This window comes from Lathyrus oleraceus, chromosome 3 (genome assembly GCF_024323335.1).
Source record: "Lathyrus oleraceus cultivar Zhongwan6 chromosome 3, CAAS_Psat_ZW6_1.0, whole genome shotgun sequence".
Lineage (NCBI taxonomy): Eukaryota > Viridiplantae > Streptophyta > Magnoliopsida > Fabales > Fabaceae > Lathyrus > Lathyrus oleraceus.
Genome location: NC_066581.1, coordinates 198,818,673 through 198,890,761, shown reverse-complemented (window position 1 = coordinate 198,890,761; position 72,089 = coordinate 198,818,673). Strand labels below are relative to the sequence as shown.

Genomic DNA, 72,089 nt, shown 5'->3' with positions numbered 1-72,089 from the left:
GCACTACAAGCAAGCCCTGATGGAGAATCGCCGTTTGAGAGGGAAGGAGCAAGATACCCAGATGGAGCTGTACAAAGCCAAAGCTGATAGGTTGAACTTGGCTCATCAACTCAGAGGAGTACGAGAAGAAGATGCTAGCAGAATGAGAAGCAAGAAGAGATCCTACGAGGAGATGGAGAGCATGTTAGATGCAGAACACCGGGAGTGCCTGAGGCTGCAGAGGGTTGAGGCCAGCTACCAGAAGAAGATCAGAGACTTGGAGAAGCAACTCAGAGATAAAGACATCCAGTTGAAGAAGGAAGTAGACTTGAGACAGGCATCAGAGAACCGTCTTGGAGGAGAAGTCTTAGAGCTTAGAAGACAGTTGAAGGAGAAGATTACCCATCTACCAGAATGTTCAGAATGCACACTGTTGATAGACCAGTGCCATTACCTGAAGACCCTCATTCCAGAAGACCGTCTGTCTTAGTTTGTATCTTTGTTGGTGTTTTGTTGAGAATCACCTCCAGGCTTGTTGGATGGGATTCATTTGTTTGTACTCCGTCTTTGGATCTTCACTGTTGAGAATCACCTCCAGGCTTGTTGGATGGGATTCATTTCTTTGTACTCTGTCTGTGCGAATTTTCTGTTGACTCGGTGGTATTGACCTTTTTACCCTTGTGTATGGATAAGGTTGTCAGTATTTCCCTGTTGTTCTCATTTTCCTTGTATCTGTTTGTTCTCTTGTTGCTGCATGTTGCCATCTTTTCAGGATGGGTCAGGCTCTTTGAATGCTTGGGAAATGAGCATATCATGTGCATCATACGCATCATTAGCATCATACTCATATCATTTTGCATAACAGGTGTTCTTGGTCGTGACTTCTCACTCTGGTTCCTGTTTTAGGCAGGATAGCTGATCAACGTCCGCACCGCTACTCAACAAGACTGAATCAACAGAGAAGTATGGATCAATTTCAAGCTGAGTTGGCTGAGATGAAGGCTAGCATGGCCCAGTTTATGAATATGATGCAAGGGGTTGCACAAGGACAAGAAGAACTTCGAGCCATGGTTCAGAGACAAGAGGCTGCAAATCCACCGATCAACCATGCTCCGCCAGAGGGAGGCCCGGTCAATGATAACAATGCTGCTGCTGCTGTACCCATCAACAACTATGCTGTAGGTGATGAGTTGGGGGGTATTCGAATCAACGGTCAACCTATTGTTCCAGATGCCGCTAATGCCAGAGTAGTCCGTGCCCCGACCCGTAATCCTGTTCCGATTGTTGACAGACAGGAGGATATGTTTTCTCTGCTCAGTGAAGACGAAGACGTTCTGGGAAGGGTTAATGAGAGAGACCGCAAAGTTGAGGCTCTTGCTGAGAAGATCCGTGCTATGGAATGTCAGAACTCCCTCGGTTTTGATGTTACTAATATGGGATTGGTTGAAGGTTTGAGAATCCCTCACAAGTTCAAAGCACCGTCCTTCGATAAATACAACGGTACTTCTTGCCCTCGCACCCATGTGCAGGCTTATTATCGAAAAATCTCTGCGTATACCGATGATGAAAAGATGTGGATGTATTTTTTCCAAGATAGTCTATCTGGGGCTTCTTTGGACTGGTACATGGAATTGAAGAGAGATTCTATCCGCTGTTGGAGGGATCTAGGTGAGGCCTTTTTGAGGCAATATAAACATAACATGGACATGGCGCCTAGCCGGACTCAGCTGCAGAGTCTATGTCAGAAATCCGGAGAGAGCTTCAAGGAGTACGCCCAGAGGTGGCGTGAACTGGCTGCTAGAGTTCAACCCCCTATGCTGGAGAGGGAGTTGACAGATATGTTTATCGGTACTCTTCAGGGTGTGTTTATGGACCGGATGGGGAGCTGCCCATTTGGTAGTTTTTCTGATGTTGTCATTTGTGGAGAGAGGACTGAGAGCTTGATTAAAACTGGGAAGATCCAAGATGCTGGTTCCTCTTCTTCTAAGAAGCCATTTGCTGGGGCACCTCGTCGAAGAGAGGGTGAAACTAATGCTGTTCAACACCGCAGAGATCAGAACAGAAGTGAATACCGTCAAGCTGCTGCAGTGACCATTCCGGCACCTCAACCTCGCCAACAACAACAACAAAGAGTTCAACAACCGCAACAACAACAACAACAGCAACGTCCGTATCAGCCCAGACAAAGGATGCCTGATCGACGTTTTGATTCGCTACCCATGTCGTACGCTGAACTGTTGCCCGAACTACTCAGGTTGGGGATGGTCGAGTTGCGTACAATGGCTCCGCCTACAGTATTGCCTCCTGGGTACGACGCCAACGTTCGTTGTGACTTTCACTCTGGGGCACCAGGGCATCATACTGAGAAGTGTCGGGCTCTCCAGCACAAGGTCCAAGATTTGATCGATGCCAAGGCAATCAACTTCGCTCCAGTGCCTAACGTCGTGAACAACCCTATGCCTCAGCATGGTGGGCATAGAGCGAACAATATTGAGGGGAAAGAAGCTGAAGATCTGGTTGTTAATGTTGATGATGTTCAGACTTCTCTGCTAGTCGTGAAGGGCCGTCTGCTGAATGGGGGTGTCTACTCGGGCTGTGATGAGGATTGTTTGGGCTGTGCAGAATCTGAGAATGGTTGCGACCAGTTAAGGGCCGATATCCAGGGTATGATGGATGAGGGTTGTTTGCAATTCAGTAGGGCTGTAAAAGATCGTGGGACAGTGTCAACTATCACCATTTACTTTAAACCGTCTGAAGAACGTGGACAAAGGGTCGTTAGTGCACCTGCAGCAAATGGTACCCCAGTTACCATTCCCGTGCCTGTAACCATCAGTGCTCCAGCTACTACCGTTGCGTCTGGAAGAAGGGCTGTTGAGAATAGTAGAGCCGTGCCGTGGAAGTATGATAATGCTCACCGCAGTTACAGAAGGGCTGAAAGTCAGACGAGACCAGTGAATCAAGCTCCAGTGACAATTGGTTTACCGAATAGGGTTCCTGCAACTGTTGGTCCGGCTGTGGATAATGTAGGGGGTCCAGGAGGTTTTACCAGAAGCGGTCGTCTGTTCGCACCGCAGCCTTTGAGGGACAATAATGCTGAGGCTCTCGCCAGAGCAAAGGGTAAGCAAGCTGTGGTTGAGGAAGAACCTGTCCAGAAAGAAGCGCCCGAGGGGTCATTTGAGAAGGACGTGGAGGAGTTTATGAAAATAATCAAGAAGAGTGACTACAAGATTGTGGATCAGTTGAATCAAACTCCGTCCAAGATTTCTATACTTTCACTGTTGTTGTGCTCTGAGGCACACCGTAATGCCTTGCTGAAGATGTTGAATCTGGATTACGTGCCTCAGGAGATTTCTGTCAATCAACTGGAGGGTGTGATGGCCAATGTGAGCACCAGGCATGGTGTGGGTTTCACCAACCTGGACTTACCGCCTGAAGGGCGAAACCATAACAAAGCCTTGCACATCACCATGGAGTGCAAGGGGGCAGTGTTGTCTCACGTATTGGTGGACACCGGGTCGTCGCTGAATGTGTTGCCTAAGCAGATTCTGAAGAAGATTGATGCGAAAGGGTTTGTGCTTAATCCCAGTGACCTGATCGTTCGTGCTTTCGACGGATCCAAACGTTCTGTGTGTGGGGAAGTTACCTTGCCTGTGAAGATAGGTCCTGAGGTATTTGATATCATCTTCTATGTTATGGACATCCAGCCCGCCTACAGTTGTTTGTTGGGACGTCCATGGATTCATGCAGCAGGGGCAGTCTCGTCGACTCTCCATCAAAAGCTCAAGTATGTCTGGAACGGTCAGATTGTGACTGTGTGCGGTGAAGAAGAGATTCTGGTGAGTCATCTATCCTCGTTCAAATATGTTGAGGTGGATGGCGAGATCCACGAAACCTTATGCCAGGCGTTTGAGACTGTGGCTCTTGAGAAAGTGGCGTACGCTGAGCAGAGGAAGCCAGGTGCTTCAATTACTTCTTACAAGCAGGCTAAGGAGGTTGTTGATTCTGGCAAAGCTGAAGGCTGGGGCAAGATGGTGGATTTGCCGGTTAAAGAAGACAAATTTGGTGTTGGTTACGAGCCTCTCCAAGCAGAGCAGAATGGTCAAGCGGGTCCGAGTACCTTTACCAGCGCTGGGCTGATGAATCATGGCGACGTCTCTGCAACCGGTAGTGAAGACTGTGACAGTGATTGTGCTTTGGACAACTGGGTTCGCCCGTGTGCACCAGGGGGGTCTATCAACAACTGGACGGCTGAAGAAGTGGTTCAAGTTACTCTTCTGACAGAGTAGTTTTCTGTTGTTTTGTCATTTTTGCATGAAAATCCTACGTTCTGCCCAAGGCGTAGTGGTTCATTGTAGGGCCTCATCATGTTTTAATGATTATCATTAATGAAGGACATTTTTTGAAATCAAACTTTGTGATCCCTGTCTTTCTATTTTTGTTTTCATTTTTTTCAAAAAACAATAAAAATGGCAATGTTTTTGTTTTTTGTGACTTTTTGAACTCTTTTTCTAAAACAAAGCATTAAACATGCAGAAGCGATCTTATGGCATTCACTATGAACAGTTCTGTTATGGCTCATTATGATTTCGACAATCCCATCTACCAAGCTGAAGAGGAGAGTGAGGAAGACTGCGAACTTCCTGCAGAATTGGTCAGATTGCTGAAGCAAGAGGAAAGGGTCATCCAACCTCATCAGGAGGAGTTGGAGGTTGTTAATTTGGGTACTGAGGACGCCAAAAGAGAAATCAAGATTGGGGCTGCTTTAGAGGACTCTGTCAAGAGGAGGCTGATTGAGATGCTGAAAGAATATGTGGAGATATTCGCCTGGTCGTATCAAGATATGCCTGGGTTGAATACAGATATTGTAGTGCATCGATTACCTCTTAGAGAAGGATGTCCTTCGGTCAAGCAGAAGCTTCGTAGAACGAGTCCTGACATGGCAACTAAGATCAAGGAAGAGGTTCAGAAGCAGTGGTTTTCTGGCTGTTACCAGTTATCCACCGTGGGTGGCCAACATCGTTCCTGTGCCGAAGAAGGATGGTAAAGTCAGAATGTGTGTCGATTACCGAGATTTGAATAGAGTGAGTCCGAAAGATGATTTCCCATTACCTCACATTGATGTATTGCTTGATAACACGGCTCAATCCTCGGTATTCTCTTTCATGGATGGTTTCTCTGGATATAATCAGATCAAGATGGCGCCAGAGGACATGGAAAAGACGACATTCATTACACCTTGGGGCACGTTCTGCTATAAGGTGATGCCATTTGGGCTAAAGAATGCTGGTGCTACCTATCAGAGGGCAATGACGACTCTCTTTCATGACATGATGCACAAGGAAATTGAAGTGTACGTGGATGACATGATTGCGAAGTCGCAGACAGAAGAGGAGCACCTGGTTAATTTGCAGAAGCTGTTCGACCGGTTGAGAAAGTTCAAATTGAGGCTGAACCCGAACAAGTGTACGTTTGGGGTGAGATCCGGGAAGCTTTTAGGCTTCATTGTCAGTGAGAAAGGGATTGAGGTTGATCCAGCAAAAGTCAAAGCTATTCAAGAGATGCCTGAACCGAAAACGGAGAAGCAAGTCCGTGGGTTTTTAGGGAGATTGAACTACATTGCAAGGTTCATATCTCATCTAACTGCTACATGTGAACCAATTTTCAAACTGCTTAGAAAGAATCAAGCGATCAAGTGGAATGATGATTGTCAGAAAGCTTTTGACAAGATTAAAGAGTACTTACAGAAACCTCCAATCCTCATACCTCCAGTTCCTGGGAGACCTCTGATAATGTACCTGTCAGTGACTGAGAACTCGATGGGGTGTGTATTGGGACAGCATGACGAGTCTGGTCGAAAAGAGCATGCCATATACTACCTTAGCAAAAAGTTTACCGACTGTGAAACAAGATATTCACTGCTCGAGAAAACTTGCTGTGCTTTGGCCTGGGCTGCTCGCCGACTGAGGCAGTATATGTTGAACCATACTACCTTATTGATTTCTAAGATGGATCCAGTGAAGTACATCTTTGAGAAACCGGCTCTCACCGGGCGCTTTGCTCGTTGGCAGATGATTCTAACAGAATATGATATTCAGTACACGTCACAGAAGGCCATCAAAGGTAGTATTCTGTCAGACTACCTCGCCGAACAACCGATTGAAGATTATCAGCCTATGATGTTTGAATTCCCTGATGAAGACATCATGTATCTGAAAATGAAAGATTGCGAAGAGCCTCTTGTCGAGGAAGGACCAGATCCAGATGACAAATGGACACTGATGTTTGATGGGGCTGTGAATATGAATGGTAACGGTGTTGGGGCAGTATTGATCAATCCTAAAGGTGCTCATATACCTTTTTCTGCTAGACTGACGTTTGACGTCACCAACAACGAAGCTGAGTATGAGGCTTGTATCATGGGGATAGAAGAAGCCATTGATCTGAGGATCAAAACGCTTGACATTTATGGAGATTCCGCTCTAGTGGTCAATCAAGTCAATGGAGATTGGAATACGAATCAGCCGCATTTGATTCCATATAGAGATTACACCAGAAGAATACTGACGTTCTTCAAGAAGGTGAAGTTGTATCATGTCCCCCGAGATGAGAATCAAATGGCCGATGCCTTGGCAACTTTGTCGTCTATGATCAAAGTTCATTGGTGGAATCATGTGCCACATGTTGCAGTGAATCGACTCGAGAGGCCTGCGTATGTGTTTGCAGCCGAGTCTTTTGTGATTGATGAGAAGCCGTGGTATTATGACATCAAGAACTTCCTCAAGACTCAGGAGTATCCTGAAGGTGCGTCGAAGAATGACAAGAAAACCCTGAGGAGGCTAGCTGGAAGCTTCTATTTGAATCAGGATGATGTGCTGTACAAGAGAAACTTTGACATGGTCTTGCTCAGATGCGTGGACAGACCCGAGGCGGACATGTTAATGTAGGAAGTTCATGAAGGTTCCTTCGGTACTCATGCCGGCGGACATGCAATGGCTAAGAAATTGTTGAGAGCGGGTTATTACTGGATGACTATGGAATCCGATTGTTTCAAGTATGCTCGGAAGTGCCATAAGTGTCAAATCTATGCTGATAAGGTGCATGTACCACCAAACCCTCTGAATATCATGAATTCGCCTTGGCCGTTTGCCATGTGGGGCATTGATATGATTGGGAAGATTGAGCCTACTGCTTCGAATGGACATCGCTTCATTTTAGTAGCGATTGACTATTTCACCAAGTGGGTGGAAGCAGCTTCCTATGCTAACGTTACCAAACAAGTGGTTACCCGGTTCATCAAGAAAGAAATCATCTGTCGTTATGGAGTCCCTGAGAGAATCATCACTGACAATGGTTCGAATCTCAACAACAAGATGATGAAAGAGCTTTGTAAAAATTTCAAGATTGAACATCACAATTCTTCTCCTTACAGACCGAAGATGAATGGTGCTGTAGAAGCGGCAAACAAGAATATCAAGAAGATTGTGCAGAAGATGGTCGTTACGTACAAGGATTGGCATGAGATGCTGCCTTTCGCTTTGCATGGGTACCGTACCTCAGTACGTACGTCGACCGGGGCAACCCCTTACTCCCTTGTGTATGGTATGGAAGCTGTCCTACCTGTTGAAGTGGAGATTCCTTCTCTGAGAATTTTATTGGATGTCAAGCTGGACGAAGCCGAGTGGATTCGAACAAGGTTTAACGAGTTGAGCTTTATCGAAGAGAGACGGCTGGCAGCTGTATGCCATGGACAGTTGTATCAGCGAAGGATGAAGCGAGCCTTTGATCAGAAAGTGCGTCCTCGAAGCTATCAGATCGGTGATCTAGTTTTGAAGAGGATCCTCCCTCCCGGTGCAGATAACAGGGGCAAGTGGACTCCTAATTATGAAGGTCCGTATGTTGTGAAGAAGGTCTTCTCCGGTGGAGCCTTGATGCTTACAACTATGGATGGTGAAGATTTTCCGTCCCCTGTTAACTCAGATGTAGTCAAAAAATACTTCGCATAAATTGACCCGCTGGACAAAAAGAAAAAAAGAGTCCAGGCAAAAAAGGGGCATCCCGGCGAACCAAAAAACAGAAAGAAAAGGTTCGGGCAAAAATTAGGGATAAAATGAAAAGAATTTGTACACCCGGTAAGTCGAAAACCCGCAAGGGCGGCTTAGGCAAAAATGGGTATCCCGGTGGATTGAAAACCCGAAAGGGCGATCCAGCCAAAAGAGGGATTAAAGCGAAGATTACAGTCTGAGTTGTCTGTACTTCATCAAGCTTTGTCGTCTGCCATCTCGAAAGATGTGATCCGTCCAGTCATTCTTCTCAGAAAGCAAGGAGTTGGGAGGAAAACTGATGATCTGTGAGTTATAACAGAATTGGGAAATAGTGGATGCCGTGTTCACATTGCCATTAGGATAGATCTTTCCTTTTGTGCGCAATTACCTCTTTCTAGGAATTGCCTCCCAATGTATTTGCCTTTTCAGGCGCATTTTCAATCAATAAAAGTCGTTATTCAGATAAATGGCTCTTTTGTTTTTATTTTTACTGTTTTGTTTGCAAGAATGTCCGAATTTTTGATAAGCATTGCATATAAGAACATGAAGGCTACACAATAACGTGCAAAAAGACAAAACATTTGAAAATCATTTTGAATGTTGAGGACACTTGAGCGTATCTTGTCCATGTATCCCCTGGGGGCATTTTGTTGTGCTGTTTTTCAGGATTGGCATCTGTGAGGACGTTTCCTCAGCAGATATTTTCCCCAAGCAAGTTTGGAAGCTATCAGAGCTATGTTCCCCTGCGGAGACGTCTGTGGATAGTGCCTTCTATTCCCCAACAGATCTAAGGATTGCCTATCCCCCAGCAGGCCTGTATTTGCCGATTTCCTCCCCAAGTGAGGCAGGTTCATTGAAATTTATCTCCAACATTTATCCTATCTGTGGACTGAAGGATATCCCCAGCGGAGTTTACTTTTCCCAGCAGCAGTGCTATTCTCCAACATGAGTGTGAAGTCGCTTTGCCGTTCCCCAAACAGAGTTCCCCGCAGAGTATTTCCCCAAGAGGAGTCTCCCCGCAGAGTCAGAGTATCTGATCATTTCGGCTCCCTAGCCAGGGTTCATTTGCATTTTGCATGTAGTAATCATTGCATCCTCAAAACTGCGTAGCATTCCCATTCAATATGGAGCATTACGCCATAGAAAAATTCAAACATATGCATTCATGTGTTAACCTCACCAGACCGTATCCCCGGCAGAGGCGGATCATTTTATTCAACATCAGCACAGCAAGTCTGCTACAGTTGCTCTCGACAGCATTCAGGATCGATATCCCCACAAAGGTTTATTACATCACCCGTTGGTGACAGAAAGTTTGTTTCTCCTCAGCGAGACCCCCCTGCAAGTGTTCAGCCTTGCCCGGTCATCTTGTGGATGTCAGTACCCTGTCAGCACCCGTGTGTGTTGTTTCCTTGGTGTCGGTAAACACCATCTTTCGGTGATTCCCAGTCGTGCGGAAGTGTCTGGTTTTCTTTGATGTCTGTAAACATCATCTTTCGATGTCTGTAAACGTCGAGTATTCCCATTCATCTGTAAATGTCTGGTCGATCTTTTTGGTGTCTGTAAACATCATCTTTCGATGTCTGTAAATGTCGAGTATTCCCATTCATCTGTAAATGTCTGGTCGATCTTTTTGGTGTCTGTAAACATCATCTTTCGATGTCTGTAAACGTCGAGTATTCCCATTCATCTGTAAATGTCTGGTCGATCTTTTTGGTGTCTGTAAACATCATCTTTCGATGTCTGTAAACGTCGAGTATTCCCATTCATCTGTAAATGTCTGGTCGATCTTTTTGGTGTCTGTAAACATCATCTTTCGATGTCTGTAAACGTCGAGTGTTTCCCATTCATCAGTAAATGACTGGTCAATCCTTTTGGTGTCTGTAAACATCATCTTTCGATGTCTGTAAACGTCGAGTTTTATCCCATTCATCCGTCGATGTCTGGTCGAGTCCTCCCAGTCATTCATTAATGTCTGGTTACCTCTCCGTCGGTCTCGATAAACGTCGAATTTTTCCTGGTCGTCCCCAGTTGTTTACCTCTCCGTCGGTCTTGGTAAACGTTGAGTTTTTCCCATTTCGTCCGTTGACGTATGGATGTATCCCTTCCAGTCATTCCATAACGTCTGGTTACCTCTCCTTTGGTCCCGATAAACGTCGAGTTTTTCCTAGTTGCCCGTTGGCATCTAGTTGTGATTTTTGTTCCCATTCACCATCATTGTGATGTCTGGATGTGGCCGTACCCTTTGGAAACAAGACCAAAAAATATATACCCAGCAATAAATATCAAATCCCAGTGGACGTTTCCATTGGTGGATCCCTGTATTGTGCAATTTCTACGGTTCTTTGGTATTCAATCCCTGTTTACCCTGAAAGTCTGACAGCCGTTGCTCTCATCCGTTCGGGTTCCCAGCTGATTGAATAGGGGCAGCTGTAGCACCTCAAATTTGCACCCATTATTGTACATACATTTTCATATTAGGTCATAGCATATCATGGTCCATTGCATAGCATTGCATTGTCCCATTTGCCTCAAGTGCAAGCCAATCAAGGAATTAGGTCAAACTGATCACGAGATCAGTCAACCAAGCAAGCAAGCACAATTCTCATTGAGCCAAGGCCCTAGGGTTGGTCCAACATGTTCATATGACTTGGGGATCCATTTGAAGTGTTTTGGTCAAGGATTGGATGTTCAGAAGTCATCAGTCAATGCACAGTCAGGCAGAAGCCCTAAAAGTCAACTGTTGGTCAACTGTCCATTTAATCAGTGATTTGATGATGGGATTTGGTTTGAGAGAGTTTATTCATGTCCAAATAGTCCTCATATATCATGTCAAACACCATCATGGAAGAATTTGAAGCCAGATCAGAATTTCCAAAAATGGAAACTGGACCTGTAACTGAAACTTACCAAAAATGGAAAGTCTTGATCCTCAAACTTACATCATGATACAAGCTTCAAATGAATTTTTGCCCAACATGAAAGTTGAAGATCTTGTTCTCCCATTTCCAAAAAGTCCAAGAACTCTTAATTCCCATGTGTGGTTGGCAAGTTATGATCGAATCGATTTCAGAAAATCTTGAACTTCAAAAGGCCATATCTCCCAAACCATTTGGCCAATTTGGGTGGGATTTTTTCCTACAAGTCACATTTGATCCCCTCTTTCCAAAAATATAAATTTCATGAGCCAAAACCTTGCCAATCAAAATGGCATTTTTTGACTTGTCTCATTTAAATTCAAGTTTGACCAAGGGTTGACTTTTTGATATAATCATTTTTTTACCACTTGGCCATTGGAATATGTTCAGAAATGTTATTTAAAATATGTTTGCAAGGTCATTTTATGCAGTACATACAGCCCATGCTAGTTTGCTTGAATTTTGGAAAGAAAGTACCATTTCACCAAACCTATCCCACAAATCCTTGAACCATGCCTTGTACTAGCAAGCAGCAGATGTTATGGTCATGTTCTGTCATTGGAAAACCAGCTGCAGCCACATTGGACAGCAAAAACAAACAAATTCACTCATGCTCAAAAACTTCATTTTGGCCATTTTTCTAGAAAATCTGTCAAAACCTCCAAAGGCAAAACCGTGCCTTGCTTGATACAACATCAAAACAGAAGATCAAAACATCATTCTCTATCAATTTGGAACCCTGCTAGCAGCCATACACAGCAGAAAATCATTCTCTCAAAAGAACTCATCTTTGGCATTTCTCAAAAGCCTGTCAAAACTCTCAAAGGACCAAACATTGCCTTGCCAAAAACAACATCAACACAACACCTTGGGATCATTTCAACATTGTTTTTCCACCTGTAGAAGCCCCTTGCCCGACTGTTTTTCCAAGGTGACAGCCATGGCAGAAGTTATTTGAAGCCGTTCCAAGCTGTTTCAAGGCAAATTATCTTCAGCATTCATCATTGCAAGCTTGGAGCTCCACCTGTTTCAAGCATTTACCACAAAAAACAACAGCACCACGACTGTCCTCCACTTTTTGGTAAAAACTCGATTCCCTCCTTTCTTAAAACTATCACATGCTTTAGAAAGGTCCTTTTATGCTGAGCTCAACAGTGTTTTTGGTTTTAAAAATGGTTGAGTAATGGTTGAGTTATGTTGAAATGAATATTGATGATCCAAACTTGTTTTGCATATTACTTGATGGATAGCTCGATTTAGTGGAAGTTGCGGTTGGATTCATGTTGCTTGTTGTCTACTGATCATTTGTGTATATTTAATTGCAATTTCTGGAAAATTTTTGGTGGGGTCGAATTTGGGAGGGATGAAGATCATGAAACCCTAGTTTTCAAGTGTGTTTCCCAGATTTTTCTGCTGTTTCACATGCGTGGCATGGGTTTAATTCCAACAACCAATGAAAACATTCCATTTTCGTGGCCAAAACGACCGCGTTTGATTAAGTGGTCCAAGGAATTACAAGAATGCCATCCGGTCATTAATAAATCAATTAATCCATTCAATTTTCAATTATTATTTCATTTAATCACTCAAACTTCCAAAAATCATAACTTGTTCGTTTTAAGTCCAAATTTAATGGGATTTTTTGTGTTGTGTTCATCATGGTCTCTAGTTTTTTATCATAATTTTTCCAGAATTTTGTGATCAATGAATTTTAAATGGCAATAGGGTTTTGTTCATGTATGCAAATATTGTACACTTTGCCAAAACATTTGTGAAATGATGAGAATGCATCCAATGGCTCCCAAAGTTTTTGTGCTTAAACTAGACACACTCATGGTGATTTTGGTGTAGAGTTTGTGAATTTATCATTGCTGGTTTGTGAGATATGATTTTTTGAATTAGGGTGTGACAATTTGTGTCACACCATTTATGTCCAACTTCATGATTTTCATTACCATGATTCTTGACCTCCAATTGATCTGATTTTTTGCATGAACCTACTTTTGTATGTCTAGTTTACATGTGAATTTTCTTGGAATTATTTGTGGCATTTCCTAATTGTTTGAGATTTTCTCCCCTGTCTAGTCATATGTTGACTTTTTGTGACACTTGTTCCCATTCCATTTGTGAAATTCTCATACTTTATTGGATGGACATGAAATTTCACATGAGATAATTAGACATCCTCATCTTTGCCATGGTTTTAGTCCCATTCATTTATCATACACCATCTCTGACTTATGATTTTTCTAAGTTGATGCATGTTTGGTTGACTTCTTTGAGCATGTTCAAAATTGCTTTAACTTTCTGATTTTCATTGACTGCCTTCCACTTGTCCAAATGAGATGAAATTTGACATGCTTACCATGCTGTGGGTTGTGATTGGCCATGATTTATTTGGTGATTTTTAGAAATGTTTGAGATTGCTTTTGAGTTAAGTCTTTCTGTTGACTTCTATGAGCTTCTGTTTGCCATGCTTTGACCTAAATAGTTCATGAAATGATGATAGTGATTGATATGGATGTGAACCCAATTGGTTGTGTTTCTTAATGGTTTGAACATGATTGTGGATACTTGCCCTTTGCTGTTTTGACTTTTTCATTCTCTTTTGACCCTAGGCTTCCCCTAGTGGTCCTGTTACTCACTTTTGAGCTTGTGTTTTCAGGTTGACCAACAGATGACCAATGAGACCAATTCTTTTTGATTGAGCCTGCTTAAATATCATTGTCTAACTTGTTTGTTTTGTAGGTGGCTTGGTTCACATGCCTTGAGCCTTGTGCCTTGCACATTCACTTGCTTGTGTTGACTGGTTGATATCTGTTTCATTTTGATTTAACTTTGACTTGTATACTAACTGTGCTTGACTGGTTTCAGGTACTTTAGTTGCTCAGTTCCTTGTGAACTTTTGCTTTGCTTTGCTTGTATAAGCAATTTGCATTGAGGTATACTTCTAATCTTCATGTAGTCTGGAAGACCTGGCCTGTTACTTGGCCAGGCAACTGTCTGAAGTCCTCCTTAAGAGGCAATGTTTGTGGGTGTTTAATTTTGTCCCTGCATAGAGTCAAAGACCTCCTAAGTGAAGAGGCAATTGGCAGAACCCAAGGGATAAGCAACCTATCCCCTGCTATTCAGTGTGTCTTCTGTTTTGCTCACACCACTGTGTTGATGCATTACAGATAAAAACCCAAGATCTTGTACAATTGTACAGTTGAGTCAGTTTTAAATGTGTAGAAGGGTTCCCCCTTTCTGAACCCACACATTCTTGTCTTAAGCTCTCCCAGGCCAGGGATAAGAGCTGTGAAGTCTCATCTTCACTCACCTTTCATCTGCTTCACCTTAGCCCCTCAATGGCAAGGTTAAGAGCACATTCACCCAGTTCCAGAGGTTTGTTTGTTGAGGTTGATATGACCCCTCGACTAAAACCTAACCCTTGTTTGAGCCACTTGCTTGTGTATAGTGTGTGCTATCTGTGCTTGTAGGATTGTTTGACTTGCTTCCTGTGCAAGTTAGGATTGTTTGACTTGCTTCCTGTGCAAGTTAGGTTTAGTTTAGACTTGCTTCCTGTGCAAGTAGGTTTTGCTTGGCTTGCTTCCTGTGCAAGTTAAGTGTGTGTGTGGCTTGCTTCCTGTGCAAGTCATGTTTAGGATAGGCTGGCTCCCTGTGCCAGTTAGCTAGAAACCTTAACTTAGGGTTGATTTTGCATGATAACATCTAGGCTCGAGTCGTAGTCTCCCTAGTTGTGTCTCCCTCTGTTATCTGGTTAGGCTAGTCCTTTATCCCTCTGTAGGGGAACTACATCGCCCTGATCTTCATACTAGATGAAGTATGTAGGCAGGAGATTGAGCTGATCTCTCCGGGCGCCCTTTTTTTCTTTTGTGTGGATTGTCTGACAATTGCTAGGCTCGAGTGCCTGACTCCTTAGCAATTTGTTGTCTGTTTGTTTGAGTGTGTGCTTGACAGTTATAGGTTCGAGTCCCCGACTCCCTATTAACCTGTTGTGTCGTTGTGTGCTTGGAAGCTGATGTAAGTCCATCGAGTGGCATTTGGGTTCCAGTGTGCGTGTGTTTTGGTTCGGATGCTGATGCAAGTCCAGTGATTGGCATTCAGGCTCCACGTTTGCCTCTTTGTGTGTGTTTTGGTTCGGATGCTGATGTAAGTCCAGTGATTGGCATTCAGGCTCCCCGTTCGCCTTTGCCTGTGTTTGTTTGTGTGCGTGTCAGCCGAGCTACGAATGCTCTGATTCTTCTCTCGTCCGAGAAGATACGTATGCATAGGATGCGATATCCTAGCGAGCATGTGTCGTTTCCCCAGTCCGAACTACTTCGACTCTGATGTCTATGCCTGATAGACTAAATAGGCCCAGGATGCGACATCCTGCCGAGTCATTTTCAGTCAGTCTCTTGTATCTCTTTCAGCCAGTGTGTGTGTGTTTGAGCAGTGTTTTAGCAACCAATTATCCTTCCTTTTGTGCGTGGATCCCGTAGAGTACTACGGATGCGTAGGGGTGCTAATACCTTCCCTTCGCATAACCGACTCCCGAACCCATTCTCTTTGGTCGCGAGACCATGTTCTTTCCCAGGTTTACTTCGAGCGTTTCCTTTCCCTCTTTTGGGATAAATAACGCACGGTGGCGGCTCTGTTGTTCTTGTTTTCCCGCCGGTTTTTCGCGTGATGCGACAGATTGGAATCTCATTTGGAGGAGATCCTTTTTTCTTAGGGATTTACCTGTGGTAAACGAGCTTTGTGCCTTGCATAGATAGGTTATCTTGACTTTGGATCGAAATAAGTGGGTTTGGAACCATTTTTGTGATGGCTCTTTTTAAGTAGCCTCTGCTTATCTCAGCCAAAACAGGAGCTTAGCTTGTTCAATAACACATATCTCATCCTAGAGTCATATCCCTTCTCTCATTTGGATTAGTTGGGCTCCGTCCAAGGTGATGGGTTTCTCTTGGAAATTATTACAAGATAGATTCCCCTCCAAAGCCAATTTGTTTAAATGAGGAGTGTTAGTGGAGCCTAATTTGCATGCTTGTCCTTTTTGTGGTTTCTCGGCAGAGATAACTTCTCACCTTTTTGTTATTTTTGAGTTAGCTTGATCCATTTGGTGTATAATTTTCAGGTGGTTGGGGTGTAAGGTTGTTATCCATAAGGACATTAACCCGTTTTTTTTTCAATCTTTTACATTATTAGGAGGTATGGGTAAGAAGAGGGGGTGGCTACCTTTTGATATGGCATGCTGTTATTTGGCCTATTTGGAAAGCCCAAAATGATGATATCTTTAAAGGTGTCACACCAACAATAAAAGAAGTGTTAGACAAAAGTATTTTTCAGTCTTTGAATTGGTTTTTGGGCAGGATGGAAAAGAACTCTTACACCTTCACGGAGTGGCTCCAGAATCCTATCCTCTTCCTGCACCTCTAGTAGATCAAGTGTTTGCCCTGATTTAGTGTAAAGTGGTGAGATTTTTGCCTACTCTCCTTTTATCTCGTGATCTATTGATAGTGAATATGGTTAGTTTGGGATATAGCCTTCAGTATCGAGGAGGTTTTGTGGTAGTTTTGATATGGCTCTTGTTTTTTTTTTAATATTTCAGTTGTGTTTTTGTTTTGTTTTTGTTTTTCTTGTTGATTTGGCATACCTTGTTCCTTGTACTCTTGCTCATCCAGGAACATTTTCGCTTTTAATATAATATATTTGACATTAAAAAAAATCATAAAAAAAGTTTTATAACTAGATCATCATTTGAAAATATTTTTCCCAGAGTTCTCATATGACTTATGATATGTGTGAATCGTGTTTGCATTTGATTTATGCTCTCTTCATGTTTCATTCTGAAGATTTCATACTCATGTGTTAATGTATCCAACCTTGACCTCTTAACCTCTGTAGTTCCTTAACGGATAATTTGGAAGACGTCCGACATTTCTTTTGCAGTCTCGCAATGAAAAACTAACAAAAATTCATCAAGACAAAGAGAAGTAGTGATTAAAGTTTTTTCTTTCAAACCCCACTGCATATTTTCTTTATCATCTTTGGTCCAATCCTTTTCAAGTTTGTTATCTATAACATCATTTAATTCGTGTGTAGGAACAAACGGACCTTCCTTCACAGTCTTCCAAATATCATAATCCATCCTTTCTATGAAAAATTTCATTTTCTCTTTCCAAAAACTATACTCTTTTCCATTGAAGGTGAATGGTTTGTTTAGTGAATAGCTTGGAGATATTTTTACTCTTGGGCAGATTAGTCTTTAATAGGAGTTAGGCTCTAAAGCCACTTGTTGGATAAGTGACTTCAAGCACAAGAGGGGGGGGGGGTATTGTGGTATTTAAAATTCGCGATTATTTTAGTGTTTTTATCAGTTACACTTGAAATTGTGTTAGTAATTTCTTAAGGATATAGTAAATAACAACAAAAATAAAGATAGTAAAATAAACAACATAAATTAAATAGGATAATGGTTAGAGAGGTTCCACCATATATTTATCCAAGTTCGACTGAGCATTGACAAACTCCTACCCCCAAGAGATCTTCTTGAGATTTTGAATAAAACTTTGAGCTTTTATAGGTTATTGTAGTGGGAAGTTCATGATCATCAAACTATTGACAAGCTAGAGATCAAATAACAAGAGTTACCACCGCGCTTTTATTGTTTCCAAGGGAAAAGGGAAAAAGTACGAACAAAACCCAAAAAGTAAGAAGTTTTTAAATAAAAACTAATAAAAGTCAGAGATCACAGGTAAGGGGGTTGGTTACACAGAGGGAAGATGTTAGCACCCAAAGTGTCCTAGGTACTCCTAGGGAGCCCTTTTTGTGTGCATATGTACTTAGTATAAAGTGATGTTTACAAGCAAATAGAGTGGAGGGATGAGAAAAGAATTCATTAATTATATTTTTGTGTTTGACAAGACCTTCAGTCTCGTGCCTACGTACCAACATAAAAATGAGGGATCAAAACCTCGTAGTTTGTGATACAAATTTCAAAGTGGATGCATTGCTTTTAACAAAAATTAAGTTTGAAAGGCACAAAGGCCTAAAAATGGTTTGAATGAGTTAGTTCTTTTTGGCTTTTTGAAAGTTTAAGTCAAGTATAGTTAAGTCTATTTACAAGTTTGATTTAAGAAAAGAAGTTTGAAAATGCAATGGCATAAGGCCAAGGTTTCTATCTTTTTGCAGAAGTGGTCTAAGTTTAGAACGAAAGTAGTTCACACAAAGAAGATTTTGAAAAAGGGAGGGAGTGATTTTGAAATTAAAGAAATGGGGGAGAAGATGAAGAGACTATCCTATGTACAAAATAAAAAGTTTAGAGTTGAAAAGATCTGACCAAATGGGTAGCAATCCAATAGACAAGAATGTCAATAGAAACCCAAAATTTCCTTGGACTTTTTAGAATCAAGCAACACACAAATGCACAAAACTGCTATCTTGAAGAGCAAGACATCAAATAAAGATGGCCACATCCAAGCTTATCCATTCCATAATCTTCTCCAAATAGCCCATGTAACAGATGAATTTCACAAGTCACAGATTCAAAATAACAACTTCACAATGATCATGTTGTAGATGAACTTAGAGAGGTCTTTAAAGATGTATCAGATGAAGTTCAAATTGAAAGCACTTGATTTCTCAGCAAGTTAGCATTGGCCAAGTCCATTAGCATAAGAAGGTTGCCTAGATTCTAAGTCCATTTATTCAAGATCAAGCCAACAGTCCACTCAAAAGTTTTTTTAGGGTTTTTGTTATTATTATGTACATTAATGGTCAAAGACCATACAAACAAACAAAGTATACACAAACAAAATGTATCACACAATATGGTCCAAATGGACAAATTGAAAATTATATTAACATAAACAATTAGAATGATATGAACAATGGCAAATGAAATAGAGTGCTAAAAGTAAATTGCATTAAAGTAAAGGCTTGCAATTAAAAATTAGTAGTTAATTGGTTAGAGGTTAGTATTATTTTGCTTTTGCTTTTCATTTCAAGACATTCTTTGGAGAACACTCAACCCACTTGTCACAAGCATGAATCCTTGAACCAAAACATCTTCAAAAGGAAGGAAAGAAGGCCAAGTTTCCACACAATATCATGAAAGAGGGGAGACTTACAATCTCACTAACTAGAAGGCTTATGCCTTTTATGTCACAAATTTAGCGCTATGTTAAGCCATCGTAATTGGACTTATATAGAAGTCATAACTATTTGAGGCCGGGCAATAGAATTTTGGTGTTAATGCATGTTAGAGACATAGTATAATGGACTATGCTCATGAAACATACCACACACAAAAAGAATATGCAAAAGGTAGTGTCTAATCTCATCCATACTCATGTCAATTTTTCAATCAACTAGCATTAGGACTTTGAGATGTCATAGGCCAAATGGAATGAATGAATGAAGAAATGGAATAAGATGAAGTGGGAGGGGAATGAATCAAAACATAAATTGGTCAAAGGAGGACTTTTACCAAATTAATATCATCCATTCATTTTGAGAGATGGAATGTACATTCCATCAATCCCCTAAATCCAATGATATTAATTTGACAAAGTTAAATCAACCTTGATCAAGGTCCAACAACAAGAGTCCAACATAAACAAGCCATCACAATTGGTCAACAAATTTATTTGACATTTATTCAAATTAAAAATACTAAAATAGTATATTTAAATTAAATATGGTTTGTCCAATTCCTAAAATCTCATCAAAACACCAAAGAAATGGCCATGAGATTTATCATAGGTCAAACAAGGTCAAAGGACCTTGGAGAAAAAATTTCATAATTTTTGGACATTTAAAAATATTTTTAAACAATTAAAAACAAATGAAAAATCAATTAATTCATGAAAAATATTAATAATGATCCAAAAAATGATTTTAATTCAGAATATGAAAGAGAAAAATATTTGAATTTTTTTGGTGAAAGTCCCATATTTTTTGGATCAATATTGAATTTAATATGAATTATTGAAAATAATGCAATTAAAATGAAAATTAAAATATCAGAAAAAACGTGGACCACTTGATCTCCCTAATTAATTGAGGTGGCAGATCAAGTGGCCAAAAACACGCGTTCCACCGTGCACATGAGTCAGCGCGCCATAACATTGGTAATTCAAATGCACACTCCAGATTAAAATAAATCAAGAGGATCATGTGGCTGTGAGACATGCCAGCGCATGGCCGGAGCTGTAGCTCCGGTCTTCTTGTCCGGTGGACCTCACCGGACTGGTCCACCATCAACCATCACCAAAATTAAAAACAAGGACATGATTTCAAAGTAAAAATGACACTGAGCTCGAATCTGGCCTCAATTCATTCTAACTCCAAGTATATTGAGAGATACATGGAGTTGAAATTTGAGGTACATGAACTGAGTTACTTCGATTTGGCCTCAAAGCAACTCAATCTTCTTGCCTACATTGGTAGGACTTCAGACAACCAAAGAATCAATAGAATTGAGCAAGAATTCGAGAGAATCAAAGAGATCAAAATTTATGGAAAATACCTTCAATGGAGGTCTAGATTCAACTGATCTTGATCTTGCTTGTGCTTGATCTCACTCCACTTGCTTGCAGAAGAAGGATTGAATGCTTACAAGGTTGTGGATTCCTGGAGATTTGAATTTCAAAACAGTGGAAATTCAACCTCAAATTCAAATGAATTTCTCAGGTTTATCCTTTGCAAAGTGAGGGTTAGAGATGGGGGATCAAAGCTAGCACGAATGTGTGTCCATTGCTGAGCATATGAGGCTCTATTTATAGCTGAAACCATTGATATTTGCACACTTGAAATCACTTTCCAAATTTGGTCATTGATGATGCATGGGTGCACGGGCGCGCATAGGCCCATAAAATCATTGCCATAAATCCACAAATGAATGTTAGATAGTCTGAATTCAGCTTGGATTGCAAGGTAAGTGTGCACTTGGATTTGAAGTTTGATCTTTACCAAGTGATGACACCATGTTCATGCCATGCGCATCCTATGCATTTCTTGTCCAAAATGAATGAATTTGAGCTCTTTGGAAAGGTGAGATTAAGAGGAAAAAATTTCATGTTCAACACTTTTTCATTTGGATCTTGGAACTTGGAGAAATTTGAGGTGGAAGTTTGGAAATTTTTGACATATCAAATTTTTTCTAAGTGTCAAGCCATATGTCTCAATGTTCCACCTTGCTTAACTTTTTATATGAGCTTCAAATGAGAAACATGTCTTCATCAAAGTTGTATCTATCTCAAATACCTTCAAAATGTTCACCAATTTCATGTAATTTGGATTTGAAATGATAGAGTTATGCATTTTTGAAGTTTGGAAAAATCACTTGATCAATGGTATAGGTCAAAAGTGACCTATAATGTAACCTCATATCACATGCTCAAAAAAGTTTAATTAGCTCCCACTAAAAACATAAAAGTTGAAGTAGACACATTGAATTTGATTGTGAAACTTTTAAATATTTCATCTCATAAAAATTTAGCAAGTTATGGCCTTGGGAAGTTGACTTTCAAATTAGGGTTTAGAGAAAATGACTTATAATGTTTCAACATAGAAAATGATTTTCCATGAAAAAATAGCTCTAGGTATCAACATGAAAGTTGTTCGGAATGTCATTTAGAATAAGTTTGATCTTGGAATAATTTTCATATGGTGAAAATTGTACAAGATAGGGTCTAGGGAGACCCAGTTTTGATCAGATGAATCCATCTGGCCAACCACCATCAACCAACTTGCTAACTTCCAATTCTCTTGACTTTCTTGGCTCATGGTAGATCATATATGCATAAGATGATTAAATTTGAAGTGTCCCTTGAGAAATTTGATCAATTGGTGATATAGCTTGTTGTAGAAGTTTCTTAAGATACCAAGTTAAACTATGGTTTCCAAGGCAAGTCACCCTCAAACTCTTGAAGAGAACTTGATCAATATAATATGTAGAGAACATTGAGACTCATATATGATGCTCATAAACATTCTTGGATCAATTCTTGGTTGTGCTCTTTGTTCATGAGGGTCTCAAACCCTAGATGTGAACTTGATGAATCAATGGGATCATGCCCTTCCTACAAAAGAGTTAGGCAAATACAAAGATATATTTTTGGTATTTTGGTTAGTAAAATGATAATATACAAGTATGGTACAATCATATAGTGCTTGGTGATCTCTCCCAAAACAAACCCAATGAAAGAGGGGTAAGGAGGATGCCAAAGTATGATCCCAATGCTAATGCTTATGATGGGATTACATGAGGGATCTTATGGTCAAAATTGGGGTCTTATAGTTAAGCCTACAAACCTTTGTTACAATGTCATCTTTACAAAGGTTTATCCCCAACCAAATATGAAGCTTTTACCATGGCTAAGCTAACAAACCAAATAGATATTTTCTCGGATGATCTCAAGAACCAAACAAAAATTTCAATATTGGTTAGTCTCAAGAACCAAACTATTCTTCAAGAGTGTCACACTTTTGAAAGTAATCAGAAAGGCACTTCACTTAAAAAATTTCTTCCTCACAAATAATGTTTCACTCAAGAGTACCAAATCAAGTTAAGTGAAAGAAAAATATTCTTTTTAGAGAGAGAGAGAGAGAGAGAGAGATAGAGAGAGAGAGAGAGAGAGAGAGAGACTCCAAAGAAAATGAAAACTTCAGAAAAATGTTGTGAAATGAGGAGGAGCAGACCCTCCTTTAAACCGGAGAAGTATTTCCACAAACAGAAAAATATCCATGGGAGAAATTAAAGTCCCGATCAATTGGCTCTTAAGCCCAATCGATTGGATAGTCCAAATAATCGATTGTTCAAGCCCATTTTGGAAAGTTTGGATAGAGAGACATTGGAAGTCATTAAGACATTGTCATTATAGATTGGTTAATTGCTTAGGTATCTCCAATCGGTTGGACTAATGCCCCAATCGATTGGGCACTTTACAAAAGTGTTTCTAATCGATTGGCTTAAGGCCCCAATCAACTGGGTAGTCCAAAAAAAAGCCTTTAAAAGAGAGCAAACAGTTTCTTAATCACTTAACTCGGTCTTGAAAACATTTTTCAATAGATAAAATAGGCTTTATGTGTGTGTATATGTGTGTGTTTGTGTGTGTATGTGTGTGTATGTGCTCTCCCCTGTGTGTGTGTATGTGCGTGTGTGTATGTATGTGTGTGCGTGCGTGTGTGTGTGAGTTGCCTTTGTACTTAGGAGTTACTTCCTTACTTTTACCAAACTCTGGTCACTCGGACATACATGACCTTGTGAGCTTTCACACATCCTATCTTTCACCACTTTGAGGCTTCCAAGATTCTTTCCCATATACGTCGATCATATAAGCAATTCATTGGAATCTTGAGTCTCTTACTTGATGAGACTTGAGATGTTTTTCAGCTAGGTCACCATCATCATAGAGTTGAAAGTTATTACCACCGACTTCAATAGCCATTGACGTTGCCTTCATTAAAACTTTTGAGATGATCTTTTTGTGGGATCATCAACTTCTTACATGCAAGCACATAGATCCACAATTAAAACCTCAACGCATTTCAAATTTTAGATGAAATTAGATTGTATCTCGGCCTCCAAGTAAGTAAAATTAGAGCATTGATGGAGAATGCGTGAAATCTTCAAAGTTATCATCAAATAATCAGTTAGGTCTCACAAATAATCGCTTAGGAGGCATGTTTTGGAAAATTTTGGTATTGATCTTTTTTTTGGCCAAATCTTGAAGGATATTGTGGAAATAACAAAGAAAGTAAAAATACTAGAAAATAAATGAGTTTAGGGAGAAGAAATAACACCTGAGAATTATAAAGGTTCGACCAAATAAACCTATTCTTGCCCCTCAAGAAGTACTTACTTAAACTTGAGAGCTTTTAGAAGGATCTGCCCACGAACCATCTGATCTCAAACCATCCAATAGGTGGTTGAGCATGTAGAGATAAGACCTGTAAATTCGGTTGTAAGAGGAGTAGATCATATGGAGAGGAGTCAAACAACTAGAGGTAGAGGAATACCTAGAAAAACTATAATACAAACTATTAAGATATACCTCAAGATTAACGAATCAGATAGGATATTGGTCTTAGATAAAATATTATGGAGGAATTTGATACATTGTAGTCAACCTCATTTATTAGGATAATGCTGGGTTGTTTTTGTTGTATATTTTATTGTTTTCATTTTATTAAAAAAATAATCTCACAAAATTTATTTCACTATGTAAATTCGGACATATCAATTCAAACAAATTTTTAATCTCATTAATTTTGTAACATTAATTTTTCTAAATACAAGTCAAATTACTATATTCAAATAAAATACACTTTTAAATAAGTTAACATTTCAACAAGACTTTAAAAAAAATTAAACCAAAACCTAAAAATAAACCTAAGTAAGGTCTAAGTCTGGATGCTGAATTTGTTAAGTTTAAAGTTACACTCCACAATATGAATCAAAGAGCAATGTGAAACATAACTTGGTTTTAGTTTCATTGCTTTAACCAATGATAACATCAGATATATAATTTACTTAAAAATACAATAAAAATTGAGTAAATATTGTTCATCAAGAAGTTAAATAATGAGTGTTATTTTAAATATTCATATAATGCAAATTATTTAGTAAAATTGAAATCTTATGCCAACCAGTGACACATCACACAAGTAATAATACATGAGAATTATTTGCTTCAAAATCAAAAAACTTAGTAAAATCACACTGTCTGCAATTTCTAGAGCAATAACATAAAATCAATGTCAACATCAATTAATGCTCCAATTCAATTATCTAATCTTCTTTTTTCAAGTTCTCTAGCAATCTTTACTGATTTCAGTTCATCAATCAACTGAAGCAAGTTGTTGTAAGAATGTCCACCTTCCTCTATACTCCTCTTGGCAGCATCACCAAGCTTTCTTGCTCTCGTCCTCATTTCCTTACTCTCTTCACCAATTCCCATCAAAATCTCAACAACCTTTGCAATCTCTTCCCTTCTCACCACTACATCTTCAGCAATGCTAAGCCAAAACGTATTCACTTTTGATCCTACCGAAACTCCAATTTTCAAAACTTCAACAAGCAACTTCTCATTGAAAAATTGCTCAGCAAACATTGGCCATGTGATCATTGGCAAACCAACACTCAAGCTTTCCAGAATTGAGTTCCAACCACAGTGAGTCAATATCCCTCCTGTTGCATGGTGATCCAATATCAGAAGCTGTGGTGCCCAGTTCCATATGATATAGCCCTTTTTGCTTTCTTTCATCCTTTCCTCAAAACCTTGTAGAAAACCTTCATCTTCCTTTTTATCATTTTCTCTAACAACCCAAATGAAATTATGACTTGAACTTTCAAGTCCATAAGCTATTTCCACAATCTGTTCATGAGAAAGCCTAGTAAGGCTTCCAAAACTTACATACAAAACAGACTCATTTGACTTAGTATTAAGCCAATTTAACAATTCTCCCTCTTTTCCAGTCTCTCCTCTATTGGCTTGTTTTTCATCATCTTTGTTAATCCATGTTGAAACTGGCCCTACACTCCAAGATTTGATTCCTATTGTAGTTTGACTAAGTTTCTCATATTCACTTTCAAGTTCATGAAAAGTATTGTATAATGTTCCATAGCTTCTTTTCTCAGATTCAAAAACCTGTTCAAATAAGGCTGTGGTAGCATTCTTTTCCCTTACAAAATCAGCCAGCTGCAGCGGCGTCATATTAACGGTATCAGGCAAACCGGGAATTGTAAATTTGTGTGTATCAGAAACCAAATTCTCATGAGGTGTATACTTTCTGATAAAATGAGTTGCACAATTGGAGAAATAGCTAGAGCTGTAATAGTGAATCCTTGGAACACCTAGTTTTGCAGCTGCTTCCACAGTCCAGGCATACATCATATCAGTGACTACACAATCTGGTTGAAGATCTTGAAACAGAATCTCAATTGGATCTTGGAGCATTGATATTCCATGGCTGATTTTACCAAACATTTCAATGGAAGTGCCATCTTTGATGTTTTCAACACCATCAGGGAGACCAACTTGAAGTGAAGGGAACTGAATAAGCTGAGTTTTGATGGAGTATCCTGAACTGAAGTCACTGTCTATGGATTTTTGGAAGGTTGAAGCATTGGCATGTGTGGTGATGATGGTAACATTAACACCATGTTTAGCAAATAGCCTTGCTGTGTCAATCATGGGATTCATATGGCCAGGAGTTGGAAATGGAAGAAAAATTACGTCCAGTTGGTTATGGGATTGGTGAGATTCCATTGTTTCTTTGAAATCTTTGAAATGGATATGTGGTTATGTTACTTGGGCAGTTGATATTGTTTTATGTGGCTGAGAGAGTGTTTTACAATCATTTGACTTATGAGACAAGACAACCACTCCTCTCAAATTTGTTTACCACCAATTTGGCTCTTTAATCCCATTATACCATCCTAGGCAAATAAATTCTCGATATCTTTAGTTAAGCACATGACATGAATCATTAATCATTTTGTTGGGGTTTTATGATATTGTGCCACATAATAAGAATTACTCATGAAATGGAATGACTAATCCTATATTTGTATTATAGACTATGTAGGTGTAACTATAAGGTGGAATGGCTAGATGTTCTTAGTAAAAAAGTGAATAATAATAATAATATCTTGTGGTCCTCAAAATGAAAGTAGTCATGTTTAATCTCTTATTTCTCCCCTTTTGATATCTAATGGATTACATGAATTAGATTGTTATAATATTTCCACGGCTACACAACTACTATACCCAATCCCTTGGTGTATAGCTCATTAATTATCACTCGGAGTCTCTTATCCCTATTCAACTAGCGTAAGTGAAATTAGACGATGCACAGAACATTAATTCAACTGCCGCTACTCGGGGTCTCCTATCCATATTCAACTAGCGCAAGTACAATAATTTTCCTAGTTCAAACATAGAGACTAATGGTCATTATTTCCTATGTGTCCAAGATCAGATTAAAAGAGTATTTCACATAAAAAAATTAAGAAAAATAAGCAATTGAATAGAAATATAACTCCAATTATTCATGCAATGACAAATTAAATATATGCTCCAACATGTTTAAAATAAGTTCATCAAACAAAACCTAAGTTAGAGATGTTTAGCAACTCATAACGATGATGTCTTTGCTTTTCTATTGCGCGCGCGATGTGGCACATGATTATTCTAGTAGATGCACATTTTTTCTCCCTTTTTCCATCTAATTTTCATAAAGTCCTCATTTCTTCATACTTAATCATTTTCGCATCTTTCTTTGGTATTTATTCTTCATTTTTGCTCCTCTATAACTTGTTTTGATTCGTTTCTTTGACCGAAAATATGAAATGACAGAGTGTCATCACTTACAACAAGAAAAGTACAATTCCAAATTCTAATCTCGGAATTAACCTCGTTACAATATTTTACTCCCTTAAAGAGTAAGTTAGAAGAATTTTGACATTTTTTAATAAACCTTAAATTATAAGTCATTTATATATCAATCCTAAAATAAACACACACATTTGTCATTCAATAATAAGATCAAAATAGAAGAATTACTGCGTATGTCTAAATGCCAAAATGTCAAATACAAAATGTCATAATATCAAAATATACATAGTAAAAGACAACTATTGCATATATTTGATGCTCATGTTACTCATTTACCTTCTATACTGCAAATCTTGTCATGTCTCTACTAAGATGGCCTCTAGAATGTCTATCTGAGGAGTGACTTCCGCAAACTCTCCCCTAGCCAAGGTCTCTCTCCGAACAACCATAATACAATGACATATAGGAAACACATCAACGTCATGGTCCACCCTTATGTGCTCCTCCTTTAAGATCTTTTGATAAGTTATCCTTAAGGGATCTCTTTTTACATATTTTGTCGTGTAAAGATGTGTGACTATATAAAATCATTGGATGTAATCGTATATCATACTACATGGACGAGGAGCCCGCACATGACGTATATCCTCTAAGATTATATGATCATAGTACGCTGCAAAAATCTCATCAACATCCCTACGGAGGATAGTGGCACGAGCAAAAATAGTGGGGTCTTTGAGTATATCCTGCATATATCTAAACTACCACATGACTCACTCAGATAGATGCGGGTACATAAGTCAAGACCCACAGGCCAGCCAGCCTGAGTACACGGTTATCACCTCCAAGGGGTGGCCTCAGAGTGATATGCATACGACATAAAGAAAATATCATGTTGCATGATGCAGTCAAGAGCAACTCAGAACGAAATTGTCGTTTGATTCCCTCTAAATGGATTGATTGAGCATGCACGTGGCAAAACCTTAAATTAGTCTTCCATATATGCCTAGTCGGTGAAACGTGAAAAAAATACTATTGTATTTTTGCTGGAAAATGGTTCAGATGAAATGTTAGTAACGGTTTAACGGAATTAATATGAAATTAACATCAATAAAGGTGAAATTTTTTTTACCGTAAATAGACAATGATTTTCTGTCAATTATCAAGTTTTTCATAAACTACCCTTAAGTAACTTGAAATAGAGGTACCCCAAACAAGACACTCATCTATTTATACACGAACCATCTCCAAGTTAATGAAATATCTATGGTATATAAGATCAACATATATCACACTGTTGTCTACAAATATGGATCTGTTGGCCAAAATTTAGAGGTATAACCTCGGCACATGCTTTTTGTTATTTTGCAAATCTATCTCCTGCGGTACACATTATAATTCTAGTTATAGTTATGTTATGATACACATTATGATGTAGGATTTGTTTGCTACAGTTTTTTTTTTTTTTAAAATATACTTTTTTGATTAATCACTTTTAAAAATCACTTTTGAAATTCCTATCTATCTATTATATGGAAACTATCTTATGTTTCTGAGCATAGAGAAGGTAAAAAGGGCTTAAAATTACCTTGCATCTCATCTTTATCTACAAAATCAAACCAATCTCATAATTTCTGCACAATCAAGAGCCAAATCTCAAGATTAGTACAAAAGTCATAATATTAGGGTTTTCAAAATTTGGGATTTCTGCACAATTAATTCAAAATTGAGGATTTTTGCCACCAAATATTAATTATACACCGACAGACTCCGAAACAGTTAGTGGCTCACAAATTCATATCAATGACCCACTCATAACAATTTAACATTCCATATATACCACAAACACTAACTAACCATGGTGTTGCATGGGAGAGGCGAAGTGGAAACTATCGTTCCTGCCACTTGACTCGCTACCTCTTGTGCCTAAAATCAATGCAATGTTAAATGCTACCTTTTGAATTATATTCTTTTTACTTGTTAATGACGTATAATAAGAAAATTTGTTTTCATAGATTTTTCAAGGATAATATAATATGATTCAACAAAGGGATGGACGAAGTATACTGCATATTCAGTTTAATACAACTTGTAATTCACAATTGAAAAATGAAGAGTGTGTACCGATTCCAAAAGTTGTCTGATAACATGAGGCTGGGGAGGGGATACAGACATCTTTGGAATGAATCAGAGACAAAAGCTTCATTGATTGTATCGTCTTCACCTCCTGGATTTGAGAGAAAATCCTGAAAAACAAATAAATGATCACAATTTTTTTCTTCAACTTTCTTATAAGTCCACCAGACATCGGAGAGAGCTTGAATTCGAGGCTCGAAAGCATTGACCGAGTCAACCGGACGGAAGAAGTCGTTAACTATCCAAAAACCTGATCAAAACCATGGTCATTTTCAAGCAATAACCATTCAGTGTTTCACCTATTATTATGTGTTATAACTTATGAGTGGGGAAACTCACCGTTCGGTTTTTTCCTTTCTTTTAATAAACTCATCAGCAACCTGACAAATAGTATAGAGAAAAATCAAGAGGATGGACCTAGCAAAAAACCGACTACAAATAGTTTGATTTATAAGTTATTGAAAGAATAATAAGCAATGGGTAAGAAAGCAATCATCAGTGAATATAAACGTGGAATTGTAGCTAATAATGTGCCTTCATTTCTTCTGCTTTGAGCTTTTCTATTTAGTTTTTTTCATGCCTGCCTAACCAGGAAGGGGGTTTATAGAATCAGAACAAGTAACTGACCGGAACATGCATCTTCCATATCCAGGTATTCCTGTTCAGTAGGGTAAATTTTATAAACAATGCAATCAACAAATACATATAAATGCCTAAGTTCTTTTTTAGGTCAATTTGTACAAGTTAATGTACAATTAAATATTTACATAGACTATAACTCAGTTTGATAAGTCACATTTGCGAATTTATAATTTATAGTTTATAAACTCATATGACAATTTAGATCAGTTTGATAACAGTCTATTTATCATGAGTTTATAATTTATTTTACTAGCTTATAGCTTATTTTTCAAATATTATTTCAAATAGCGTTTTAACTTATATCTTATCATCTTCTCTTTTATTTTTATCCTTATTATTTTAACAAAAATCTTATTTTATCCTTTATAATTTATTTTAATTTAAAATAAAATAAATATGTATTAAATGTCTTTTATGTCATTTTATATTTATAAGATAGTTGAACCGTTAACTTTATGGAACACTTCAATTAGTTTATCGGTCATCAACCATCAACCATTAGGCATCAGTCATCAACCATCAACCATAAATTAGCTTATCAATCAATTATTATTTTTACTAAATAGAACTTATAGTGTGTCTTTGTTCTTGTGAAGTTATGAACATATTTGTGCGGTGATTCTGAAGCTTGGATTTATAGTTTCTTAAAATCGCAGTATAAAGACATTGGGATGCGATATTTACGAACTGGGCATAGAACCAAAAAATTGTGTATGTATCAAAATACTATTAGCAAAATGTGCAGCTCACCAATTACAGAATAGTCGGCGTGAACTTTCTTCCCGTGTGCGAGTTTAACATTTGACTCGTCGCAGTCATCATTCCTATTCTCATTTCCATAATCAGTCTCAGCATGTGCAGGCCCAGAACTTAAATTACACACAAATAATCCAAAAGTAAAGCCAACTGATGCACAACCACGTGGCCAAGTTATTCGGTCGACATTGCAGTTAACTTTGGAAATCATTTTTCATTTAGGAACCGACATTCTCATACTCATACTTTGGCATGACAATGAAACATCGATATGTCTCTTCCCAGATACTACAGAACTAAAGACTTGAGTATTTCCGCCTTGCTTGGAGAAACATGATCCAAGGTAACCTCCTATGAGTGTTTGACCCATAATCGTTGAACAAGACAGTTTTCTGCAAATAGAAAGAGAAACATAATTTGTCTCCGACTTCCCAGAATAAAAACTAGAAGAAAATTAACAGGATGTTCCTCTGGTCTGAAGACAACAAATGTTATTGCTCATCATAAGCCAAGTACGACCTTTTACGATAATAACATTTATGGATGATTGACTAACAGGAAAGCAAACACTCATGTTTACATCCATTGAATAAATGATCACGTCCTTGTTGATCACTACTTACTTATTCACTGTATCAAAAACTTGTATCCTCCAATCGAATGGTATCCTATTAGAATCATTTGACTCGACTTATCATCAAGTTTTCTTCTCAACTTATCATGAATATGTCTATATGTTATAAATCCAAATACATTCAGATGACTCAAGCTAGGTTTGACACCAAACCAACATTCTTCTAGTGTGACTCCTTCTAGCTTCTTCGTCGAACATTTGTTCAAGATGTATGTTGCATTCGACACAACTTCTCCCTATAATTTTTTGGGTAGATGCTTGCCTTTCAACATACTTCTCACCATATTCATAATGGTTCTATTCTTCCTTTTGGCAGTTCCATTTTGTTGTGGAGTGTAGGGTGACACCACCTCATGCACAAGCCTTCTTTCTCAGATAATGTGTTATAGTCTTTAGAAACACATTCTCCACCACCATCAATCGTTGGAATCTTGAGCTTTCGACCATTTTGTCTTTCAACCATAGATTTAAAATTGGCAAATAGCTATGTCACTTCACTTTTCTTCTTGATCAGGTAAGTCCATAGTTTTTGACTGAAATCATCTATGAATGTGACAAAGTATATTTTACCTCCAATCGAATCCACATGGATATGACCACATACATTAAAGTATATGATTTCAAGACTTACATTCGACTTGCTTTCTGCATCCTTGCTAAAGTTGTTCTTGTGCTATTTTTCCTGCACACATTCCTCACACACTTCATTTGGAATGTCAATTTCTGGTAACTGTGAAAGCATATTTCTTATTTTAAGATCTATGATGTCTTTGAAATTGAGATGGCCAAGTCTATAGTGCCATATCCATTCATCCATTATAGTTGCAGTTGTAAGACACTTATGTTCACTCACATTAAGTTCAATAATGAAGGTTCTATTTTGAGACATATGAGCCTCTAAGATTAAACTTCCACTTGAGTCGAGAACTCTCATAATCTTAACTTCAATAGACACTTTATAGTTATCTTCGACTAACTGTCGTATGTTGAGCAAATTACTTTTCATGTCTGGTATCTATAATACATTAGAAATTACTGACATCTTACCATCTTCCCTCATAATCAGAACATCACCAATACCTTCAACTGCTAGAGTATTGTCATTTGCAAATTTTACCATGTTCTTCATTGAGGGTTTTATGATGACAAACCAATCTTTCATACCAGTCATGTGTAATGAGCATATTGAGTCCAAGTACCATTGGTCATGAAATCTTTCTTCATCTCTGGTTGTGACCAACATCAACATCTCTTCTTGATTTTTATGTTTTTCAGGATAATCACTGAAATAGTGACCATACTTTTGACAATTGAAACAATGAATGTGACTTTTGTCAGATTTTCGACCATCTCCTCTTCCTCTACTAGCAGCACCACCTCTTTGGTTACCTTGGTATGAGGGCATTCTCTGGTTCAACACATTTCTTTCTTGCTGGTTTCCTCTACCAGTCGAATTGTTGTAGCCTCTTCTACCTTTGTTGTCGAACCACTTCCATTTGCCTTTATTTTCTCTTGATGATTGCGCCTGCAAAGCCATATCACCTTTTAACTTGCTTGCAACACTTTTAGTCATTCTTTGTTCATGAGATTCAAGTGTCCCTTGAAGCTATTCGTTTGTCAATGTTGACAAATCTTTCGATTATTCTATGGCTACTACCACATGGTAAAACTTTGGAGCAAATGACCTCAAGATCTTTGCAATAACTGATCTTGATGTCAACACTTCTCCACATACCTTAATTTGATTCACTAGCTTTGTAACCCTGGTGAAAAAGTCAATTATACTTTCACTTTCTTCCATCTGAAGCAATTCATACATTCTTTTGTGAGTTTCTAACCTCACATCTTTCACATTCTCAACACCTCCAAATGATTTATCTAGAATTTCTCATGCTTCTTTGGTTGATTCAACATCACTGACCTTTTCAAAATTATTTGCATTAACGCATTGATGAATCATAAAATGAGCTTTATAATATTTCTTATTCAATTCTTTTCGTGCAACATTTTCTTCATCCGTCTTGTTTGCTGCAAGCGACATCACTCCCTCCTTCATAAGATCCCAAAGATCTTGATAGGAAAAAACAATATTTATCTGCTTACACCAATTCTCATAATTTTGATTCTTCAGAATTGGGAGACTCTCCGAAAAATGCTCGTTCAGATGACTCATCATGTTATGCTTTCCAAGAATCACACAACAAGTGCTCTAGATATCAGATGTTGGAATTTTTCCAAATTCCCGCTCAAGAACTTCACCAAACCTATGGAGAATTCCGAACCAAATCTTGATGAACAAGAATCAATCTTTCTGGTTGATTACTCCTCTTGTTCTTCACTCTTCACTCGAGTGAATCAACCACACATTGGTTGCAAGATTCGCTACATAGTGATAATGAAAGAAGAAAATAAAATTGAATTAGGGAATAAATGAAATTAGGGTTTTAATGAGACAAGGAAGAAGAAGAACTTGTAAAATCTGTAGAGTTTCTTTATGCTATTTATTTCTATGCAATTGCATATATGTGATACAATCAATAATAGGGTATCACCCTATTTATATATTGAGATTGCTTGCACTCCAAGCAATCTCTAACAAACTAACTAACTCATCTTAAAGCATAAAATAAAGCTAAGTCAAACGAATATGTCAAAGACACACTTCTTTCAACATTTCAATATTTCTTTGCCTTTGTCGAGCAAGTTGCTTCGACACAAGGAATTTCAATTCAACAAAATGCAGAATCCACTAACGGAATGGTGTGCATCTAGATAGTTTACCCCAATCATAATCAATGAACCTCTTTAATTGTAATAGGGAACATTAGGAGAAGAAACTTCCTTAGGTTTGAGACAATTTGAGGTAGCGCGGGACTCGAATGACAACATCAAAATGGAGGTGTGATAGGTTGGTAATATGTTGGCTCAACTGTTAGACAACATAGGAAATGTCCGACATAGTGTTAAAAAGGTAAATGAGTTAACCAACTAGTCTTCGATACGAAGTTGGGTATGATAAGGGGTTTCCCTCAATTAGCTTCAAACATATGTCTCTAGCCATTGGAGTTATGGGAGGCTTGCCCCAAGCAAAACTATATTTGAGAGAATTTAAAGGACATACTTTCTTTGAAAAATATGGATGCCTTTGTTGTATCGTTTTATTTCAAGGCCTGGGAAGAACATGATTGTGCATAGGTTTTTAATGTTGAAATGATGGTGCAGTGTACTCTTTATGCTTTGTATGGTGTCCATGTTATTGCTTGCGATAATGAGATTATCAACATAACTAGTAAAATACTCGTTCTTACGCACATATACCGATATAGTACGCACATTTGTTTTCAAAATGTAATAAAAAAGAAATGAAAGAAAGACAAAATTGTCGTTTTTGTTGTTGTTTAATAAAGTATATTGTTTTATTTATTTTTGACATTCTATCTTATTTAATTTAGGTAATCTTAATTATTTGAACTTTATTTTAGTTATTATATTCTATTATTTTAATTTTTGTTTGAATTCGTTTAACTTTTTTTTATTGTTATTTTTTAATTTGGTCAAATTATTCTTAAATAAAGGTTGAAATGAAGTGTAGAACTATATATGTATTATCGATATTGTTGTATTAACTTTGTAATAGATTTTTGAAATATTTATTTTATTAAATTATGAATGTATGATTACGTGTGATATATCTATGAAATTTAGTTTCATAGTATTGGTTTATTTAATAAATGGTTCAACCGTATGTTTAATCGGTTGAACCAATTAAACCTTAAACCGCAAGTTTTACCGGTTCAATCTCCGATCCGATTTTTAAAACATTGGTTTAAATAACCATTATGTTAATATTTGGTTGGGTTTTCATTATGTGGAGTCATATGGGCATATGTTTATATAAAGTATTTAATTAAATTCCAAAAAAATTGACCTCGTCACATCATTATTTACATGTACAAAACTTCATGAATGTTGGAATAGAAAAATACATTGATCATTGTAGAACAATTTTTGTTGTCTGTTTGTTAGAAAGTAACGTTGGAACAGTTCTACTAATAATACACTAATTATGAAAATAATGAAACTCTATTTTCAAAGCAGCAAACAAACTTGACATTGACAAAAAGTTTGTAAGATCAGTCACAAAGATTTTTTGGGAAACCAATTTTAGAATTGGTGGCAAGGAACTCTCCATTTCATTTCTACAATTTTTTTTTAAAATAATCAATTTTTTCAAAAATAATTCTAAAATAACAATTTTTTTAATTTTTTTCTCCAAAATAATCATATTTAAAAGAGAATGCACCAGAGACATTGGCGCATCCCTTAAGGATCAAGAGGAGACACCAACGACATGTGTGTCTGCATTGGTAGCCTAATGAGAAGGCGTCAATGCCCTTGGCGCCTGCATTGAGCCTCATGAGGAGGCGCTAATGTCTTTGACGCCTGCATGATAATTGTGGTGTATTGTTAGGGACCAATTAGTACTACTTTTTATACCATTTTATTGGTCCCTTTTACCAAGTTTCGATGTAATTACACACTTTTATCCTCACTATTTTGTATAAATGCAATTAGGTTTAATTTATTTTATTTTGAATAGTTATTTCACATTTTTTGTTAGTTGTGTAGAATTGTGGATAAGAAAGACCTTGGATTGCAACACTACATTTTGGAAGAAGCTTGCCAAACAAGGAAGCTGGAGAAGCAACAGTTCGCGCCGCGAACTTCCTTCGCGCCGCGAAGGCTGCGAATCCAGCAAGCTGACTGAGGGTCAAAAGTGCTGTTGTGCAGGAAAAGTTAATTGCCATTTTGATGTCTGCCTGGGAATTGCTTTTCTGCTTTAGATGACAATGTCCAATTAGGGAAATGTCAACCTTTTTTGTTAGAGACAAAATACATTAACCTAGGGATTGAAATATTCATTCATTATCATTCAGACATTGTTCTTGAGAGCTTTTGTAAGAGAGAAAAAGAGAGTTTTTCTGCTTGGAACTTTCTGCTTTGTAACAATGATGATGAGGAGCTAAACTCCCTTTTGTCAAGATTGGAGGTAGTAGCTATTCTCATTTGTTTATGTATTCACTTTGATTTATACATTTGATAAAGATTGTTGATGTATTGAATACTGTTTTTGCTCTACTTTGAAAACCAGATTTGAGTAGTTGTCGAGAGAGATTACTTGAGTTTAGACATAAAACAGATTTTCAAATAGTGAATAAGTTGTAGAGATAGATTTATTCATTACTCTTCTTTGGTATTAAACGTTAAAGATTGCTATATTGATAGTTAGGTGGAGAGATCGTCTAAGGATCAATATAGTGATTATCACGATATCATTTAGACATAAATGACTTTGAGAGGATACTTGAACATCATCAATAATCTTGAATCTATTTATTTATCATAAGGAATCATAAACATTTGAAATAGTGAACTCCAATCTTGTCAAGCTTTTATATTTGACTAAAACCATTTTATAGTTTTTGTTAACATTCACTCACAAAATATTTTTCCAAACAAAACAACCCTGTTACTTTCTAAACTTATAACATTTGAATTATAGAACGGCGGTAATATCAACCAATCTCTGTGGATACGATACAAAAATATTTGCCGAAGAAATACTTCTCAACAAATTGGCGCCGTTGCCGGGGATTGGTGTCGATATTACAAGCATTGCAATAATTCTTTGTTTTAAGTTGTGTTACATTTATTACTATCCCTCTTTTGTTTCACTTGGTTTGTTAGTTTTGTAGATTCTAGTGCATGCGAGGAAAAGCAACCGAGGAGCAACTTCAATTCGATCCTGAAATCGAAAGAACACTTCGGAAGCTCAATAGCAAAACGCGAAGAAGAAGGAAACTAGCCGAAGAGAGGAACCGGAGAGAAGAAGCATCTACTTCCGCACTTGTCCCGATCGAAGAAGTGGTTGTAGAGGCTTGTGAAGGAAACATGGCGGAGGATAATCGTACCGAAATGTCCGCTAATAGTCCAAGAAGGAATGCTCAATTTGCCCGTGGAGGAAGAAATACGGAGATGAAGACCAGAATCCTCCAACTTCTCTATGCAAATCCATTCACCGGAATGGATCATGAAGATCCGTATACCCATCTCATCAAATTCTATGAGATTGCGGGTTCTACGGGAATAGACGAAGCGGGTGAAGAAACATTATTCAAGAGGATGTTCCCACACTCCTTAGTGGGAAAGGCAAAAGAGTGGTACCTTGATCAAGAATCAAGAGTGATGACGGATTGGAATTTGTTAGAAGAAAAGTTCTTAGAAAGATACTTCCCTCAATCCCGATTCATGGAAGCCAAAACGGCTATTGCGGTATTCACTCAAGGAGGCAACGAGTCTCTAAATGAAGCTTGGGAAAGATTCAAATCAATGTTGAGGAAATGTAAGGGACATGGTTTTGATGAGCTCACTCAAATCCATATTTTTTTAAATGGTCTCCAATCAACTCATAAGACACTTCTGGACGCCACCGCGGGTGGGTCGCTTATATCAAAAACTGCGGAAGAAGCTAAAGTCATTATTGAACGGATGGCCCTCAATGATCATCAAGGTCAACATGATCGTAGCCCTTCACAACGTAAGCCTGGAGTTCTTGAGTTGAATACCAATGATGCCATCCTTGCTCAAAACAAGCTACTCTCTCAACAAGTGGAGCTTCTTACTCAACAAATGGCCAAGCTTCCACAGCAAATAAAAGAGATTCAAGGGTTTCAAGTTCAACATCAGGTAGCATGTTGCGAATTATGTCAAGGGGATCACCCTACTGGTTTTTGTCCTCCACCTCAAGAAGAAGTGAGTTATGTGAACAATCAAAATCAGGGCTATCAAAGACAACAGCCTAACAATCAAGGCTACCAACCAAGAAACAATCAAGGCTATCAACCGTCAAGGTTCAACAATCAGAATTTTCAGCAGCAAAGTCCTTACCAACATCCAAACTCTCAAGGACAACAGTCGCAAGGGGGAAATTCCAAGCTAGAAGACACTCTTCAACAATTCATGCAAGCTTCCATGGCAAATCAGAAGAGTAACGAAGCAGCAATTAAGAATCTGGAAAATCAAGTAGGCCAACTCGCGAAGCAACTGTCGGAGCAAAATGCAGGGCCGTCTTTCTCTGCTAACACTCAACCGAATCCCAAGGAGCACTGCAAAGCAATTGTCACAAGGAGTGGTAAAGAGTTGGTAAGTGAAAAAGATGAAGAAATTGTAGAAGAGAACATCACTGATGGGATGCTGGAAGAAAAAGACATAGTTGGTGAAAGGGAAAATGCTTCTGGAAATGCTCAGTTCGCGCCGCGAACCATCTTCGCGTCGCGAAAAGAGCAGGTTTTGCCAAATGATCAGCAGACTGACTTAGAGGGGAAGAAGGATACTGAATCAAAGAAGAAGAAGAAATTTGAGAAAGGGGTGATCATCATTCCAAACCAACATCTACCCTACCCACATGCTCCATCAAGGAAGGACAATGCTAGGCATTATGCACGGTTCATGGACATCTTCAAGCAACTCCAAATCAACATTCCATTTGCTGATGCATTAGAACAAATGCCACGGTATGCTAAATTTATGAAGGACATTCTTACCAAGAAAAGGCGACACATGGAAGATGAGACCATATTTCTTGATGCACGGTGTAGCGTCATCATCCAGAAGACTCTACCAAGGAAGGAGTCCGACCCGGGCCGGGTTGTTCTACCGGTAACCATTGGAAGCACATACGTTGGAAATGGGTTGATTGACTTGGGTTCTAGTATAAATTTAATCCCCCTCTCCATTGTAAAAAGATTGGGGAACGTTGAGATTAAATCGACGAGAATGACTCTGCAACTGGCCGACAAGTCCACCACCTCACCATACGGAATTGCTCAAGACATGCTTGTGAAGGTGGACAAATTTTTGTTTCCAGTGGATTTTGTAATAGTAGAGATGGATGAGGACCGTGATGTACCCCTAATTCTTGGAAGACCTTTTATGAAAACAGCTCGGATGATGGTCGACATAGATGATGGGCTAATGAAGGTACGAGTGCAAGATGAAGAGGTGACTTTTAATCTTTTCGAAGCTATGAAGCATCCAACCGATAAGCATGACTCTTTCCGAATCGATGCAATTGAAGAGGAAGTAGTGGAGGTCGCGAACCAAATTCATATCTCTAATCCTCTAGAAAGATCCCTTATCGGAGCATACAACGTGTTAACCGACAATGAGGAACGAGAGATTGAAGCAATATTGCATGAGCTAGAATCTTGTGGTGAGCTGGCCTATCAAGAAGAATTAAAGGAAGATTTGGATACAAAGAAGAAAACGGAAAAGCAAAAGTTAGAGTTGAAAATGCTTCCGTCGCACTTGAAGTATGTGTTTCTTGGAAACGAGTGTACTAAACCCGTGATTATAAGCAACACATTGTCCATGCAAGAGGAAGACAAGTTGATTCAAGTATTGAAAAAGAACCAAGGTGCGATAGGGTGGGTGTTATCCGATTTGAAGGGTATTAGTCCGGCCTATTGCATGCACAAGATCATGATGGAGGAAAATTTCAAACCAGTTGCGCAACCTCAGAGGCGTCTGAACCCATCAATGAAAGAGGTGGTCCGGAAAGAAGTTGTCAAACTTCTAGAAGCCGGAATGATTTATCCTATATCTGATAGTGCATGGGTGAGTCCGGTACAAGTGGTCCCCAAGAAAGGCGGAATGACGGTGATTAAAAATGATAAAAATGAGTTGATTCCGACGAGAACAGTGACAGGGTGGAGAATGTGTATCGACTATAGAAGGTTGAACCAAGCCACAAGGAAAGATCATTTCCCACTACCCTTCATGGATCAAATGTTGGAGAGGCTCGCCGACAAAAATTTCTACTGTTTCTTGGACGGATATTCGGGGTATAATCAAATTTCAGTAAACCCGGCAGATCATGAGAAAACAGCTTTTACGTGTCCTTTTGGCATCTTTGCCTACCGAAGAATGCCTTTCGGATTATGTAATGCACCGACCACATTTCAACGGTGTATGCAAGCTATATTTTCAGACTTGATAGAAGAATGCATTGAGGTGTTCATGGACGATTTTTCTGTTTATGGATCATCTTTTGAAATGTGCTTAAAGCACCTTGATGTAGTTCTGGGGAGATGCGTGGAGACCAACCTAGTGCTCAACTGGGAAAAATGCAATTTTATGGTCACTGAGGGGATAGTACTTGGTCACAAGATTTCTTCTGAAGGGTTAGAGGTGGACAAGGCCAAGGTGGAGGTTATTGAGAAATTGCCACCTCCAACTAACATTAAAGGGATAAGAAGCTTTCTAGGACATGCCGGTTTCTACCGGAGATTCATACAAGATTTTTCAAAGATCGCAAAGCCATTGAGCAATTTGCTCAACAAAGGTACGCCTTTTCTTTTTGATGAGTCATGTCTTAAAGCCTTCTTAGATTTGAAATAAAAGTTGGTCACCGCACCAATAATCGTAGCACCAAACTGGAACCTTGATTTTGAACTCATGTGTGATGCTAGCGATTATGCAGTTGGTGCGGTGTTAGGACAAAGAAGCGATAAAGTTTTCCATGCCATACACTATGCTAGTAAAGTGTTGAATGACGCACAAGTTAATTATGCAACAACTGAAAAGGAATTACTAGCCATAGTATATGCATTGGAAAAATTTAGAGCTTACTTGATTGGTTCAAAAGTTGTAATCTACACTGACCACTCGGCAATAAAATATCTGCCTACCAAGCCGGATTCAAAACAAAGGATTATTCGTTGGATCCTTTTATTACAAGAGTTTGATTTAGAGATTCGGGATAAAAAAGGTTCCGAGAACTTGGTGGCAGATCATTTGTCTCGTTTGGTCAATGTAGAAATTACAAACAAAGAAGAAGAGGTGAGAGAAGAATTTCCAGACGAAAAACTCTATGCAATTCAAGTGAGGCCTTGGTTTGCTGATTTTGCTAACTACAAAGCAACTGGTTTAACACCGGAAGACCTCACTTGCAATCAAAGAAGGAAATTCTTAGCTGATTCAAAATATTATGTCTGGGATGACCCTTATCTGTTTAAAGTAGGAGCAGACAATATTTTGAGAAGGTGTGTGACCATTGAGGAGTCAAGAGACATTCTTTGGCACTGTCACAACTCTCCGTATGGAGGTCACTATAGTGGTTTGAGAACAGCCACTAAAGTACTCCAATCGGGTTTTTATTGGCCATCTTTATTCAAAGATGCGGACGAACATGCGAAGAGTTGTGATGCATGCCAACGGAGTGGAGGAATAGGAAAACAGGATGAAATGCCTCTAACCAACATGCTCGAAGTGGAAGTTTTTGATTGTTGGGGTATTGATTTCGTTGGCCCATTCCCCTCCTCTTTCTCCAATGAGTACATACTAGTAGCTGTCGATTATGTTTCGAAGTGGGTGGAAGCAATTGCCTCACCTAAGGCCGATGCCAAAACTGTGATTAAATTTTTAAAGAAGAACATATTTTCACGTTTTGGTGTACCTAGAGTGTTGGTAAGTGATGGAGGCTCACACTTTTGCAATACACCCTTAGAAAAAGTTCTGCAACATTATGGTGTAAAGCACAAGGTGACCACTCCCTACCACCCACAAGCGAACGGTCAAACTGAGGTTTCAAACCGAGAAGTCAAACGGATCCTTGAGAAAACAGTATCGAATTCAAGAAAAGATTGGTCCTTAAAACTTGATGAAGCTTTGTGGGCGTACCGTACTGCCTACAAAGCACCTATTGGGCTGACTCCGTTTCAAATGGTGTATGGAAAGACTTGTCATCTTCCAGTGGAAATGGAGCATAGAGCATTATGGGCTCTAAAGTTCTTGAACTTCGACTCCACTCTAGCTGGAGAAAGAAGGAAAGGTCAACTCCATGAATTGGAGGAACTAAGGAACGATGCATACCATTCCAATAAGCTGTACAAGGAAAAGATCAAAGCATACCATGATGGAAAGGTCCGCCATAAGGAGTTTCATGTTGGACAGATGGTACTGCTCTTTAACTCAAGGTTGAAGTTGTTTCCGGGTAAGTTGAAGTTAAAATGGTCAGGACCATTTGTTGTCAAGGAAGTACGGAATTATGGAGCCATTGTGATAGAGGACCCAAAGTTAAGCTTTAAACAACCGAGAAATGATCGCAAAGAGAGAAGCATAGGACACTTCGAGTGGTGATGATAAGAATTAGTGTCGGCATTTCAAGGTACACTTTATCGCTTTCTAGACTTAACATGAGTAGTTTGATGGTGTGTGCAAATTTTAATTCATAATTTCATTGAAGTATATGTCAGTTTTGAATCAAAATAGGACTTAACCATTTGTGAGGAGACTTTCCATTGTACACGAAAAAGCGGGAAACCGAGCATTATTTTAACTCATTCTTATCATGCTAAATCATGCATCAATCTATTTTTGTGTGAAAATTTTGAAAATGATAGAGGCATTGTTTGTGAGAAAAACCACTTGACCAAAAAGTTTGAATCAACTAACCTTGTGAGGAATAATCCTTAGTTAACCCCCTTTGAGCTTATTCTAGGATTCATTTGATTGATCATTGTAAAATCAATTGAAAATTGTGGAATAAATGAATCCTAATTTCCTTCGTATCAGTTGAAACCTCAAACCGAGTTGTTTGAAAATTTTTGCCTTTTGCTTATGTCTAAGTAGGGAGCATTATTGAATAAATTTGGGTTTGGAATCTAAAGTTGGGGAGAGTAAAGTGAAAGGTTGATTAGAAACTTGGAAAAGTGAATTTCTATGAAAGGGTAAATATATAAAAAGAAACAAGAAAAAGAAATCACCCTTGAAACCATAGAGCAAAAAAAAAAAATGCTCATGGTTGTGTGGAGTTGAAAAGAGAAGGAAAAAGAAAAAGGTAGGGATCAAAGAAAGGGAAATTGTGTAGAGTGAATCTTTGGGAATGCTCCCTTAGGATAGGCAATTTGGTTGAATTCTCTTAATCATATCCTTTCTTGTAACCTAAGCCACATTACAACCTTTGAAAGACCTCTTGATTCTCATTTTTCACATAATTTGGTATTTGTTGTGATAACCGCATGATTTGAGTTGTTGTTGATTTAATTGCTTGGATGAGTGAAAGTAACCCTTCATGTTATTCATCATTATCATGATGTGTGTGTAAACTTGATTCAGTTTTGACATATATGGCTTTGAATTCCTTGAAAGGATTTTTGCACCTTACCATTTCCTTATTCATGTTTTGTCTAGAATTGAGATAGGTGAATTGAGAAGAGGCCAAACACTTTTGAACCATTTGAATGTCCTTGATAAATTCTTGTTTAAATCTTTTGTATCATGACTTTGGTTGTAAGGGTGGAAACTTTTGTTTAGGGACAAACAAAATGCTAAGTTGGGGAGAGTTGTTAGGGACCAATTAGTACTACTTTTTATACCATTTTATTGGTCCCTTTTACCAAGTTTCGATGTAATTACACACTTTTATCCTCACTATTTTGTATAAATGCAATTAGGTTTAATTTATTTTGTTTTGAATAGTTATTTCACATTTTTTGTTAGTTGTGTAGAATTGTGGATAAGAAAGACCTTGGATTGCAACACTACATTTTGGAAGAAGCTTGCCAAACAAGGAAGCTGGAGAAGCAACAGTTCGCGCCGCGAACTTCCTTCGCGCCGCGAAGGCTGCGAATCCAGCAAGCTGACTGAGGGTCAAAAGTGCTGTTGTGCAGGAAAAGTTAATTGCCATTTTGATGTCTGCCTGGGAATTACTTTTCTGCTTTAGATGACAATGTCCAATTAGGGAAATGTCAACCTTTTTTGTTAGAGACAAAATACATTAACCTAGGGATTGAAATATTCATTCATTATCATTCAGACATTGTTCTTGAGAGCTTTTGTAAGAGAGAAAAAGAGAGTTTTTCTGCTTGGAACTTTCTGCTTTGTAACAATGATGATGAGGAGCTAAACTCCCTTTTGTCAAGATTGGAGGTAGTAGCTATTCTCATTTGTTTATGTATTCACTTTGATTTATACATTTGATAAAGATTGTTGATGTATTGAATACTGTTTTTGCTCTACTTTGAAAACCAGATTTGAGTAGTTGTCGAGAGAGATTACTTGAGTTTAGACATAAAACAGATTTTCAAATAGTGAATAAGTTGTAGAGATAGATTTATTCATTACTCTTCTTTGGTATTAAACGTTAAAGATTGCTATATTGATAGTTAGGTGGAGAGATCGTCTAAGGATCAATATAGTGATTATCACGATATCATTTAGACATAAATGACTTTGAGAGGATACTTGAACATCATCAATAATCTTGAATCTATTTATTTATCATAAGGAATCATAAACATTTGAAATAGTGAACTCCAATCTTGTCAAGCTTTTATATTTGACTAAAACCATTTCATAGTTTTTGTTAACATTCACTCACAAAATATTTTTCCAAACAAAACAACCCTGTTACTTTCTAAACTTATAACATTTGAATTATAGAACGGCGGTAATATCAACCAATCTCTGTGGATACGATACAAAAATATTTGCCGAAGAAATACTTCTCAACATGTATGCGCCAATTCATCTGACGCATACACCCTTGTATTTTTTTTATTTATCAAATAATAAAAAGTAATATAATTTTTTTTATTCATGATATAGTAAATGTTACATAGGATTAACAAAAATTTAATGACCGGTCCGATCAAAACGTCCCCCTGTTCCACATCCAGGTGCGTTAGTTTGTTTCCGAGATCTCCCACATGTTTCCTGAGGTGTTTGGGGTCTTTGTGTGCTGACCTGATCGAATGATTGCTTGTGTGAAGGTCTGACGGAAGTTCCAACGGTATTTGACAGATGTGTCATCATTTGTTCCAAATATCCGGAGGGGCTCTGGCCAACGACGCTTCCGTAATGGAGTTCCGTGCCCATGTCATCGTAGTTAGGTCGATGGGATTGGGTGGATTGTGGACGGTATAGTTTCCCAAATTGGAACATTGAATCGTTTTGGAAACGAAGCAATGGTTCTTAGGGCGTACTATAGTTAAACAATGGTTGTGTGTTTTGGTGATGAGATGTTTGAGTGATCATTGGTGGGGGGCTACGATGAAGTGACTCTTATGAATCATCTGGGCTATAAACGGTTGTGGTTGAAGCGTATGATTATTGGTGGGTAGGGTTTGATTCTTGGTTTTATGGTTGAGTGGGTGGCATGAATGGGTTACGGCGTTGGGTGTTTGGTTGTTGGGTGGATGGCATGAATGAGTTGCAAAGTTGGGTGTTTGGTTGTTGTGTGTATGTGGTAGGTTGATGTTGTGAGGATGGTTGTTGGGTTTGGATGGTTTGACATTAGTGTTGGGCAGGGACTTGTTGTTGGTGGTACGATGACAAAGCTAGTTGGCGTGGATCCATCAAACAGCACCTGGATTCGAACCGAAATGGATACGACGAACAAAATGGTTAGATTATGCAGTTCATGCCGTCAGCCAGGTCACAATTGTACTATCTATCCTAGTGTTGGAATGAGCACAACCAGATAAATTCAAATGTACCTCTGTTGCAATATATGAAAAACTAACTTTATTTCATATTATAAGCTTGTGAGCAAATATCATTACATAAACAACAACACAAACAATTAAAACAACTACAATACAATAACTAGGCGATTACAACCATCAAAACAATTTTGAACATGTACTGCATCATCCTACGAACGTCTCGGTCATTCTTAATATCCACTCATTCACGCACTTCTCCATTTTGATTGAACGTGGACACAAGCCATTGTATTCTTTTAATCCTTTCACCATATCCAATTTCTCCATCTAACCAACTGTTCAACGTCCGATTAAGACGTTTAAACAAATCTATATTCCAGAGTCGAATCTTTATCGGAGACGTAATGGCGAAAAATATTAAATCGGCATTTCACTTGTGAATGTATTCAGACATGGTTAAAACACAAAAACTTGAAGGAGAGTGAAGTTGAATGAAAGAAAATATGATAGTAGGGGAAGATTTTGTGTGAAAAATATTGCATCCAAGGCAAGGTATTTATAGAGAGGAGATATAAAATGCATGCGACAAGAGGCTAGGCGCCTAACATGTCAACACATGCAGACGCCAGAGGCATTGACGCCTCCTCTTGAGGCCCAATGTAGGCGCCAAGGGCATTGACGTCTCCTCAAGAGGTTACCAATGCAGACGCCCATGTCATTGGCGCCTCCTCTTGATCCTTAAGGGATGCGCCGGTTCATCTGGCGCATCCTTTTTTAAATGTGGTTATTTTGAAAAAAAAATTTAAATTTTTGTTATTATTTTTGAAAAAGTTGGTTATTTTAAAAAAAAATCTCATTTATACAATATAAAATAAATAACATATCAAAAAGGTTAATATCTAAAAGGAATGATAAAATCATTTTAGAAAATTCAATATAAAATAAAAATTAATATCTAAAAGGAATGATAAAATATGACAATTTTTTTTTTACCTAAATAATCCACTTTTTAAAATAAATATCCAAATTAACTCACTTTTACATATATTTTCCAAACTAATCCATTTTTTTTAAATTAACACAAAGGAGACATCAACTCAATTGACCATCAACTCAATTGGCAATAATGTACAACACATAACGGAATACGTCAATTTAATTGACGACAATGTCAAACACAATTATGTGTTTGTATATTGTCGCCAATTAGATTGACATTTCCTCTTATATGTTGTAGAGTGTCGTCAATTGAATTGATGTCTCCTTTATATTGAGATTTTTTTATTTAAAAATGAGTTAGTTTAGAAAATACCTAAAAAATTGAGTTAATTTGGATATTTCTTAAAAAAAAAAAATCTTTGAGTTATTTTATCCCAGTTTACATAACTTGTTGCATTGCCCAAAATATCTAAAGTATATCAAATAATGCATCACAACTTAAGAGATTACAAATTGAAAAGAAATAATAAAAAAGTATCACATTATCATTCTGAAAACAATACACTTGATTCTCCTAGATTTTCTTCTTCCTCGTAACAATATTCTTCTTCCTCTTTTGATCTGCAACTGTTGTCTTCTTCTCCTCGTTTCCTATTGAATAGGATCATTTTAATAGGAATGATGTTTTTCCATTTAGCTAATCAATGACAAATCAAAATAAATATTACATCTAATAAAATTTAAAAATAAATTAAATATTTCACATTATCTCCTTAATCATAATCATGACTATGGGTGGATATGTATATGAGTTAAAGTTCAAATTGTATGAGATACTAACTTTATCATTACAAATTTCCCTTTTTTGATTTTTTTTAGAATATAACCAAATATTAATATTTGATGGATTTTTTTTTCTTATTTTATAGAAAAATGGATTATAAAATATATAAAAGTTCAATTCGATACTGCATGACATTTGTATAAAACAATCTGAACTAAAATGCCATGATTATAAAATATATGTCTTCTTAAATAAACAAAACACATACGATTAAATATAAAAAATAAGATACTTAACTTACGTTCTTGATATATAGAAAAATTTAATACCCCATAAGCTTAAGGGTATATTGTTTGTACTTTAAGATTAAGCAAAATAAGATTATATGACTACAGGTTGTCATGGAAAAGGAGAGCTCTAGTAACATTTAAGAGGTGTTTGTGTTTCCTCTCAACTATGGAGTTTTGTTGTTGTATTTCAACACAACTCCTTTAATGAATAATACATAGAGATGCATTGTTTTGATTTGCAAAGAAAATTGAGTGAAAAAGCAATTAATGAAATTCTTAATATGAGGAACCAGAAATTCAGTTCCATTTTTATTTGTATATCATACTTGATTGACTTCTCTTATACCTAAAATATAATCAAACAAGATGCAATTTAAAATTATGCTTCTCTCTGATTAATAATGTATACAACTTTTACACATTAAAAAAATGAAAATGGAAAAGAAGTTAGCAATGATCAAGGAGAGTATGATGATTAGCTCAACAGTTTTATTCCTAAGTTTCCAACCATAGATCACCATCAATAAAACTTGTATTGAGGAATGGAAAAGCTTGTGTATCATTCAATCTCTGTACATAAGGGGCCCTGCTATTCACATTAGCCCCTGGCCCAGAGCAGTTATACTCTCCATAAAATATAGTCCTGCATTATATATATTCACATTATTACAAAACTAATTTTCAATGAATGTCTTTGAAATATTTATATCTTATTATTTTACTTTGTACTTACTGGTCTCTTGTAGGGTCATTGAAGTCATTCCAACCTTCAGGGGCAATAATGTCAGACATAACTGTGAATGCAAAAATGACACGAGAATATGGCCTCCATGCCCTACCTAACCATATTCTACCATTGCCTCCTATTGTACTGTTCACAAATACATATCCTGTGTTTTCATCTCCTGAAACTCTACCATGAGCAGTAATTGCACCGTTTATGTTCTTTTGTCCTGGAGGCACTGGATTTGCTATAGAAACTAGTTGACAATTCTGTACATATACCAAATATAGCATCATTTTCATTAGTGCTGGTATTGTCACTTTTAGTCTACGAATCACGGACACAGACATCAGACATATTTTTTCCGAGGTGTCAGAAATGACAGTGGCATAATATATAGGAAATGGACATGTATACCTCATAGAGTGACCTTGCATTGCCAAAGATGAAATCAATGGATCCTTGTATATAGCAATCTTTGAAGTAATGACGACCCTTATCATCATGAAGGGTGTCTTGAGCTCCAAAGAATCCGCAGCCTCGGAATTCGGCTTGATCTCCTGATATCCTCATGGCTACTGCTTGTGCTCCTTCAGCCCCAGGAGCTGGCATTGGTGCTAAATTCTTTTTCATTTAGTTAAACCAAATTATTTGTTAGTGTATTGTGACATGATTTTTTTTTATCTTATTTCAATATTGAGCAATTATATCATTTAGACATATGTAAATGAAAAAAAACTATTGATGATCACCATGAAGCTTATGTTCTTAGCAATGAAGTTGGAGGCAAAAACTTGTACAGAACCACTATAGAATGTGCCATTAGCAGATTTTGCTGTATCATTCCATGCAATTGCAGTTGAAGTGTAGCTTTGTCCTTGAAATGTAATGTTTGGTTTGGTTTTTGGAACCATGACTTTCTCACTGAGAAATATAAAATATATCATGAATATGATTCATGATGATGCAGATATAATATTATTACTATAAAATGAAACAAAACATATACTACAAAAAGCTTACTAGTAGAAGCCACTGTTTATCCATATTATGGTTCTTTTTAAGGTGAAATCAGGAACTGCATTAACAGCTTGTTGTACTGTTGTGAAATTACAACACCCTTTTCGATCAACACAAAGATAAGAAGTTGTATTGGTGTTTGGAGGTGGAATTCCTGGTGGAAAATCATCGCAAATAGATTCATCATTTCTGGTGTCAGGGTGTTTTCTGTGTGGCCTATGATGATGGTGGTCTCTTCCAAAGTAAATAGATGATGGAGACAAAGTTGTGAAAAACTGTGGATTTGGATTGATGAGATACAAAGATGCAAAAATTGCAGCAATGGGAACCAAAAGAGATAACAAATTATTGCTTTTGAGACTCATTTTCTGATTTTAGAATGCAAAAGGGAAGTGTGAAATATTAAGATATCAGAATAAGAATATATATGTGTATAAAAGATATGTTAAAGTTGGAGTTGAAGGGAAAGGTTTAATGACATGTCTTGCAAACTACTCTTTCTATTCTTAGGGAAATTTATGAACTTCACCAAACTTGAAAGTTTGCAAGAGATTTGATAGTATTCTTTGTCAAGTTAACAAGCTTAATGCTTTCTCCATCAATCTGCATTGAATTTAGAGAGAGATGAGTGAAATTCTCTTAATTGTATACATAATATCAATGGTTGTTTAACAATAATTAAGCTTGGTTAAGAATTGTAAGGCTCACATGATGAAACTCTTCACTTTCATATAGATTTTATTCTTAAGCAAGAATCTGATTCATTTGTTTAAGATCTCAGAATCTCTTAGAAAATCTCTTATTCTCTTATAACATGTTTCTTGAGTTTTTTTATTTTTTATTTTAAAAGGATTAAATATGTTTTTAGTTTTTAATTTTTTTTTTCTTTAAACAATAATCTTCCTAATATTTTCGATCCACATTTTTATCCGTCACTTTAACTTACCTCTAAAAGAAGTTGACGTGGATGAACAACTTGCTAAATTTTGACACTCTAGCATCTAAACGGATGACCATGATGAATTTTCTTGAATTTGATTATTTATAATTATAATCAATAATAATTATTTTTAATTTAGAATAAGTCATGAAAGGTAAAAGGAATAGGAGAAATCCTAGTTTATTTTCAATCACTCCATTTTACAAAACTTCTCTCTCATAACAATCATTGTTGCTCAAAGCTTCTTTATCAGCTCCATTGATGTTGCTCGAAGCTTTTTAAGACCAGGTCGAAGCATTATCCAGCTTGAAGTTTTTCGTCTTCTCATTTTTAGTTGTGCATGAAGAATTTAAAGTTGCATTTCGGTGGTCTTTGAAGTAGGTTAGGGCAGTGAAAGCCGCTGATTGTGGTTTCATTAAAATTGTATACTATGCACCTTTCAGACAAGTTTGTCCCACATGTTTCCATCCATTTGTTTAGTCTTGTGGAAATAGTAGTTTAGAGTTTCTCTTTTCCATTGTTTATATATACGTTTTTTTAATGTATTGCAATGAAATATAATGATGTTGACTATTGATTAAATTTGACCCAAATATAATTTTGGTTTGTAGAATGTTGATGGTATATTGACTGCATTTTTATATTTTACTTGATCCAAATATAGTATTTTTGTGAAATTGATGCCAAATTTAACATTTATTATATGTGTTATGCACATGTCATGAGTTTATTTAAGGTGGTATTATATACTAAGAGTTATTTTGTAAAAGAACCTAAGTTAAGGTCTGAAGGTGGAGAGGTTTATACATATAGTAGACAAGAATATGATTTTTGGTCCTATTTTGAAGTATGTGACTTAATTAAGGGGATGGACTCAAAGTTTGATGTCGAGGTGGTGAAACTTTGGTGGAAACATGATGGTGATAGTTTGGAAGAAGATCTAAAAACTTTTAGGAATGATGGGGATGCAATTCAACTCTCTGTGTTTGTTGAGAAAAACAATTGTGATGTTGAAATATTCACTAACCCAAATCATCTACATGTGACTCCATATTTTGGTAGCCTGAGATTTTTAGCTAAATAAAAATTCAACAAATTGACTGGTCAAGCTACGTTGACATTGTCGAGTATCTAAAAGCTTAATCCTAAAGCTTTGACAAAGCGGATGTATTAACCTGTTGGTTCGACTAAGCTGCAAGTGGAGTCAAAGGCAAGAATGATTTGGAGGTGTCTCAAGAACATATCCACAAGATTAGGATCACTCTCTCTTCCAAACATGTTCAAAATGTTGAAAGATCACATAACAATCTTTCGACGCGAAGTCGAAGTCGACACTTTTAAGTGTTAAGGACTTAGGATATTTCTAAGTCCTAAGACTAAGTGATTTATAAATGCATCCACTTTTCGGCAGAGGCAAGTAATTCCTTCAGATATGGTTATCGCTAGTTATCACCAAGTTTAGGTTAGTTTTCAGCAGTTGCATCCTTGAAGACGCGTGAGGCCAAGTTAGAACACAGAAGCCTAAGTAGTGGGATACATGTTAGATTTATAGGGTTTAACCTGATTTGATGGTTCCATTTTTAAAAGTATATAATGAAAGCTTATGCATTGTAATCAAGGTCGCAAATTCTCCTTCGTTTCTCTTTAGAACCAAAGTACTCAAGTCACATAATGAAACAGTTTGTGAGACATGTGAGTCTGCATCCATCAATTTAACTTTCTGCAAATCTTTTTTGTACACATAGTATTTACATTAAATTTCATTTGCTTCATTTATTGATTTTATTCAAAGTATATCTTATGCGTTCAATATGTCGCTGTTTAAACGTTTAAATCCAAGTCACACACATTTTCACTGTAATTTGTCTTTGCACAAATTGTTTTTGAGATTTTTCTAGTTAATCGTTTAAGTGAACTAAACTCGTGATTGTTTACTAAAAAATCAGTAAAAAAATTCGCAAGCCAAGTGGGACACTTTTGTGTGAAGAGTTTAATTTTTTATAGAAAATTTGTGTCTCTTTTGTCCAAAAAATTTGTTCATTATTTATGAAATGGCTCCAGTTTTCGAGTGTGTATGCGTCTGAGGAGTGGAAAGTCTCTTCCTGAAATGGCACATCCATCGTCTAGAAACCTTTCCCCTCCCCTAAAAACTGATCCTAACTTATAAGAATAACCAGTAAAATCAACGAGGGCAATATAGGAACTTCAACTTCTGTTGGAGAAAAGCCTATTGTTATAAGTCAGATAACGACGTCGATTGTATCACCATAAATGATAGTGTCCTTACCATAAGTATCAAGCGTGCCCACTACCACTAGGGCTACACAAAATGTGATAGGATACCAAAGGCATCATTTTCTCTCGAGTCTCACATTACCTTAAAATTATAGGGAACAACCTTATGGCATGCCAACTGCGATGATGACAAGCCTGCACCTTAGTGCTTCTGTGTATGCAAATAATGCAATGGCTACTACATAACTTTTAAATCCATACTTAGCATCAGGGTATACAACTAGAAACCTTGGTCGCATGGCACAACCACCAGGAGGATTAGCTTATATTCCACTAGGGATGTCATCCTTAACCAACAATTCTCTTCAGTCTGTAAGGCAATAGATGGACGAGAGTAATCACGAAATGGATAACATATAGATACAACAAATAGGCACAGTGTTCAACCCTTTGACTCATAACACTAACCATAATTACCAACAGTTGGCACAACAAATGGGTAGAATCGATAATTTATTTGGTGCTCCTTCAGCGCTTATTCAACAAGTTCCAGATAACCAAATACCGCAATAGCCAATACCTGTCGAACCACCCATACCCAAGATAGTTAAGGAAAACGTATGCTGAATTGGCCCTGAAGTAATAATGGTGCATATAAACCAAGATGATGACCAAGTAGTTATAAATGCCCAACAAAATAATTTTTCCAGACAAAATAATATAACTAATGTGGTCGAACAAATTGTGTCCCAGAATGGCCTCAATGTGGGTCTGCATAGGCCAAATTTTGTCTATCCACTAACTAATCATTTATTCCTGACTGAATTACCAAGGAGTTGGAAAATCCCCAAGCCCACTAAGTTTTTATAGGATACTAATGAATCCACTATCAAACATGTGGGCACGGTATCAGTCAGAGGCATGCGACATAGCTAATAATGATATTTTGAAGATGAAATTCTTTTCAATTTCTCTCACTAAAAATTATTTCACATGGTTTACCACCTTACCCCCATATTCCATATGAAGTTGGAACCAATTAGAAAGGGTATTCCATGAACAATTTTACATGGGACAATCCAAGATTAACCTTAAAGAGTTAGCTAGTGTGAGACGTAAGGTGGCTGAATCAATAGATGACTACCTAAACAGGTTTGAGAAATTGAAAGCAAGGTGTTTCACTCAAGTGTATGAACATGAATTACTCGAACTGACCGTATGAGGTCTAGATTATTCCATTAGTAAGGAATTAAATACCCAATATTTAAGAGACATGTCCAATTATCAAATAGAGTTCGACAAGTCGAACGCTTGAAGGCTAAAAAGGCTAGGTCAAACAAACATCTTTAAAAAGAAAAAGTTACATATGTTGAAATAGATGAATTTGACCAAATATCTTATACTGAGTGTGTCGAAGAGAGTGAGGCTAGTCTGGAAAAGTTAAAGCCAGGGCCAACTTACAATTGCAAGTTGTTGAAACCTTCAAACATGAAGAATCTCGCCGAGCCAAGCAAAAACGAACAATTTGTCACACAAAAATACACATTTGATGTAACTAAGTGTGGTGAGATTTTTGACTTGTTAGTTTATGATGACCAGATCATAGTCCCCCGGGGAATCAAAATTCCGCCATTAGAAAAAAAAAGAAAAAAAAAGGATTTTGTAAGTTCCATAGTTTTCTTGGTCATAAAACTTTTCAATGTGTCATATTCAGGGATTTGGTTCAGAATGCACTGAAGGAAGGGTGAATGAAGTTTGCTGAAAAATAGAAGTCCAAGAATGAAGTTGACTCTTATCCCAAAGTAGAAGAGGCCTTCTTTTTAGAGCCTATGGATATTTTGATGGTTGATAGCCAAATCACTAAAATTGACGAGGTGGACATGCTCGACTATAATGAGCAAGTAAAGGTGGTTTATCCTAGGGCTGAAAAAGAGCTAATAGATTTCTTGAAGATGTGTAAGCTCAAATATTTCGAGGTTATGCTCTGCCCCATTGTAGTTCAGTCTTTGACAGGCAAGCTGCCAAAGAGGTGGTAAAAACCAGACCTTAGGCTTACCAACCATGGAGGTCTGGTAAGCAGGACAAGCAATGAAGCTTTGTTTTCGATGATAGGGGAATCCCCCATAGAGTACAACAAAGTAGGACTTACGTCCCACCAGTAAATGTTCCCTTAGGTGAGTGGGTCATACCTGCAAAGAAAACTAATAATGATCAACGTAATTGGTAATTAATAGAAGTTGGTACGGGTTCATCCTACCAAGATAATTCACAAGTATCCAAGAAGTATTCCTAAATAGAAATAACATGGGCAAGAACTTAATAACCATGACTCAATGGAGGAGACGTCAATGTAAAAAGAAAGATGCCTTGGAAGCAGAAGCCTCAACTAAGAGTGGTAGTGTTCAAACCACCAATGAAGGCCAATCGAGAAGAAGGAATGTAAAGTAAAGCATATTTCCCCCTTTGAAACTTGAGGCGAAGGCCGTGAACGACCAAGAAGAAGAAATGGCTACTGACCGAATAAGAAGAAAGTGATTTGACGAAAGAGTTGTCAAAGCACAAACCATTGCTACTACATAATGAAAGATGGATCTGTAGATGAAGACAATGCAATATTTGAAAGGCCTAATATGTCGATGCAACAACATCTATAGCCCTTGTTTATAAGAGTCAAAGTTGAGAATGTAGGCATACACAGGATTCTAGTTAATGTGGGAGCATGTATCAACATAATACCACACTCTTTACTGAGAAATATTGGCAAGTATGACACTGACCTGAAGCCTTATAACCTGTTCTTGTCGAACTATGAAGGGAAGATCAACAAAAACCTAGGGGTCATTCAGGTAGACGTGGTTATAGGGACTACCTTTAGACATACTTTATATGTGTTCATCCACACTAAGGCAATTTATAATTTAATCCTTGGCAAGGAGTGGAACCATGGGGTTGGAGTATCTCTTCAATGATGCATCAGCGAATTACCATATGGAAACCTGATGGCATTGTTGAAAGAAAATTTGCAAAGAAAATTGTGAGTTACATACAAACCAAAACAGTTAAGAAGTTAAATTGTGAGTTACATTTAGAAAGAAAATTTGGTTTTGAATTTTTCAAAGCGCGCCTTGGAGAACTTGAATTTTGCATCTAACTTGGATTCCTTGGCCTATAATAGTGCAATCTCGTCATCCAAGAAAATAAAGGCTTGGACATGGTGGAGACCAGTAGTGGCCTCTTAATAAATGTGATCCTTAGAGTAGATTGATGCAGATTTCTCCATGTCAGCTTTCTTTCATTTTAAATATTCAATCTGCTTCATCAGCTGCAAGATTCGCTAGTCATAAGCTGAAATATAATTCCGGTTCTTCTGAGGTTGAGCCTTCAGTGTGTCAACCTGTTTATTAGACAAGGTGTTGAAGGACCATTCTTGCGGTGCATATTCAATCTTCTGTTGGAGTTGATTGACAGATGGTTGGTGTAGCCTCACGCTCTTGCAAGCTTGTCTGACGAAAAATTTAAAATCCAACATGAAATGAAGGAGCCAGTCAGGAAAATCATGGTTACCAAGATGGGTTAATAACTCTTTAACTTCATACTCGACAGAAGGATCATTTTACACAGTCGCGAAGAAGTCCACGCTGAAAAACTTTGCTTTCAACTGACAAACTAATGCAGTGATAGGGTCACCACCAATCTCACCATCAGGAAAAGGTGAAGAGCTAGAAGATGTCCCAACAGAACTGGACCCTCAACTCTTTAACAATCTCCTTAAAGCCTTTACAGGGTTTCTATCCTTAAGGGTTGTTATCCATTCTCCATTAAGAGAAGTATTGGATGAAGAGTCAGGAACCAAACATTGAACAGCTGCAAATGTAGCATGGGAAGGATTTCCAGCACCTATTGATGGTTGTGTTTAGATATTTGAGTTTGTATCAGACCAACGACGTCAGCCCCAACGGCCCCATGATTTTTTGCGGTTGATTGGCAGGCTTTGGATATTGTGAAGTGTCGAGAGAGATATATGATCCCTAAAATTCATGATATGCTTAGGGAGACAAACATCCAAGTGTACGCCAATCCAAATTGAATGGTTTATTACCCTCTTCAACCATAGGTGGCTTGACGGCTACAACATCAACCAGACTCACAAGTTTTGTTAGCTGAATAGATAGAGAGTCGGTACCTTGAGTTAGCACATATATGTTGGAGAGTGTATTGCCTTTCAAAATAAGAAATCAATATTCGTGTCAAGATATGGATTAGAAAAAGGGTTGAACAACACAACGGTGTCTTTACCTGAAAGTTAGATCTCACGTCCTTCCTTTGTTTCTTAGGTATGGAAGTGATGTAAACCATTTTTTTTTGTTTTCTTCTTCTTTTTCTTGACCATTTGAGAATCAGAGGCATCGATATAGGATTTCATCTTCTTCTTGCTACAACTCATGTCCGCATCTGTTGTTTTATTTGTCAAGTGTTCCAGGTGCTTAGATGAGGTGTGAATAGGAAACATGTCGTACCTCGGAAATGAGAACACAACCTCGCGAAGCGCAATCACACGCTTCTCGCTGGATGGACTTAACAGAATCGCCACCGAAATTTGTTTTTCCCAAATAGGGAAAGGGGACATATCAATAAAACCCAAGAAAGAACGACAATGATATTGGTCGTTGCAACAAAATCAGAGTTTGGGAGTCGATTATGCAAGAGGAATATATTAAAACCCTTTACATCTGTTGTACTCAACGGGAATTATTTGGTTAATTGTGCACGTTAGTGTTAGCTTTTAAATGTTAGACTTCTCAAGTTATTGAAAGGGAAAAGATGGGACAAAAAGGTTTATTTTTTATTAGGGTTCTTGATGATAATTTGAATCTCGCTCCTACATATCTCTAGGTGCGATGGAGAACTTAAGGCTACGTAGTTTTGGATAGAAAATGTTTGTTTGTTGTTCAATTTTAGAGAAATCTACTTTGTCTCAATCGATGGAAAAACATTGCTTACTACCCGAAACAAGTGGATAAGGTAACGTTTTCATCACCACATAATGGACTTATAAATCAACATTTACGGGAAATGTCACTAGCTTACTCACGCATTCAAGTGGACGAAATGTTATCTTGCATTGTTTTGAGACAAAATACCTTTTGTTTGTAAAAAGGATTTTAAGGATCATCGTACAATGTCTAGAAAAGAGTTTGATGTGTTTGAAGTATTTTTGGTGATGAAGAGAGTTTGGACTGGAAAGAACTACATCTCGTTTCCGAAATCTTGGGAGCTCGTGGACTACACTCCTTTTCTTTTTCATCTTATTTATGAAAATAGTTTTTATATTTTTAGATGTTTTTAGAGTTTTGATTAAGAAAATGCACTCGATGTTGATCGAGGTTTATTTATGGTTGTGGAATTGATTGGAGGATGATGAGTGTTTGGATTAGCGAGAATTACATCTTGGATCCTAACTCTTAGGAGCTTGTGACTACACCCCGTTCCTTTTCATCCAAAAAAATACAAATTACAATCAAAGGGATGCTTCTCAATCGGGGAGTAAGAAAGCGAGTAAAAGCAAACACAACCAATTAGTAAATGCAAACATATAAAACGAAATGAAATCGTTGTAAGAATGCCCAAGAGTAAGCCACAAGACCGAAATAAACCGAACTAATTGTAAGAAGGCCCAAGAGTAGGCCATGGGACCATAAACCAACCGAAATCAAAAGCAATTGAATTTGGCTCTATGATAAGCCGAGCAAAAGATCTATACATCCAAGTGATTTTTAAAAGCTAGTAATTGGATTTAAGCTCCGAAATCATAACACAATGAAAGATAGCAACTACCAAAACTATGTTACACCAACATATGAAAAAGGATATGGACTACTTAATTCAATGATTAAAGACAATGAAATCAAAAACTAAATAAATTCTTAAAAGAGTCAATTACTTAATTATGATCTAATCCACTAATAAAATTAATCAAATAATTAAATATTAAACTAAACAAATAAAACTAGTAAACAAAAAGATGCACGAATAGAGGTGCCCATATCGACATGGGAGTATGGGCATAGAAAAAATGCATGGATTCTAAATGGGCTAAGCCCAAAACACTAAATTTAATGAAAAGAATATAATAATAAAATGATAATAAAGAATGCTAGAGAAAGATAAAAAAAATCATGTTTATAGTAAAACAAAAGGGCGGTGTGATTCATGTGGTAAATATTTGACCGATTTTCTAAAATTCAAAAACAGCCATACAGTCAATGACACATGGAAGTATACAAAAAAATATAAAAAATAATAAAACAAGATATGAAACATAATGAACATTCTCTCTTTTTATCAGAAACATGTTTTCCCTTTAACAAAATATCTTCCTTCCCAAATGCTCAAACATGGCATGCACACACAGAGGGGCGATCGACTGGCTTCCCTAGCGGCGTCGGTGACGACACCCCCTCACACTCGAACCATTTACCATCTTTCAATCTCATCTCTTGCACTCTCTTGCTCTCTATGTCACATTAAACATTTTTTTTTTAAAAAAAGAAACAAAATCTACTTTTTCCTCTCACCTCATTTCTCACGTTCATGATGGATAAGGTGATGAAAATAAGGGTGGATCCAACCGCTGTTGAGTGTGAGAGATAGAGAGAAGAGGTTCTGCTAGAGCGTGATGGTGGTTGAAGTAAAGAGAGGGAGAGGTCGCGGCTGGTTTAGGAAGGTTTTGGAGGAGAGAGGTCGGTTGCTTGGTGGTTAGAGGCAGAATGAATGAGGTTATGGAGGTTGCGTAGTTTTACATGATGGTATGGACGTGTTATGAAGAAGAAACAACTGTTGTAGTAAAAGGGAGGAGAGTTAGCATTGAAGTTTGTTGTTGAAGAAGGGTGTTCAAAGTGGTGATGATTTGATGGTTTGTATGTTGCAGTGACGTGTTGTTTAGATGGTGGAGGTGAGTAGTCGACCGCAGTGGTTGTGGAGGAGCGAATATTATTTATAAGGCGGTAAGTGGTGAGATGAATTTACGGTGGAGTTGTGGTGTGTATGGAGGTTTTCGTGTGAAGTTGGTGAGGAAGAAATGTGGAAGATGAAAGTGTTAGTTTTATTGTGTATGAATGTGAGGGAAATGGTGAGTTAGAGATGAAAAAGTATGAAGGTGTGAAGTTGGTCGTGAAAAGGTTGTTGTTGAGATATTTTTGTTGGAAGATTGAGGTTGTATTGGAAAGTGTTATTTGAAGAGATGATATGTGAAAATGTGGTAGTGAGGTTATGTTTTTTTTTTTGCAGTAAATGTATAACTAGAAGCGGGTCAAGGAAAACAAAAAGGAACAAGTGAGTTATTCAAGATGAAAAGAAGTTTACATCTCAGCATGAGGCTGAGTTCTTTTCTCCATATTTTTTGTTCTTTCTTTTTTTCCAATAAATGAGAGAAAGGGAGCATGAATGAGGCACGAATCCTTCTTTCTTTATTGATGAAACTTGAAAATGAGAGAGATATCTCATAGTGTGAGGGAGCCACTTATTGAGTATTGGTGTAGGTTCCCTCTTCATGCACAACACCATTATATACTAAGGTTTTATTATTTTAAAAAGACAAAAACACTCTCTCTTATAGTTTTGGTATAAAATGAATTTTAAAAATATAAATCAAAATAAAATAATACTATCCTAAATAATCGAAATTAAATCGAAATGAAAATATAGAAAATTATATTTAATTATTACGAACATGTTGATAAAAAGACGAAAATAAACGGACTCATGATGAATAAAAGATATGCGCAAAAGTGCTCGAAAAAATAAACTGAATGCACCAAAATGATCAGCGTGAAATAAACCTCTCAGAAACATACAAATGTTGAAATAAAAAATAACCAGTTAAAAGGCTTAGAATAATCAAAATACGATTAAAAAAGGAGCCGAAAAATAAAACGCGACGCTAGGTTAAACTACATGAATCGTATAAAATTGACGTATGCAAGTTTGATTTTGAATTTTTTTGCCCGCTTATTTTACGTACATCTGAGAATCAGTTTAACCGGTCTGTCTGTAGATTCAATAATTTATTTTAGTCGACTTTTAGGCATTATGCGAGATGAAATACATATTATGTTATATAGATGATGTGAATTTCATGATGCATGTATTGATTTATTAAATGAGCAGAAAAATTAGGGTATGACAAAACACCATGCCATTGGCGCTGTCATCAGATGACTCAACCTCTTGAGGTATGTCTTTATTATCCATCTTGGCAGGAGCAGTAGTAGAGGTATCACTTCCCCTCTTTCGACTCTAAGAAAGGACAAAAATAAATAAATAAATTAATGGAGCCTTTGTATGAACTTAGACCACACCTATAGGACATACCTGCGTAGGCTCTTGTATGGAATCAGATTTGGTAGCCTCCTTAGGTGCTTCTATTTGTTTTTTCGATTATCGAGAAGCAAGGCAGGCAGCTGTAAACATACAACATGGTAAGCTAAAAGCATAAAGAAATGCAAAAAGTTATCTAAGAATCTTGTACGTTACCAAGTAGAATGAGTGATAAGACTCAGACGTTTTCTATATCTATATGAATATGGATTTTATAGTTATCCATGTCATACTTAGTTGAGACTAATCATGACGGGTTTTTTAGTGTGTTGTTTAAAGCCGACAAGGACCTACAAAATATCTAGTCGGGAAATGGCGGGCGGAACGCCAAGCCAAGTTCACATGTCGACAATGAGGGAAATTTAGAAAAATAAGACTTTAAGGAAAAATTATACTTATCAGTTACGTAAGGTGGAATTTTCAAAATGGGAAGATTTTTTAGTAATTTTCAGTCTTAAAGTAAGAGTTGCATCATAGATAGTTCGACGAATATCACAAGGGTTATAGACAACCTCAAAGTAACGTTGTAAATCTTGAATTTCTTTATATGTGTACATTATCTCTTTTTGAAACGAGTCTACAAAATGGAAAAACCATTTGTAATAAGCTGTAGAATAATTACAGACACCATATAATTAGCACAGTGATAATTCGACCACCACTCTTTGAATTTTGGAGTGTAGAGATGACTGACTTTAAACTTAAAAGGAGTCAAGGTGGTGGTATATATCATCAAAATTTTCAATTGAGCTTGATAGTCGTCGTCCGGGAAGAGGGTAGTGACCGAGAAGACTTCTGCCTTATGAAGAAAAAATGACTTGGCCAGAAATTGGCAAAAATCAAGTTCTCAGGCTACCAAGTTAGGCTAATAGACAATTGGTTAGAGGAAGGTTGACCAGGTGTCAAGAGCCTTAACACGATGTTCAAGAGAAAGAGGAGGAAAATCTCTTTTAAACCAGTAAGAACCATAATTTCAACTAACAAAATAAGTTATAGATGGTTCAAAAATATCACACCTTGCGAACATAACGATGTACTCCTTGAAAGAATCTATAGTCGATAGGCTTGTGTCTTCTGGTGTCACCAGAGACAACCTCGTGGCTTCAAATCTCCTTCCTTTTACTTGTAATGCCAGGGTGGGAGGGATGTTGAATTTTAGGAAAGATTCAAATGTGGCATTAAGCCATAATTGTAAAAGCCATATAGGGCCATTTATGTGGAAATTGTATGTTGGGTCGTCAATAGACTTGAAGTCAGAAGCAGTAAGCCCAAGAGCCTCGTAGAGGGAGCCCAAGATTTTCTTGTTAAGATTTACCTTTAGACCCATGAAGTTAAGTGGACAATGTTATAAATGGTTTAGTTACCTTCAGTAAGTTATGAAAGTAAAGTGATCTTGGTCATAAACTTCTTAAAAGTCAGTCTCATGGAAATCTTTGACAAAATTCTTATAAGCTATGAGGTCGAAGTCAAAGACTGGTTGGTATTAGTTATCAGAGTAGGGTCAAAGGTTTCTCTAATGTGGAAAAGACCAGCTATCACAGCTATGTCAAACAGATTGGGAGTCACCATTATGCACCGCAGTTGGAAAGTGTTATTATAACCTTCCCATAAGAGAATGGCTGCGATGGACATGTTAGGATTGAAATTAAGAGCCATTCTTGATATCTTAACCGATTCATAAATCACTCGATCCTTCCAAAAATATGTTTTTATCTTCTCTACTTTATCTACACATGTAGTATAGGCATCAATATTTGGAGAAGGGAAAGGAAGAAATACGTGTCTTAGAGCGCTCATGAACCACAATTCATAAGCTTTGTCTTGAAATATTCTTGGTTTGTGGCTGCGGTGACAAGGGAAGAAATTGTATAACTGTTCAGGTTTTTCAGAAGTAGTGAGGAAATGACCTAATAAGGCATGAAAAATACCAAAAATGGAGAAAGGGATAAGTACTTGAGAAGTTGAAGTCAAAGTTGAAGTCGAAGTCGACACTTTTAAGTGTTAGGGACTTAAGATATTTCTAAGCCCTAAGACTGGGTGATTTGGAAATGCATCCATGTTAGGACAGATGCAAGTAATGCATTTAGAGACGGTTATCTCTAGGTATCACCATGTTATGGTTGGTTTTTAGGAGTTGAATCCTTGAAGACACGTGGGGGAAAGTTAGAACATGAAAGCCTAAGTAGTGGGATACATGTCATATTTATAGGGTTTAATCGGGTTTGACGGTTCATTTTGTAATAGTATATAATGCAAGCTTATGCATTGTAATCAAGGTCGCAAATTTTTGCTAGTTTCTCTTTAGAATCAAAGTACCCAAGTCACTGAGTGGAACACTTTGTGAGGCATATAAGTCTACGTCCACCAATTTAATTATCTTCGTATATTTTTTGTATTCAAAGAATTTACATTAAATGTCATTTAATTTATTTTTCATTTACTACTTTCATTCGAAGTATATCTTCTGTGTTTAACTTGTCGCTATTCAAACGTTTAAATCCAAGTCACATGCACTTTTCACTTTAATTTGTCTTTGCACAGGTTGTGTTTGAGATTTTTCAAATTAATCTTTTAATTGAACTAAACTCATGATTTTTTACTAAAAATACCAGTAAACACATTTAGGGATAGGGTAAAAGAGAAAAATAAGGGAAAGAAATGTTTTAAGGGTGTTGATCAATCTAGTGAATCAAGTGATGAATCTATCAAGGGTTATACACTTTAAAGATAATGAAGAAGAAAGGGTGAATGAATTTGACGAAGGTTCCAATGAAGGGTTTAAATAGGGCTATAGTTTTGGGTTAGATGAATATGTTCCTTGCAAGACATGTCATGTTGATGGTGCTTCCATAAGTGAACCACTCAACCATAGCTCTATCACACAAGATATGGATAAGGAACACATCTTAGAAGGATTATATGATTGATGAACTTGATATTAGGTTAGATTAATACAATTATGAGGATAAGACTATTGTCATTAGGTTTAATGAAGAAGATGCAATTACAAAGGATTTCAATTTCAAGGGTGAAATGATTTTTCCTCACTGAAGCAATTCAAGATGGATATACTAAAGCATAATATCTTGAAAACTAGGGAGGTTATATTTGGAAAAAAAATAATTCAAATAGGTGTAGGGTTTTTTGTAAGCACAAGAAGCATTGTAACTACATTGTATGTGCAACAAAGTTTTAAGAACCATAACATATATGGTGAAGACATTGTTTCACAAATACAAAGATGAAGACATTGTTCCAATGCAGTTTGGGTTGCAAAAGTGATTATAGATAATTTAATGAATAATACAAAGATGAAGTTAAATGAGGTGGTGTCAGATGTGAGACCGAGATTTGCAAATGAGATCACTAGTTGTAGGGCTTTTAAATCTAGGCAGTTTTCTAGAAAAATTGTTGAAGGGGACTCTAGCAAGCAATTGAGTTTTTTATGGTCATATGGTGCTAAATTAAGGAGGGTTTCACTAGGAAACACTTTAAAGTTAAACATTGATGGTTTAGGATCAGGTTTGAAACCAAGGTTTGAAAGGTGTTCCATGTGTTTTAATTGAACAAAAAAGGCTTTGAAAAGGACATGTATACCATTTATAGGATTAGATGGATGTAACCTGAAGAACAAATATGGTGGAATCTTGTTGATTTTTTTTAGGAGAGATCCTAATGATGAGTATTTTCCTATTACTTTTAGAGTTGTTGAGAATGAAACCAAGGACTCTTGGAGATGGTTGATTAAGTTTCTTCTTGAACACATTGGGGAATATAGGTGGTGCTTCATTTCTAGTCATAAAAAGGTATGTCTCACGGTCTATGATTATTGTTTCATTCCTCATTTAAGTTTATTAAAAAATTATGGTATTGTTTGAAGGGATCGATGCGAGTTTTTGAGGAGCACTGCCCTAGATTTGAACACAGGTTGTGTCTTAGGAATTTATATGCTAACTTCACAAATAATTTTTTAGGTGATAATTTGTTTAGATATCTCATGATGGCTACAACAAAGGCAACCAACTATGAACACATGAATCTAAGATGTTGCAAAAGAAGGAGGCGAGTTTAGATGCTTATGAATGGTTAGAGTATGTTTTCAAACATGAATGCTTTAAGCATGCCTTTCCTTTTTATTCTAAATGTGATGTTCTGACAAACAATCTCAGTTAATCTTACAATGCAACTATGTTTGAATGGATAAGAAATTAGCTTATGGGCAGGTTTGCCACACTTATGAAAAAGGAAGATAGGTATAATGGAGAGATAGTGTCTAAAACACTTAGGTGATTAGATGGAAAGTTAGAAAAAGTGCAAGTTGGGCTACAACATATGCAGGGAGATTAACATTTCAAGTCAGACATGTCTTTTTCAATGATAACTTTGTTGTTGACTTGGCAAAGTACATGTGTACATGAAACTTTTGGGACTTGGCTGAGATCCCTTGTAGACATGTTGTAGCTGTAATCCATATGAAAGTTGATGATCCCATGAAACATGTCCATGAGTTATATCATAAGAAAACTTATGTAAAATTTTATAATAAATTATTCACCCCTTTAAATGGGCAAAAAAATGGCCTAAGAACACTCAACCTGTTGATGAAAGATTTGGGACGTGGATGACATCTGTAAGGGTTAGACTTGAAGAAAACAAAACTAAGCATTTATCTGTAATGGATGAAAAATAACCATATTCAACTTTAATCTTATTATTACCTGCACAGGGACTATATGATAAAAAAATATAGATTCACCAGTCATATAATTAGTAGCACCTGAATCTATTCTTCGGGTATAATTGGGACTAACACTAAAAAATGTACTTTTTAAAGCTATAGAGCACAAAGGAGTTAACTTGAGAAGTTTTAATAGTTTTATTATTTATTTCGAAGTGAATGTTAGCCGAGTTAGGGATGACTCATGCCCTTGATCAAAATTACAAAAGCCTGGAGTGCACGACCCTCATTATAATTTTTACTTTTCTATTTAATAGGTTTCCCATTATGTTTCCAACATGTATCTTGATTATGTCAAGCGAACTTGTAGTGATCACACCATGGTTTATTTGGTTTCCTACCTTCATTGAATTTTCTAGCAACCGTAACAGAACTTTCATGTTCAGTACTTTGAGGCGTCTTTCCCATAGTAACTCCTTGCCGCATCTCCTCCCTTGTTATTTCAACAAAAAAAATCTCCTCAGGGGTTGTTAAAGGTGTCTTTCCTAAAATTAGGCCTCTAAACACATCAAGATATTTATTTATTCCAACAAGAAACATGAATATATGACCATGTTCTTGCATATTAAGGAACAAGACAATATCTTCTACAAATTTCCAGTTGTCATCATAACAAAGATCTAATTATTTCCACATGATTAACATTTCATTTTAATAAGTACTTACATCTTTTTCTTCATGCTTGGTAAGCCATAACTTTGACTTCACACCGAAGATTTGAGAGGATTAAGAATATCAAAGTATGTTTCCCTAACAGCTTCCCACACTGCCTTTGAAGACGGTAAGAACATATAAAGTTTGCCCATTTTGGTTTCCAATGTGCCTACTAACCAATCAATAATCATGGAGTTTTATTACTTTCATTTTTTGTCATGGTGACTTTCTATGGATGGTTCTACTACTGCATCTATCAAAAACTAAGCTTCCCTTTGTCTTACATTATTAAAGTGACGACTCTAGACCTTTCATTGTATTTTTTCATTCATCTTTGAGACATTGAATTTGAAGGAGGTTGAAGAACTTTATCGGTCATTAAAACATGTGTTTAATTATCATCACCACCATTGATCTTGCTACCATCGTCAAGAGCGTTGTTGGCACCACTGATGTTATTGTTACCATTTCCAAGGCCTCCATCATTGCCATTGTTGCAACCTCCACCTTTGTTGTTCCCATAACATCCTATGTTGTCATTGTCGCGACCTTCAGTGTTGATGATACCACGACCTCCATCGCAATCGATGCTAATTAGTGGAAAATCATTGTCATTATTGCTCATAGTTTAACTATTTAGGGCTAGTGGACATCGAGTAAGATCCACCTCCATTGAATTTGGTCAGGTCATACAAAGTCAAATTATAATACAAGTTGTTGTTGTATAGTTGTAAGTATTCCTACAAATTATTGTAATATAGTGGTAGTCTTCCCACTAGATATGGAAAACCCTAACTATGGAAATAAATATCTACCATATCAGAGAATATAAAATAATATTATATTTTATTCTTCAGTAATAGTTGGTATAAATAGGGAGATTACAACTTCATATAAAAAAACAAATATTTTAGGAGAATATTATTATAACAAAAGGCTAAATATAATTACTCCAATAATTATCATTAGAGAACCACACCTAATCGTCGTAGCTTTAATATTTTGCTCTTGATTATAATAGTCATGCATCCCTTGAGATTGAGTGGTTAGTTACCCTAGTCACTTATATGAATTTTACCCAATACTGTGAACAATGTGATATGCTTAGTTTTGTAAGTTGAACTATAATTTTTAATCTAAACAACACGTTTGGATTCAAAATTTACAAATCTTAGTTTCAAATTAGAATCAATTTTTAAGGCAAAGACAATTATATTCGAGAGCAACTAAACATGCCAAAAATCAATTTGACACACCCATTATTAATTTTTGGTGCTCCAAATGTGAAACCAAACATATGCATTTATGAAGCTCTTACCACTAATCAAGGGTCAATGATAAGGAGTGCTAGGTGGAGTGCAACACATGGTCCAAATATTACAACTATGGAAAAATATGACCTCATTACACATTTTATTGAATTATATCGTGGTTAAATAGAACACCTATACTTTTTGTTAAAGTTAAATTGTGGCTAAATTTACGTTCATACACAAGGTCTCCTAAAGTTTAAGATGACTCTCCCCTAATCTCATAACCCTGTACTTTTGGCACAAAAATGCTAAGATTACACTTCAACACACAATTAATAGTTTTGAAACATTTTCCAATACAACAAATAAAAAAAGAACCAAAGCAAGTGAAAAACAACAAGACAAACACCACGGAAAGCGAGAGTCACTAATAACCTAGTGTCATACGGTGAACTGGACTTTTTTGTGGTTTTAATCGCAATGTCGCGGTTAGCAAGAGTCGCCACCGACTTTTCTTTTATCCAATAAGGAAAGGTGGAAAAGAACAGGAAAAACCTTAATTTAGATTTTGGGTTCGGGAGGTACATTATACAAAGGGAAGGTGTTAGCACCCTTTGTATCCATGGTTATCCATGGGCTCTTAATTGCTCGATCACTTATATTATTTTTGTCTAAAAAAAAGTGTTTGTGAATTGTTTAGAAAAATTGTTTTGAAAAGAGAATTTAACTTTGTAATGATTCTTGTATGAATGTATACAAAGTGATTATCTCGTTTAGTTTTGAAAATTGTTTAGAAAAATATAACTCGGTAATGATTCTAGTATGAATGTATACCAAGTGGTGATTTTCTGAAGGTATTTTGAAAGGTGTGAGGTGTGAAAAAATGTTTTAGGTTGTGAGCCAGCAATTAAGAGTTATACCGACCCAAGGTCTTTATGAGTATTTCCTATCCTTATGAGGGTAAAACTGTCCTTATTATTGAGAAATAAGTAGTTTTATCCTTTGGATGTAAAAGGGTCATCGTAGGGTCATCGATTGGTCATTGAAGGCAACAGTTATGAGGATACCTTAGCATTCAAAGGGACTATCATCATTTAACCGTAGCCAACATCGGAGGGTCATCGAGGGACAAAGTTGTATATTCGAAGGCAACATCCGAGGGACTATAATTTATTTTATGATGATTTAACCGAAGGGTCTTTGCTAAGGGTATCCCCACGTTCGCGGGACATGACCGTAATATCGTAATCGTAAGGCAACAAAGAGAGGTCCAAGATCACTTATTCAAAGGCAAAGTTTTACAATTAATTATATAATTAGGATGAAACTCCACATTAAAATTATTAAAAATAATATATTAAAAAATTAATACATTAGAAATTAATACATTAAAAAATTAATTTAGGGTGAAACTCCACAAGGGTATCCCACAAATAAAGTGGAATACCTAGCCAATAACCTTTTCCTGGGATATGTGAACCTTTACGAAACTCAAAAAAAAGAAACATGTCAGAACACCAAATCAGGGTGCAATCGAAGATTACATCGGAGAAATATCACAACAATAAATAGGATAGGATAAATAATGCATGGCTATGATAAAAACATAAAAAAAAACAGACTAGAAGAATCAGGTACTGTCTCGTTCGCCTCTGCCTCGCCTAGCGAAGGCCACGGATTTTGAATTTGAAAACAGCCCCATGTTAGGAACTTTGAATTTTATGGCATTTTATCACAGGAATAACATGGTCAAACATTCAGGGTATTCAGGCATATTTAAATTCCCATACGAAAGCAAATTATATATCAACATTTAATCATGATGCATTATATATGTAGATATGGCCAATTGAAAGTATAAACAATAGAGATACGCAAACCTGTTTGCCAATTCAAGGTTGAAGGGATTGACCACTTGTAGTATCGGAATAAGTTAGGCAGCGGGAATTGGACGGCGATGGCTTCGGTGCAGATGGGCTGCCTTCAGGGTTTCTTTACTCTGAATTCTCCGGGTAGGCAGGGTTTCTATGCCAAAGTTTCTATCCGTCCTTCTCTGTTCTCTCTCTTTCTTTTTCCTCAAGGTTTTGTTCCAAGGAAACCTCAGAGTGTTTTGCTTCTCTTCCTTCTTTCTCCAGTAAATCTCCCAGTGTAAACTCCAAGTCTAACTCCCCTACTGAAACTTCAGTATTTATAGACTAATTTCGTGGGTAATGGGCTTGGAATGAGGGAGACCCAAGTCCAAAATAATTTGTTATATTTTATTTATTTATTTATTTTAATTATTTAATTAATTAATTAATTAATTAATTAATTAATTAAATTTTTTTTTTCTTTTTTTTTTTTCTTTTTTTTTTTTTTTTTAGGAAAAATGATGGGTAATTTTTGGGGTATGACAGCTGCCCCTGTTCAATATTCTTGAACCGAGAGAGTTAGGATGGCGTGTATGCCATTCGTGGTCTGGAGGTGGAAGATTATTGAACACTAGAATGCCCCAAAAATTTGCACTTGAGAATCGACAGTTGGTCTTGATGGAGATGGGCTTAAAGATGCCATCCGGGAGGTTTGATGACGAAGGCTTCAGATCGCGCCGTATATTAGGCCAATTTGAAGACATGGGTGCCACACTGGGTCGTACGCTAGACCGTATAATGAGTCATCCATTAGGCTGCCGACTTCGCTGGGGAGTCGGAGTGTGTCATATGCTGTTGGGGATAAAGGATCAGAATGGACCATACGCTAGATCGTATCTGAGTTGCAGAATGAGCCTTACGTTAGGCTGAATCTGATGACGAAAGGGGTAGTCGTACGTTAGACTACACTTCAGAAATGTACCGTATGTTAGGTAGCATCTGAGGGGATGGACATCCGAACGGGTCGTACGTTAGACCGTCGCAGAATGAGTCGTCTGTTAGGTCGCATCTGATGATGAAAGCGGTAGTCGTACGCCAGACTACACTTCAGAAATGTACCGTACGTTAGGTAGCATCTGAGGGTTGTAAGATCCAAACGGGTCGTACGTTAGACCGCGTTGGGGTTGTTGAAGTTCAGAATGGATCGTACGTTAGATCGTATCCGAGTTGTAGAATGAGCCGTCCGTTAGGCTGCATCTGAAAAAGAAAGTAGTCGTACGCTAGACTACACCCCTGAATGTACCGTACGCTAGGCAGCATCTGAGGATTTGAAGGTCCAAATGGGTCGTACGTTAGACCGCATTGGAGTTGCTGAAGAAGTCATATGTTGGGCTGAATCAGAATGAACCGTACGTTAGTCTGTATCTGATAACCTGTATATGTTGTACTTGCAATAAATGTCTGGGATGGGCTTAGAGATGCCATCGTTAGGAGGATATCGAAGTGTTGTCAGAATGAATGTTCCCATGAACTGTATTTGAAATATGTATCTGAATCTTGAATGTGATTGATAAAGGTGTCTGTCTGAATGAACCTTTTATTTTGACTATATCAGGAGGATAAATAACCTGCAAAGAAAAGTTAGCTTCATGCTATGTCATGATGCATGAGATGTTTCGTGTTATGCTAAAATAAATGTGAATGTTGTATGCATGCGTATGCTGTGAAAGGATGTAATGAATGAGTTATGCGTATGAGAAGTTCTGCTTGGGGACTCTACTGGGGAAAATAAATCCCCATCTACTGATTTGAGACATTTGTGTCGATGACCCTTTCTCGGCTGGGGATGCTTGATTTCTGTCTGATGGTGGAAATATTCAACAGAGCCTGGCTGGGGATGGATGAGATGATCAATCTGTCTGGTGACGCCGACCTCTGTTGGGGAGTAACTGGCTGTGCCTGGGGATACTGCCATTTTCTGAGGAAAAAAAAAACAGGCTTGCTGGGGAAGAGAATTGGTAGCGGATTCATTGGAAGCATGATTAGACCTTTTCCTTGATCCTGAAGTCGGGTAGTAATTGCTATTGCTATTCTATGCATGTATTTTGGTAAACATCAGTCATATTCAAATGCACATATTAATTCAAATTAAATCAATGGACATTTACGCAACCAAAACAGAAAAGTAAAAACAAAAGCATCTTTTTTTTTGAAAGAGGGTTGTATTGATTTTGAAAGGAGGCCTATAAACAGGCAATTTGTGTACAAGGAGACAGAAATCCTAGTAAGAGGAAATTGTCGAAAACAAAGAGAAAGCTATGTGGAAGAAGTCCTATTGATTTTA

The 72,089-nt window shown here is 37.1% G+C and overlaps 2 protein-coding genes and 1 pseudogene across 2 annotated transcripts; all 3 read right to left on the bottom strand.

Moving 5' to 3' along the window:
- Window positions 1-24,537: 24,537 nt before the first annotated feature.
- Window positions 24,538-26,360, bottom strand: LOC127126258 (soyasapogenol B glucuronide galactosyltransferase). The gene has a single exon (XM_051055148.1). It carries the CDS (start codon window positions 26,197-26,199, stop codon window positions 24,712-24,714), a length of 1,488 nt encoding a protein of 495 aa, XP_050911105.1. The 5' UTR covers window positions 26,200-26,360; the 3' UTR covers window positions 24,538-24,711.
- A 3,627-nt stretch (window positions 26,361-29,987) lies between these two features.
- Window positions 29,988-31,375, bottom strand: LOC127130404 (OVARIAN TUMOR DOMAIN-containing deubiquitinating enzyme 4-like; annotated as a pseudogene).
- Window positions 31,376-48,203: 16,828 nt separating this feature from the next.
- LOC127126257 (probable pectinesterase 8) lies at window positions 48,204-50,308 on the bottom strand. Its single transcript, XM_051055147.1, has 5 exons — window positions 49,703-50,308; window positions 49,432-49,603; window positions 49,097-49,303; window positions 48,689-48,948; window positions 48,204-48,598 (listed from the first exon to the last, which is right to left on the bottom strand). Exons 1-5 carry the CDS (start codon window positions 50,062-50,064, stop codon window positions 48,451-48,453), a joined length of 1,149 nt encoding a protein of 382 aa, XP_050911104.1. The 5' UTR covers window positions 50,065-50,308; the 3' UTR covers window positions 48,204-48,450.
- Window positions 50,309-72,089: the final 21,781 nt, after the last annotated feature.

What these genes read in the sequence shown, in the direction of transcription:
- LOC127126258 (XM_051055148.1), bottom strand. Translation starts at nt 26,199, where the DNA reads ATGGAATCTCACCAATCCCATAACCAACTGGACGTAATTTTTCTTCCA.
- LOC127126257 (XM_051055147.1), bottom strand. Translation starts at nt 50,064, where the DNA reads ATGAGTCTCAAAAGCAATAATTTGTTATCTCTTTTGGTTCCCATTGCT. An exon ending in CTAAGAACATAAGCTTCATG is followed by an intron (nt 49,304 to 49,431) that starts GTGATCATCAAT and finishes TAAATGAAAAAG; the next exon opens with AATTTAGCACCAATGCCAGC. An exon ending in AATGACCCTACAAGAGACCA is followed by an intron (nt 48,599 to 48,688) that starts GTAAGTACAAAG and finishes TATATAATGCAG; the next exon opens with GACTATATTTTATGGAGAGT.